This window comes from Lutra lutra, chromosome 5 (assembly GCF_902655055.1).
Source record: "Lutra lutra chromosome 5, mLutLut1.2, whole genome shotgun sequence".
NCBI classification, from domain to species: domain Eukaryota; kingdom Metazoa; phylum Chordata; class Mammalia; order Carnivora; family Mustelidae; genus Lutra; species Lutra lutra.
The window spans coordinates 80,328,367-80,398,130 of record NC_062282.1 but is presented as its reverse complement, the minus strand read 5'-3'; the positions used below and the strand labels follow the sequence as shown (position 1 = coordinate 80,398,130).

The 69,764-nt window shown below is 51.4% G+C and overlaps 2 protein-coding genes across 7 annotated transcripts in view; one reads left to right on the top strand and one right to left on the bottom strand.

The window, feature by feature from the left end:
• DELE1 (DAP3 binding cell death enhancer 1) overlaps positions 1 to 12,965 on the bottom strand; it is a 15,502-nt gene extending 2,537 nt beyond the window's left edge. For 2 of the 3 annotated variants that reach the window (XM_047730495.1, XM_047730494.1), the window contains exons 1-12: positions 12,810 to 12,965; positions 12,026 to 12,143; positions 11,808 to 11,931; positions 9,343 to 9,490; positions 8,228 to 8,389; positions 7,884 to 7,972; positions 7,688 to 7,784; positions 4,906 to 5,048; positions 3,937 to 4,095; positions 3,759 to 3,851; positions 1,373 to 1,538; positions 606 to 845 (exon numbers count right to left, since the gene is read on the bottom strand). In XM_047730495.1, coding sequence (XP_047586451.1) covers positions 607 to 845; positions 1,373 to 1,538; positions 3,759 to 3,851; positions 3,937 to 4,095; positions 4,906 to 5,048; positions 7,688 to 7,784; positions 7,884 to 7,972; positions 8,228 to 8,389; positions 9,343 to 9,490; positions 11,808 to 11,931; positions 12,026 to 12,143; positions 12,810 to 12,840 — 1,569 coding nt within the window. In that variant the 5' untranslated portion in view covers positions 12,841 to 12,965 and the 3' untranslated portion in view covers position 606. Of the gene's footprint in view, positions 846 to 1,372; positions 1,539 to 3,758; positions 3,852 to 3,936; positions 4,096 to 4,905; positions 5,049 to 7,687; positions 7,785 to 7,883; positions 7,973 to 8,227; positions 8,390 to 9,342; positions 9,491 to 11,807; positions 11,932 to 12,025; positions 12,144 to 12,809 lie in introns of all 3 variants that reach the window. The other variant, XM_047730492.1, reaches the window with a different exon arrangement.
• A 28,251-nt stretch (positions 12,966 to 41,216) lies between these two features.
• PCDH1 (protocadherin 1) lies at positions 41,217 to 67,472 on the top strand. Of its 4 annotated transcripts, XM_047730138.1 has the most exons (6): positions 41,217 to 41,437; positions 49,808 to 50,670; positions 53,753 to 55,948; positions 61,047 to 61,266; positions 62,229 to 62,267; positions 63,423 to 63,557. In XM_047730138.1, the coding sequence occupies exons 1-5, from the start codon at positions 41,398 to 41,400 to the stop codon at positions 62,252 to 62,254; spliced, it is 3,345 nt and encodes a 1,114-aa protein (XP_047586094.1). In that variant the 5' UTR covers positions 41,217 to 41,397; the 3' UTR covers positions 62,255 to 62,267; positions 63,423 to 63,557. The 4 variants fall into 4 exon arrangements, with proteins under 4 accessions (XP_047586094.1, XP_047586090.1, XP_047586093.1 ...); XM_047730134.1 differs by lacking the exon at positions 62,229 to 62,267 and having other exon boundaries at positions 63,423 to 67,472; XM_047730137.1 differs by lacking the exons at positions 41,217 to 41,437; positions 62,229 to 62,267 and adding an exon at positions 43,419 to 43,699 and having other exon boundaries at positions 63,423 to 67,472.
• The last annotated feature ends 2,292 nt before the right edge of the window (positions 67,473 to 69,764 follow it).

The following is a 69,764-nucleotide window of genomic DNA, read 5'->3' as shown; positions in this document are numbered from 1 at the left end:
TCATGGTTTTTGCCACCTCTCCGGATCTGTGTTCCCCTTTATCCAATTTCACAATGTTTTTCTTTAAATGGATTATTTTTAATATCTGTGAAACCATGATGTGCTAGTCACATTTTTACATTATTAATTATCCATTTATTAAATATCCAACTAGTAATATAGAAAATATTGAGTACCTAAAATCCTCTCATGAACCACCAGAGGCACATACATCAGATGTTGGCAAAAACTGATATAGTCGGAGCCTGAGGAAACTGAGGCACGGGAGGAAATAGGTAAGGGGTTTACTCAAGGTCATAGGCTAAGATGAGGTCCAGGGTCTCTGGACCCTTCAGGAGAGTTTTTCACAGGTCACTGAACGAATCCCTTTTGTGCACAGAACCAGAAATCACTGTGGATGTTTCCACTTCTCATCTGGGAGGCTACCAATTGGGGGAAAGGTCAAAGTCATTCATGGGCCATGCACTTGAAATTGCTTGAGACCCTCAGCTCCCACTGGCATGTCTTGGAAAAGGACACTGACACCATTTTTTTTTTACCAGCCAACCTCTCTGCCCTCCCCGCCAACACCAGTGAGAGGCACCAGTGACTAGGTCTTATCTCACCTTAGCCAAAACCCAGTCTGACGAGACTCCTTTCCAAGGGATAGCTGAACGGGGGGAGAGCAATGCTGGGGGCTCCAGGGCTGGCTCTGAGACACCCACTTCTATAGAGGAGGCCAAGGTTCCCTGTGCTCGAGGCGTGTGGGAGGTGGGAGGCCCCTGCCAGCAGAGTGTTGAAGCTGTGGAGGGAGGGACTGGAGAAGGACTTCAATCCTTTAACTGCCAGGTCGCTGGTCTCCAGGGCTGTGAGGAGAAACGAGAGCAGCTCTTACTCATACTGTGGGTTCCTACTTCAGAGCAAGGACTTCTTCAAGGACTTAATGGGCTCTAGCGTTGTTAACCCAGGCCAGCCCGAGTGACTCATGAGTGAGCAGGACTCTTAGAGGACTTGAAGGGTAATTCAGGGCAATGAGGCGGTATCTTGGGAGACTGTCTCTCCTGAAAAATTATCAGATTAGCTCCCATTTATTCAATACCTGCTCTGTGCTAGGTTGTGCTGAACCCTCTAGAGTCATCCCATTTAATCCTTACAACCCAGTGACGGAGGTACCAGTAGTACCCTCACTTTCAGAAGTGAAGAACCTAAGGCTCAAAGACACCAAGTCCAAGTTCAGTGACAGAGCAGTGGTTAAAACTCAGGCGTGTCTATCTCAAAAAGCTATAATCTTACCCGTTACTGAGGCAGGAAATGGCAAGCGGACCAAGCCACCCCCTTCTCTGTCACAGGGTAATCAGCTCATGGGAGAGAACCTGTTGGCTTCGACACGCACCTTTACCTGCTGCCTCCATGGAAAAGAGGGTCTGCAACCTCTCCTGGGCAGGTTCATTGCCCAGAGCCGCGGATTGCTGGTAACATCTCACAGCCTCTCCCAGGTTCCTCCGCACACCAAGGCCCTTCTCAAAGCAAATTCCCAAGTGGTACCTGCTCTGTGAGTCCTAAAGGGGAAGATGGACAGACACAGAGATGTGTACACCTGCAGGAGTGAAGAACTGAAATGCAAAGGCAGGAGGAAGGTGGAGCAGTCAGACAAGCCGGGGCTTCATCTGTGCATGTTCAAGGTCCAGTCTTGGCCCTCTCTGGACCAAGGGATCGCAAGTACAAAAAGCCAGAGGCCTGGAGTTTGCCCAACACAGAGGAGCTGGGAATCCTTCTGTCCAGGGAGATTCGAGCCAGAGCAGCATGGCTGCTTCTCTGGCCGAGGCTGGTGCAGAAGGCGGGCAGACATGAGGGCCACAGGGAGCAGCCAGCCTAAGTACGGGGAACCCGGGAGTCAGGTTCCTACTTCAGCTGAAAGAGCCAGGAGCAAGAGAGGAGGCTAAGTTTCCCAAAGGCCCTGCATGCCTTCTGAACCTCTACTGAGGCCCTGCAAAACATACGGTCCAGAGAATGTTCCCCGTTTGAAAGATTAAAAGGTTCTGAATCCTCTCTTCCCTGACAACTAGGAACAGGTAGGGCTGCAGAGCACAACCTATAGAGGCAGACTGCCTGGGTTCCAATCCCAGCTCCACCAATTACAGTGGAGGAACCTTAGGCAAGTACTCCACGCCTCTGTGCCTCAGTCTCCTCATCTATAAAGTGTGAAATTGTAACAGTACCTACCTTACTGCATTGTTACAAGGATAACATACATTAATACATGAATAATGCTTAGATTACTTAGATTATTATTATTTTCATACCTTTATTTGCCCCCATCATTAATCTTGCCCTCTCTGGTGGAATATTATTGTTATATTCAAGCCCCCAACTTAAAAAAAACAAAATGTGGATTCCCAACTATGGTCCCATTTCTCTTCTACCTTCTAGTGTCAAATTTTTGGACCGAGTTTCTGTAACATGCGCATCAAAGTCTACGTCATAAATATGGTGGGCTCACGGCCAGCACCGGACACTCATAAGTCCAAAACTCCTACCCTGCCACACTGCTCAGCACAAACCTACAGAGACTCAGTTCCTGCTGGAGTGGGTGAGTGTGAGGACTGTGCCCAGCACAATTTGTGCATATCTCCTAGCATGCTGGGTGACTAAATCAGGCCAAGGGGCCCCCAGGCTTGTCCAGCTCATGAGGGATGTGAGGCACCTTCAGCCTGAGAAGGTCCTGGGGCTCTATCAAGGAAGGCAGGCACAGAGGCAGTACTGGTGAGTGACATCACCCCCCTTTCGATGGCAACGACAGATAACACCAAGTAAAAATAAGAAAGTATTCTGATGCCCAAGAGTTTGATGAAGTTATCATTGTGCTGGCCCAAAAACACAGAGGAGCCCCTCTGCAGGGCAATTCTCATCCAAGGCCATGACTCACGTTAATCCAGTACTCCTGGTCCTCCAAGAGGCCACACCGAAAAAAGAAAAATCCTGGTCAAGTATACTTGCGGAGTACAGCAAACCAGAGATGCCCTTTTGGTGATCAGCACAGAGAGAAAGCTCTGAGATCTCCTGCATTGAAGACAGCTGGTTGGCTCAGTATTTCCAAACCCCTCGGACCATGTTTTCCCCGGGATTACTTACAAATACCGCCTGGAACTAATACTCCGGAGGATATACTCTGGGTCCTACAGGCTGGGCGGCAATACCCCCCTACATGTGCCACCAACCCCAAACTGCTCCGTGTCTTCTGACTTCCCTGAGCCGCACAGCTCATGAGGATGCACCTCCCTTGTGCACCACTTACCAAGTGCTTGCTCGCACACCTGTTACCTTAGGTATACTGGGCTCCTCACAACTACAACAACAACAACAACAACAACAACAACCACCTTGCGAAGCAGCAGACAGGTGAGGCAGCCTGAGACAAGGGAAACAAGAAGCCACCAGCCTAGTCGTGTGCTGATAAATGTAATCACGGGCTGTCCAGTGAAACCAGCCCTGCTTTGTAGTCCTGAGTCCCTTCTGTATGGCACACACTCCTCCCACAGCTGATTTTAAGGCCTCCCCCAGCAGCTCTTGCAGACTGGTGTAAGCCAGCTCCTGTGTGCCACTAGACCTGCCCAGGGGTCACACAGTAAGTCAGTAACAGTTAAGAGTTGAAACCAGCCCACCCTATGTGTCCCTGTCAACCGTATCCTGTGCATCCTGGAGCCTCGGTACCAGTTCCCAAATCCCCTCCTTCCTCAGACTCGATCCCCCAACATGGTGGGACGCTGGAGATGTCCTACCCCATTGTTGGCTGCAAGCCAAAAGTATTTCACAGCGTTCTGCTCATCCAGGTGTGGCTCCTTGGTGAAAAGCACCCCGAGGAAAGCTTGAGCCTGTGGCCAGGGAAGAAGGAGAAATGTTATCTTGGTTCCTTCCTGGCCCCACGTGCTCCAGGAGACACCCCGCCTGGGCACTCACCTCTCTCAAGCCCGAGTCAGCAGCCTGCTTCAGCATGGACACTGCCCTCTGCTGCTTAGGTGCCCCCTCGGAGGCCAGGCCTTGCAGCAGACACCTGGCGTAGCGGTACTGAGCCAGCCTGTGGCCCTGGCTGGCAGCCAGCTGGTAGGAAAGGACTGCCTGGGACAAAGGGAGAGACCCCCCTCCCTAAGTTAGCAGGTACCCTGCAAGCCAGCTTTCCCTTCGAATGAAATTTGTAAAAATTATTTTAATTAAATAGAACTAATCCATACAGATTAGTCAGGAAATACAGATAAACCCAAATTTCAAAATACAGATAAACTGAAAATAGAAACATGAAATCCCAAGAGATTCTGCCTTCTAAAGATCATTCTCGGCTTACCTTTTAGTTCACAGCTTTTCAAATTTCTTCCCCCACACACATGTGTTTATACCTACACACATACACATTCACACACACAGACGTATATAAATGTATGTGTGTATAACAGGGAAAAATAAACAGGAGACAGAGAACAACATTCACAATTTTGTAACCTATTTTTTCACTTAACAATACACAGAGAATGTCTTTCCCTGCCAGTAAATATAGACCTAGCCCATTATTTTTAAGACCCACATAGATATTATAAACCAATGCACTATGGAAGGAACTTCAAATTGCTTTCCTCTTCTTAAGAAATTCACTCTTGTATAGAACATCTTTGTCTACTTTCCTACTTGTTTAGAATGAATTAATCCATTCCCCAAGGTAAGGTTCTAGGTCCCGATGATACAGCTGCAAAGACCAACAAGGTCCCTGACTCCTTTTGAGTCTAAATTCCTAGAAGTTAGGAGCTTCTTCTTCTCTTGTGGCTGAAAGACAGAAGCTGAACTCTCCCCAAGCCCTGCCCACTGCTCATTTCTGGAGGTCACCTCTCGACAGTGCAACATGGTGGACAGGCCTAGGACAGAAAGAAGGTCTGATACCTTGCCCAGGTCCTTGGGGGTACCTCTGCCATGCTCGTGACACAAGCCCACGTTGTACTGTGCTTTGCTGTAGCCGTGGTCTGCTGCTTTCTGGAAGTAAGAAAAGGCTGCCACGTAGTCCCCATTCCTCATGTTCTCTGTGCCTATGAGAAAGCAAAGGGTGGAAATACAGCTTTCTCTGTGAACTTCCCCACATCCTTGGCCAACTCATAGGCTGCTTCCTTGGTTTTTGCTGCTAGACACTTTGCATGTTTCCATCCTCCAAATGTTCCACTGGTTTGCCAAAGACCTCAGTGGCTTCTGTCCTCCTATACAACATCCTCCTCTTGGTGACAGCATCCCAATCTCCCTTTGGGAGAAGACCCTCCCCCTTCCCCCACTCCCCATGCTACCAATCGAGGTACTGTGCTCTTCCCCACCAATAAGTCCCTCACTCAGGAATTGGAATCTTAACCTGGTTGAGGCATGAGAGAAACAGCTTTTGAGGGTTTATTCTGAAAGCAGCACTCTGAAGACACTGTCCCTAAGTCACTGCCCCCCTCATTCTTGTTCTTTCTGACACATGGCAAGTCAACAGATCCCAACGGATTCCCTCTGTGCTTAACCTAGCCAGAGGGGGTTCGAGCTGCTTGTAACCAACTAAATGTAACTGATAACAGCTGATACTGTTAATCCTGCTTTAGGAGGAACTCATCAGAGAGAATATAAGAACTACAAGACAGATGAACTCAGGGATGTCCGACAACCAAGCCCATGTGCTTTGTTTCATCCAAAGAAACAAAGAAACAAATGAAAAACAGAGACAGGGCTGGGTGCAGTCAAGTCCCCGAGTTCCCATTCAAACCTTTTCCTGAGCTGTCTCTCCTGCCTGGGGTATCTCTCTGCCTCCACTGTCAGGCCTTCCCATCCTGTTTCTCTGGAACCTTCAGACCACACTCAGGCTTTAAACACTTTTTTGGCATTTACTTAATATACAGGCCTTTTTCTCTGAACTAGACTGTTTCCAGAGTACAAGCCCTGTCTCCTCAATTAGACTGCAAAATCCTGGAGGCAGAAGCAGGAAAAGAATGTAGAAGAAATAGCTTTGCATTGGGTGAAAGCTCTATACAAATGCAAAATATGATTATGGCTTATGCTCCCTTTGTGTTCTGCCACACTGCTTAGCATTGCTGAATAAATGAATATATGAATGAAGGAATGGGCAAGAAAATTCTCAGAAGAGACTGTCTGCCCATCAAAATCACAAAAAGCTAATGAGGCAGAAGCCAGATTCCATTCAGCCCACAGTGAATTAAAGTCACCTCCCTGCTACCTGAAAATTCGCTGTCCAGGATTCACAGAGCCCTCTGTCCTTCAGAAGACTAAAGAGGGCGAAGGATACCACCCTGAGCCCATTCCCCGTACCCCGCTGGCTCCCTGATCCATCTCTCTTCTCTTTCTCTTCTGCCCCTAACCAAAACCAAGCCACCATGAGGCTTTGCTATGCTATGAGCAATAGCTCCAACCTAGCGTCCTGTTTCCTCTGACATCTCTGCACTCCACGACTGTCCATACAACAACAAGAGAAATCTGAAAAAGTAATTCAGATCATGTGATGGTCCCCCCTCCTGCTCCAGTGTAAAACCTCCATTGGCTTATCTTGCTTCAAAAAACCACACTCCTCTGTGGCTCGGAAGGCCTTGCCTGATCTGGCCCCTCCTTGCTTCTTGACTTCATCTTTTTCTAAACTCCTGGTGATCTCTAAGTCCCAGCCACACTCACCTTTCTTTTGTTCCTTTAACAAGCAAAACTCAATCCTGTCTCAGGACCTTTGTACTTGCTGTTCCCTCTGTTTGGATAGCTCTTTCTCTGGATGGAAACAAGACTAGCTTGTTTTGTCAGTCAGGCCTTAGCACAAAGTTCTTCCCATCAATGAGGACTTCCCCAAGTCACTGACACACTCCCCTATTTACCCTTCTGTATAACATTTACCACGACTGGAAATTCTCTTGTTTGCCAACTTATTGTTTTTCTCCCCCGCCTCCACCACCACCTTGATTCATATGTCAGATCCATCAGAGTAAGGACTCTGTCTTATGAATCACTGTATCCCTAAAACCTAAAATAGGGCCTAGCAAAAGGTGAAATTTGTACTGAATGAATCCCAGCTTCTCACCCATCTGCCAATTATCTGAGTCGCCACATTAAAAGGCCTGAAACTTAAGCCAAGTCACCATGGAGAATAGGACAGACATTGGAGGGGCACCTGGAGTCTCCAGATGTGGGTAAAGTGCTCCTGTCTGCGTACTTGAGGGCCTGCTCCAGACCTCAGGAGCTTGTTCTTGCCTAGATGTGTCAGAAAATGCAAGGTATCCTCCAAGATTTCTCTTCTCCTTCTTACATGGTAACAGAATTTTCAGGTAAGCACCTGGTCATTCAGTTACAGACTACATTTCCCAGTCTCCTCTGCAAGTAGGCATGGCCATAAGCCTATACTCTGGACAATGATTTATACAACTTGCAGATTGCAAAGGAGTGATCCTTTAGCTTTCCCACCTTTCCCCTTCCAGAAAAAAGCCAGAACAGCCAAACTGGACCTTGAGATGGAAGCCAGTTTTAAGAATGACAGAATCAAGAGGATGGGTCCCTGACTTGACTGTGCTACCATGCCAGATTTGGTCTACCTACCTGGGCGAAAATAAATTCTCGTTTGAAGCACTCCCTACCGTAACTCTGTTTGACCAGCCCCAAAGCCTTTCCATTTTCCCATCCACCCGCCTTGAAGCAAGGTCCACCCAGTTACCCAGGAAGTTGAAAGCAATGGAAACGGTGAGCTGGAAGAGCTGCTGAATGGACGTCACAGCCTCCTCGAGGGAAAGAGTTTTTGACTTCTCTCGTTCCTGGGGAAGAAATAAAGACTCACCATGGGATGGTTCGTTGGAACTGCTACCTGCCCAGGGGAATGTTACAAGGATGTGGAGGCCAAATCTGAACAATACCTGCTTTTCTCCAGTGGGCTGAAGCTGGGCTGGCTCTGCCCTGGGTCGAAAGTTACCACTGGTGGGCAGGAAGCTGAGATCACTGGGATCTGCAAGGAAAATGGGTGACACCCAGTCAGGGCAAAGCAGAAAGTGTGGTTTCTCCTTTTCTCTCCCTGTCCTAGTCTCCCCAACCTCTCCAGCCAGCGCCACTACCCGATAACAGATTCATTCCGAAGTGCCCCAGAAAGCAGGTGCCCTACACGAACGACAATCCCCTCATCCAGCATCCGCACCAACAATGGTCTATCTGCCCAACCCCCCCCACCCCCACCTTTGGCTGATTATAGGAGGTAGAAACATACCTTCCTCACAAGGGCCCTGAGGACCAGATGCCCTCAAGGAGCTGTGTGAAGAGAGGTTCTCGGGCTGAGTGGAGCATTCTTCCTGGCCCAGCCTGGGTTCCCTGGGACCAGTATGCCTGGAAGCTGGGACATCAGGGCTGGGGAGGATGTGTCTCCGAAGTGCTGGAAAGACCCAATAAGAACAGTCCCATCAGGAGGGGATCAGCTTGGTCTGCCTGAGCTGGCCTAAGGGTTCCCCAAGGTTTGGGGGAAGAACGTGGAATCTCCTGTCACCTCCTTCACACACCCCGACCTCCCTCCTCCATTTCGTTTGCTGGCTTCTATCTGTAGGGGTCCAGAGGGGCCACCATTTATGCTGATCACCTGCTCTGGGTATAAATCATTCCTCTGCCTAGATTTTTCCAGTAGCATGGAGGCATCTACCTTAGTCACTACTGTAGCCCCAGCACCTAGCACTTTGATGATAATATGGATCTTGATTGTAATCCTAAGAACAAGAACTTAAACTAATACTTTCTGGGTACTTACTATGTACAAGGCACTGTTCTAACTCTTTGATATGTATTAACTCATTTACTTCTTCCAAGAAACCTATGAGGTAGATTTTTATTATTACCCCATCTTATAGATGACAAAACTGAGGCATAAGGAAGTTAAAAGTGACTTGTTCAGGGACACAAGACTAGTACGCGACAGCTCGGGGGCTTGAACCCTGGCACTAACTCCAGGGTCTTAACCACTTGGGTTGTACTGCCTGGGTACCATACTACATGATAGCTATTCAATGAAGATTCACTTATTCATGAATGACTAACCAGAGAATGACCCAACTGGCTCAGGGGTAAGCAGGAAGCCACACCCAGGATCTGAAGTAGCCTGGATCCCTGTGGGGCTCCCTCCATGGAAGGTGAGGGGAGGACATAGGAGGACACTGAAGAGCAGGTGTGGCCCACACCCTGGGCGGATAGAACTTCCTCACATTCCCTTTCCTCTGACTTCAGATAGGAAAGGCAAGGAGCTGCTGATGGCTCTTTTCCTGAGGTGTGTCCAGAGACACTTCCTGGCCCAGAGAAACTCCCAGCCTAGCCCTGCTGTCCCTGGGACTGAGAACTCACAGGAGCACGGATGCCACAAGGGAGATGAGAGGAAACGGTCCAAGGGACTGCGCCAAGAGCAGCACCCCACTTGCCGAGGTCCTGCTGGCAGGGACGACTGGAAGTGGATCTGCCTTGCCAGCTGCAGGGCCAGCACAGCCAGAGTGCCCTGGAAAAGACAGCACATTACGGACCCGGTTCTGCACCAGTCACCTCCTTCAGTCTCACCCTTCAGCTCAAACATCATTTCCTCGAGAAGTCTTTCCAGACTCCCGGCTGAGGCCAACTAATCTCCCAGTGCCCAAACTTCCCCTATAGAGCCCTGGTCACATTGGGGCTTCAACAATCACCTCGACAATTATTTACCTAAGCTCTGTCTCTCCTGTTAGTCTCTAAGCCCCATGAGGGCAGGAATCGTGTGTGTTTTGCTCCCCAATGTATCCCCAGAGCCTAAGAGAGTACTAAGATATAGTACTAATAAATATACACATGTATTTATCAAATGCATGATAAGTTAATGAATAAATAAAGCCTAAGCAGGCAAAAGGATAATGTGGTAAGCTGGAGCTTGGCCACAATTATAGTAACAGGTCAGAGTTCCCCATCAGGTTCACTCTCCTTCTGTAGCCTGGGGCACAAGTCTTCCCCTCCCTCTGCCCAAGGCACCCCACCAGAGACGCAGTCACAGGTACAGGCCTGCTGAAAGTGTCTCGGTGTCTCTTCTCTGACAGGTCTGTGGAAGACCTAAGTTAGCTCCTAGCCCAGTGACTGCTTGGTTTTCCCCTTCCCTTCCTGTGAACACCCAAATAGTTATTTATTACAACAGGCACTGAGTACACTGGCTGATATAAGTTATAGTCTCTGTCCTCATAGAGTTTACATTTTCACTGAGGGAGAAAGATTTTGAGTACACAGAAATATAAACACAATAACTACAAGTTATGCTAAATGCCAACAAAACAAAACAAATCAGGAGTTTTCACAGAGCATAAGAGGGAGGTCTGAGAAAATAGGGCATCAAAGAAAGCGTCTCTTGGAGGGGTGATGTGTGAACTGAGACCAGAAGGAAGAGAAGGTGCCAATATGTAATAACAGGGACATGTATCCATGGCAGTGGGGACAGCTTGTACCCAGGCCCTTTCACATGGTCAACAGTGACAGAGCTGAGGGACAGCATCAGGACCCTGGAATCTAGACCCAGTTTCCAAAGGGACTCACTGTGGAATTGCTCTAGGGCTCAGGTCTTCAACAAATTGGGAAAATGCTCTGCTCTCCAGGGTATGCTATGCCCTTAGTCCACAGCTCCACAGAGAGAAGTGGCCTTGCCACAGAGACATTCCAGGCTCCATTCTGCTGATAACACCAATTTACAACGAGACAACTGAGGCTCAGGGAAGTCAAGTTACTTGCCCAAAGTATACAGCATGAAAGTGATAGGAATAAGATGTGACAGACACAAAAGTGATGTGTGCAGAACCTAGATAGCAAACATTCTGCCTTGTTGGACCTCGTGTTCGCTACTGAGCACCTGACTTTATAGGTCAGAGTCAACTGACCTATGGGAGAGTCAACAAATATTGTCTTTTTTCTTTTTTTTTTTTTTAATTTTATTTATTTATTTGGCAGAGAGAGACACAGCAAGAGAGGGAACACAAGAGGGAGAAGCACGCTCCCCCATGGAGCAGGGAGCCCAATGCAGGGCTTGACCCTGGGATCATGACCTGAGCCAAAGGCAGACGCTTAACAACTGAGCCACCCAGGCGCCCCAACAAATATTTTCTGAGCAATTATCATATACGAGGATCTGTACTAGCATTTCCCTGTCCCTTTCTGTGTACACTCAAATACTTCTTTATACAACAAGTGCTGTGTACAGTGGCAAAGACAAGTTACAGTCTCTGTTCCCATGGAGCTTACATCTTCATTAAGGGAGAAAGACAAAATTAAAGTACACAGAGAAATAAACAATAAGCTGTAGAGCCTTGTAGCTAAGATCATGAGCTCCAGAATAAATAGGGTTTCTTTATTTCATAGCTGTATGACCTTAAGCATTTACCTAAAGTTTCAGAGCCCGAGTTCCCTTATCTATAAAATGGAGATTATATTTCCTTGCAAGATTTTTGTAAGGATTAAAAATGATAACGCGTATATAATATTTCATTAATACATAAAATGTCAGCTATTTAGTATTATTCATTGTAAGCTTCATCAAGGTAAGAATCATATCTACCTTGCTCTCCATTGCATCACTAGTGCCTAACGAAAATGCTCAGAGGTGTTAAACATATTTTTACTGAATGAAAGGAGGAAGAGGGCAGGGAGAAGGGGAGCAGCAATACCTCACCAAATATGCTCCAATGCCATGGGTTACTCAAATTTTGAGTGTGGGAACACTGATGCCCTAGCTCTTGTTTCTAGGCTATATTTCCATGCAGGATCATTCTCATCCACACAGAAAGGCAAGGACAGGACTGGGGAAGCCTTACCCATGATACGGCATCCCACAAGGTGTTTGGGGAAACATGGGAAGACATCCACTGGAAGGCATCCTTCCATCCATGGGACCTTGGGCCCCTGTTTGTGCCTGGGCCTGGGCCATGGGGGCCTGACCTAAATGAGGCAAGAAAGACTATCAAGTTCTAGCCCAAGTGGGAGGAGAAGGAGCCCGGAGGAAGAGATGGGTGACAGAATGGGAGTATCTCACCTGTCAAAGCTGGGCCCAGGGACCAGCAGGTTGGAGGAGGAGGCAGCCTGTGGCCCATCTGGGTTAGTGGACTTGGGGGTCACCCCCCGGAGGCCAGGTCCCAGCAGGCGGGGAAGAGCTGTGTAGAACAACAAAAATCAGTCACCTTGACATAAACAGAACTCAGGCAGTGGAGGCCCCACCCCTCTTTCCTCTGTCCGCTTGACAGAGCCACACCCCAGGAACCCAGGAATCACTGGCAGGCTGCCTCTACTGTTCTTAGACAAGGACATAGAGGGACTCTTGCTTAGTGCAGTTTCTGAGGTGCCATCCAAAACCAATAAACCAGGATCATTCAGGGCATATTTTGAAAATGCTCCCCAGGTGACTCTGAAATCCTCCCAGGGCTGACATCACTGTCATAATAAAATTACCCGGCAGTTACACACAACCTCGCTCAGTGTTTGAAGGCTCCGTCTCTAAATCCCGCCTCTTTTCATTGGCTCGGCCTACTCCACCGGCCGTACCTGTCTTTCGGACTCCAAGCCCCGGCTATTTGACTCCTCCCCTTCCAATAGCCCCACCCATTTCCGTGGCTCTGCGCTCCACCCTCTTCCCAAGAGCCCCACCTACACCTCGAATTCCGCAGCCCTGACAAGCGGGTGTAGCCCCGCCCACTTAGACTCCGCCTTCCCTCAACTTCAACCCCGCCTGCTAAGGCTTCGGTTCAGTCTTCATGGCCGGTCTTCCTTCTCCAGTTCAGGATCTCAGCTGCCTCACGACCCGCGGCTCCGACGCCTCTTACCGCGGCCCAAGAGTCCCGGGAGGCGCCACATGCCGTCGCCAACAGCATAGAGAACTCGCAGTCCCAAGACCGAGAGCCGGCCACGGGGCAGTTGCTAGAGGGACCGCTGTGGCGCCCTCCGAATGGCCGAGTCCTGAGGAAGCACTCAGTCAGCCAATTAGAAAGGGGCACAGCCGGAAGGCCGGGCGCTGCGCGGAAGGAAGTGGGGGGGGCGTGTAGGCGTGTTCAGGACTGGCGAGGAGGTGAACTGCCACAAGGACATGGATGTGGGCCCGACCTCCCCCTGGAAGAGGCGTCGCTCGCCGCCCGCCCGAGAGCTGGGAGAGCGCGCAGCCGCGGGGCTTCGCAGGTGGCGGAGCCGAACCACGTCAGAAACGGGACTGTGGAGAGGAGGGGCTAGGGGTCTCGGTCGCGCAGGTCGGTCGCGCCTGTGCGGGACAACTTTGTAGACACCAGCCCCTCACTGGACGAGTAACCAGGGCCAGTGGCTGAAGGAGAGGAGCTCAAGGGTCCAACGAGAGAAGCTCGTAGTCCGAGCTCTCCCGTCCAAGACCCGCTACTAGAGATGCGACTCGGACCGAAGGGGTAGGCGATTGAAAAAAGGCAGCGTTCTGATTCCGGGGTTCCAGTTGTGGCTCAGGTTTGTGTCACCGTGTAGCCTCCGCACGACCCCTTTTCCTGTCTGGGGCTCAGCCTGCGCCATAATAGGATCTGGTGGAGTGATCTCGACTAGTCCTTGCAGGCTCAAGAGGAACCGCGGAAGTTGCTTTCCAAATACCTAAGAGGAGTCTCCCCCACCCCCCCACCGCACACACAAACACCTGTTAATCAAAGCCTGCCACAGACCCACCCAGTGTTATCTATGCATTATTCTGTGTGGAAGAGAATGGTTCTGCTTTCACCAGGCGAATCTATAAAGGAACTCATTCAAATGTAAGATGCTTGGACTTCCACCCTCCTTTCCCCCAGGTACAGGACTTATGGTTGGGTGAAGTCTACACCTGGGGTAACAGTTTACTGGGATCACCTACTTTTAGACCTTGGCATGACAAGACAGTTGTATTTATTCAACAATATTTAAGCCATATGGCAGCCACCATCCTAGAATCTGAGAAGACAGTTAAGTAAAGAGCATTTGTGACCTACCTGAATACACCATCCCGTGTTTTAAGAATGGCCTCTGGAATTCCACAAATGGTTTGAAGCCTAGCTTTCTTACTTCCTAGCTATGTGTTCTTGGGTAGGTTACTTAGGCACTTTAAGCCTCAGGTTCTTCATCTATAAAATAGAAAAAATACCCTCTGAAATTGAAGATTACATAATCCATTTAAAATGTTTAGCATAGGGGCGCCTGGGTGGCTCAGTGGGTTGAGCCTCTGCCTTTGGCTCAGGTCATTAACCCTGGGGTCCTGGGATAGAGCCCCGCATCGGGCTCTCTGCTCAGCGGGAAGCCTGCTTCCTCCTCTCTCTCTGCCTGCCTCTCTGCTTACTTGTGATCTCTGTCAAATAAATAAATAAAATCCTTTAAAAAAAATAATAAAATGTTTAGCATAGTCCCTAGCACATAGTAAGAGCCTAATGTAATTTGCTGTTAATTGCAATGGTGGAGGAGGTGAGTAGACAAAAACAATAGATATGTCCCAATAGAAGCATGAGCACTGGGTTATGGGATACTGAGAAAGGATTCAGGAAAGTAGTCGCATTCAAGCTGGACCTTTACATATGAGTAAAGAGCTGGTTAGGCAGAGAAAGGAGAAAGCCATTACAAGCAGAAGAAACAAAAAATAAAGGCCCAGGAGTGCAAATATTGGGAAACTATTCAGAGATACCCTTGCTTTGGGATTTGGGACAGCCACCTTTCACATTCCTTGTGTTGCTGCCTCAAAATAACCTCTGGTTTGGCTCTGTTCTTCCTCCAGGGACTTCTGCACCTTTCTTCCTGTCAGCCTGTCTGCAATCTTTTTCATGCCCCCAGGCTCGGCCACATCCAGCTCTTTAGTGAAAACTCCCCAATTGTTTGAGCCCTCACTGCTCTCTGCTTTTCCCAATTCCTGTAGCACTTAATTTCTTACCACACAATTTAGCAGTAATTATATGTTGTCCTGTTATTTAATTATCTCATTTGTGTAAGTCTACTCTCCCCAGTTCTTTCCCTCAGGGGAGGGATGGCATTTTCCCATTTTGTGTCCCACATAGAACTTGACAAGAACTGTCAAACAGTGTCTCTTGACTGGACACCTTGTGCTGAAGATAATTACAGACAAGAGCACCAGACCCCAATCAGGGATTTATTGATTTGGGTAGTAACATATTCATTCCACCTATAAATCCTGAGGGCCCTTCATGTTTGAAGCTAGCTGAAACATTGTGATGATAACGTATCTTGTTTTCATATGTAAAATGACACCACGTCTCTTATCTCTAGAAATCTAAACACTGACCACTTATGTGCCGTGGCAAGGGCAGCTGGAGTCCTCAGTGGCACACCAGATCACCTGCTCAGTGTTGCCTAGAGGAGCACCATCAGAACAACAACTTTGTTCCCTTGCCTTTACCTTTGCTAAAGCCATTGGCCATTTTCTTCTTAGCTCCCAAGGTTGCTGTCTGTTGTTGGCTTGTGGCCCAATTTGACTCAATCCTTCTACAGAGATAAGCTATCTAACTTAACATTGGGAACCTACTGCCTGGGGAGGCCTGGGTGGCTCAGTCAGTTAGGTGTCTGCCTTTAATTCAGGTCATGATCCCAAGGGTCCTGGGATTGGCATCGGGGCCCCTTGCTCAAAATAGGGAGGCTGCTTCTCCCTCTGCCTGCCGTTCCCCTTGCTTATGCTCTCTCTCTGAAAAATAAATGAATAAAATCTTTAAAAAGGAAGCTACTGGGGCACCTGGGTGGCTCAGTGGGTTAAAGCCTCTGCCTTCGCCTCAGGTCATGATCCCAGGGGCCTGGAATTGAGCCCTACATTGGGCTCTCTGCTCAGCGGGGAGTCTACTTCCTCTCCTCTCTCTCTCTGCCTGCCTCTCCGCCTACTTGTGATCTCTGTCAAATAAATAAATTAAAAATCTTAAAAAAAAAAAAAAGGAAGCTACTGCCCAGTTATATTACAACTTTTTAAAAAATGGTTGTGGTCAGGGCACCTGGATGGCTCAGTCAGGTAAGCGACTGCCTTCAGCTCAGGTCATGATCCCAGTTGTCCTGGGATCGAGCCCCCCTTGGGCTCCCTGCTCACTGGGGAGTCTGATTATCTCTCTCTCCCTCTCTTTCTTCTGCCTCTCCCCCTGTTCATGCTCTCTTTCTCTCACATAAATAAATAAAATCTTAAAAAAAAAAAATGGATGTGGTCCCTGTCCTCACAGAGAAAATAGTCTAGCAGGGCTGACACACTCAGTAGACAAGTAAAATACAGCATGGTGTTTTAGTTAGTGCAGCATAACAAATGCTCTGGAATTTAGCGGCTTAAAACAATTATTTTATTACCTCTCACAGTTCTGTGGATTGACTGGGCTCAGCTGGGTAATTCTGCTGGTCTCCCTTCAGGTCTCTCATGAGGGGGCAGTCAGCTGGCAGCTGCAGCTGGAGTCCTATGAAGGCTCAACTAGGACACTGGAATGGCTGAGCCTCTTTCCTTCTCCACCTAGCCTCAGGGTCTCTAGCTGAGTAGCTGAGCTTATATGGTGGCTCAGACCTTCTCAATGTACAAAAGTGCAAGCGCCCAGGCTTCTTAAGCCTTAGGCCTAGAACCTGCACCTATACTTTGCTGGCTAAAGCAGTTCATACAGTCAGCCCACAATCAGTGCAGAGGGGAAGACATGAGCACAAATACTAGAAAGTGTGGTTTAGTGGGGAAAGTACAGGGTGCTAGCTAGGAGAATATCTAGGTGTGGAAGTCAGGAAGACTTTCTGGAAACAGCAACATCTTAACTAATGAACCTGAATGATGAGGTTTGGGAAATAAGCAGGTGAGGAAGGGAAGGGGAAGCAGTTCAGGCAGGGAAAACATCTGATGCAAAGTCCCAGAGAGGCAAAGAGAGCACAATTTAAGATCAGTGTGGCTGTAGCTGGATGGGGAATAGGGTGGTGGGGGGGAGTAGTAGAGGGGATGGTATGGGATAGTGATAGTCCTTTAGTCTGGAGAGATAAACAGGGCCAGATCATAAAGTCTTGTAAGTCCCCCAAGAGGTCTAGACTCTGTCCTGAGGGCATGGTACACCAAGGAAAGAAGCAGGGGCATGATCAGGCCAGAGGGACCCTACACAGGCTCTTGGCTCTGTGTGGGGCACAGATTGCAGGGGGTCAAATCCTCATTTTCACCCAGACCCTTCTATCTAGTGACCAACCTCACTTTTGTCACCGAGAGGACTAAGTCATCACCTTAGCACTGATACCAGTTCTTCTCACTTTTTATTAGTGGGAATTTTTCTTTAAAAGATTTTACTTTTGGGACGCCTGGGTGGCTCAGTTGGTTAAGCAGCTGCCTTCGGCTCAGGTCATGATCCCAGCGTCCTGGGATCGAGTCCCACATCGGGCTCCTTGTTTGGTGGGGAGCCTGCTTCTCCCTCTGCCTCTGCCTGCCATTCTGTCTGCCTGTGCTCGCTTGCTCTCCTCTCTCTCTGACAAATAAAATCTTTAAAAAAAAAAAAATAAAAATAAAAGATTTTACTTTTAAGTACTCTCTACACTCAACATGAGGCTTAAACTCACGACCCTGAGATCAAGAGTGGCATTCTCAGGGGGCACCTGCGTGGCTCAGTGGGTTAAAGCCTCTGCCTTTGGCTCAGGTCATGATCCCAGGGTCCTGGGATGGAGCCCCGCATCGGGCTCTCTGCTTGGCAGGAAGCCTGCTTCCACCTTTCTATCTGCCTGCCTCTCTGCCTACTTGTAATCTCTGACTGTCAAATAAATAAATAAAATCTTAAAAATAAAAAAAAAAGAATGGCATTCTCAGGATGCCTGGGTGAATGCGTCTGCCTTCAGTTCAAGTCATGATCCCAGGGTTTTGGACTGACTCTTGTATAGGACTCCTTGCTCAGTGGGGAGCCTGCTTCTCCCTCTGCCTGCCACTCCCTTTGGTCGTTCTCAGTCTCTCCCTAATAAATTAATAAAAATCTAAAAAAAAAAAAAAAAAGGACATGCTCTACTCACTGAACCAGTCAGGCACCCCTATTAGTGGAAATGTTCATTATTGAGAAAAATGCAAGCTCCTTTGTAAAAGTTTTCTTGTTCTTGTTTTTATTTTAAAGAGAACACATCAGGAGCACCTGGATGGCTCAGGGCATGACCTCCCAGGGTTGTGGGATGGAGCCCTGACTCAGGCTCCACACTCAGCAGGGAGTCTGCTGGAGAGTCTCTCCCTCTGACTCTCCCTAAATAAATAAAAAAATAAATAAATATTTTAAAAAATATAAAAGAACAGGTCATAGGAAGCCTGCTACCTGGTAGGATTTGGACGTGACCTTGGCTAGGTGACCAAACAATTTGTAGCTAAGTGCAAGTGTAAAGTGTGTTAAAGAAGAGCCTGCCTACCAAGAATAGGGAACAGACCAGGCTCAGTGGATTTTACCCTTCAGTTAAGTAACAGTTGGTTAAAGGAGTCCCTAGTCTAGGAAAAAGTCAAACAATACTAAAAGGCTTAGAACAAATTATAAAATCTTTTCCCTCACTTTCCTCACCAGAAAGATGGGAATGACAATCATAGTCTCCTTGTGAGATATCAGTAGATACACTGCCTGACACACACATGGTCAATAAATGGTGACGATGAAGAAGGTTCTAACTTGAAAGCTGCTGTGAGTATAGCTGTGGATGTTTAGTTGCACACTATACAAATAAATGTAAGGCATGAAGAGGAGTTAGAGGAAATGACAAGAACATAAACTCATTTGGAGATGTCTGTCTCTTCCCTTTGTTCTAAGGCCAAACTCTGTGTTTGCTCTTAGTCCCATTCTCTTCCTGTCTCTTCTAGAACCTTGTCCCTATAATTATCCTGACCCTCATGCCAAAGCATGTCTCTCTACTAGTTGTTTTCTTTCTGCCTATGAAATACACAAGAACCGTTCCTATCTCAGGGAGAAAATCCTTTATTTGATCCTCCTGCCCTTTTCAGCTACCATTCTGTTTCATTCTCTCTACTGCCAGATTTCTTAATTAAGTAGCACATACTGCCTCCCTTGACTTCACAACTCCTTTGCTTTTCAGGTTTGTCTCCCAGTTTCCATCACTGTTCTTCTGACACAGCTGTCAGTGCGGTCATCAAAGACCACCTCATTAACCACCGGTGGGCCTTTGCTCAATCAATCTCCTTGGCCCAGAGCACTTGACTCAGTTGACTGTCCACTCCTTAATTCCACATACAAAACCACCTCATCATCCCACTTCCTTATTTCTGTCAAGTGTATCATTTCCCCAAGTCATTCAGGAAAGAAACCCTGAACTCAGGGTTGGCTCAACTTCCTTCTCTGCCCTCCCCAACACTGGTTTTGACTTTTAGTGTGAATATTGGAAATTCACTGAAGCTACCTTTTTGGAAAAGTTTTATCAGAATATGGAGGAGTGGAGGGAAATTGGCTGCAGGCAGAACCCAGGAAAGACCAGGACTGTGGAACTAGGACTCAATCAAGTGAGTCTCTTCTCTCTAGCTTTCTTTCTGGATTTCTCATGATCTGCACAGATACCCTGAAGGTGCTAAATACTCCCACACTTAAGACCCATAAAAAATCACCATCTTTTGCATCAGGTCCTTGAATCTGTCTCCTCTCTGCATCTCCCGTGTTTGTTTACCTCCTGATCAGTCTGTGTCTGCCGTGGCCTCTTCCTCCTCCTGATCTGGGTCCTCCTGACCCAGAGCATTGCCCATGTTTCAGTTCTCTGTCCATTGACCTCTTCTCGAACTCTCTTCTGTGTTGTTGACTCCTGAAGGAGAGCGGAGTGGTTAAGAGTTTGAATTCCAGAGTCCTAACGGCCTGGATTCTAATCTCCCACCACTTACTAGCTGTGTGAACTTGGGAAGGTGACTTGCATTTTTTGAGTCTAAATTCCTCATCTGTAAAATGGGGATAGTACCAGTACCTTCCTGACAGGGCTGATGAGAAGATTCATTGAGCAATCACATGTAAAGTGCTTAGTTAGCACAGCACCTGGCACACAGAAAGAACTCAATAAATGACAACAATTATTAGCCTTGCCCTTGTTCTTTTTCCCGAGTTCTAGCCTGACATCATCTGCTAGACTTTTCCATTAGATGTCCTGTTGTGACCTCAGATCCACCCGTCAGAATTCACCAGATACTCCTGGAAGATGCAGATTTCTGAGCCCTGGAGGGTGGAGGGGACCGGAACAAAGAAGGGTAGTCTCATTGAATCTTCAAAGGAACCCCCACATCACTTCAGCTAAGCTTCAGCAGAGAAAACTCTGAGGAACCGTTCCCATGTAAGCCTCCAAACCCTTTGCTGGCTGACTCTTGGAATCCAGGAGAGCAGGCAGGGCTGCCATTAAAGAGAGCAAATGAAGGATGTGAATCCAACCTTAAAAAAAAAAAAAAAAGGCCCCAGGGGTAGTGAGAGGAGCTGTAGCAGGATCAGTGGAGCTTTGAGGTGGGTGTGAAAGGTGAGCACAGCACCCTCAGGGCACTGAGGCTGGCTTAGGCAGGGGCTTCCCGCCAGTGAGGGGGATATGGCAGCACAGAAGCCAGAGGCACTCCTGTTTTTAGCTGAGCCATTGCAGGTCTCCTTTGCCACCCTCGTGAACATCCCTCATTAAGCTCAATGTGTGCAGCAGAGTGTACAGCTTTCACCTGGCCCTCAGCCCCTTGTTCCCACCTGCCTCTCTGCTTCTGGGTGGCCGGATTCCTACTGGCAGCAACGTGCTGAGGGTACCTTCAGAGCTGTTTGCTCTGAGCCAGAGTGGCCAAAGACACAGGAGTCTGACTTTAAAGCAGAAGGTGCCCCTGTTTGAACGTCAGAAGGAACATCGGAAGGAACTGGTGAAACAGTATAGAAGACTCCAGATTCCCTCTGGCCTCAGGGTCTCACCACCAACTGTGGGTCATTTACAACAGAGAGAGGACCCAGGCCAGGCACTGTTCGGGGGTTGGGGATGCCAGATGATTGCAATAGGATGGACTTCTGGCCTCATGGAACAAACTCTTCTGGAGGTGGTGGACATTAAACATGACAAAACTGATGATACATTTCAAGTAGGAGCAGTGCTAGCAAGAAGCCCAGGCTGCTATAAGAACATAGAGAAGAGGCTACATCAGGGGGAGGGGAAAATCAGGGAGAGTTTCCTGGATAATGTGACAAGTAAATTCAGGCTCAAAGGAAGGTCAGACTGGTTTGAAGCAGAGGGTGGAAAAGAGCCTTCCAAGCAGCTGAAACAGTACATGCAAAGGTCCTGAGGCAGAAGGGAACTAGGCTGTCGGGTGATTAAATGCAGCCAGAGAAAGTGAATGCAGTCAAAGCTCAGGGATGAAGGCAAGCAGTAGCCTCTGGAACGCCACAGAGCTAGCAGCATGGATTATGCAAAGTCTTGAAGGTTATGAGATTTTGAGCCTTTATCCTAATGATAATAGTGAACATTCAATGTTATGTATATGAGGGCTGTACTAAGTACTTTACATAAGTTTTCTTATTTAATTTTCATTAAGTTCCTAGTCCCCTAGTACACTGGTGCTATTATTAGTACACTGTACAAGTTCCCTAGTACACTGGTGCTATTATTCCCATTTTACAGATAATGAAACCCTGGCCCAGTAAAAGTTAAGTTGCACAAGGTTACACAATTGGGGTGGCAGAGCTGGAATTTGAACCCAAACGTCAGGACCCAGGGCCTGCCCTCACAACGCCTGCCAGGTGCCATCCAAGAGTGGCGTGCGGCCTTTCATCCGAGCCGCATGTTCCTCAGGCCTGGGTTCCTCTTTCACCAGATGCGTGCGCGATTCTCCTCCGCGGAAACCCACGCAGAGGTGGCTCTGGCCACAGGAGCAGCGAGGGCAGGGGGGTGGCCGGCTCTGCTTCACCCCGGCCAAGCCCCGACCTACGCGGCGAGCGCCAAGAAGCTGAGCGCGGTCGCAGTGCGGAGGGCCGCAGCGGGTGTCGGTTCGCGCAGCCTGGCAGCTGTGACATCTGGAGGTAACGAACTCGGGAGAGGAGCGGGGGCCAGGGAGCGAGGGGCGCCCCTCGGCGTCCGGCAGGGGGCTCTGTCTGCTGCCATCCTGCGGCCGAGCGCCGCATCCCCGCTGCCTGGATCACGTTCCCTCCAGCCTTGGCAGGGCGGCCGGGGGGGGGGGGGGGGGGGGGGGGGGGCAGCGTTCACTCCTGATTAAAAAATGACTATTTTTTAAATGGGCTCCATTCTTTAGTTCTTTCTGTCCTTTCCCAGGGCCAGAAAGAGGCGGAAAGCGACACTGAGAATCCATTCTGAGAGAGCAGCCAAGAGGAGACTCGGCATCTCCCAGATGTTGATGTTTTGTTTTTTGACATAAATCTTCGCACTCATATGGGAGTTTTCATTGATTCATGTTCCCATCTGCTGAAGTTCCTTTTATTTATTTAATATGGCTTTTTGGGGAAATCTTGCTCTGAAGCTCTAGAGGAGCATAAACTGTGGCCTGCACAGCAACCTCCCTCCTCTAACCCTTGGCTCGCGGGGAGGGGGGTCGGGGGGTCGGGGGGGTGTGAGCGGCACCCTGCAGAAAAGGCCTGCTCCACGTTCTCATCCTGGGGGACAGGCGTCCTAGGCACGTGCTAACGTGACTCTTCCCCTGCTTGGGGCCTGCCTGAGGCTGTAAACCCAAGAAAGAAACAGCATGAGACAGTCAAATCACATCGGGTCTCCATTCCTTCTCCTTCCTGCCCACCCACAATACCGCGTTCCCTTCAAGCTAAAACACTTAATCTCGGTTTAACAATTTGGAAACCAGGAAACATTTAACAGTGGAGGTCTGCATGAAATAGTTACAGTATTTCCTCCTCCTCCACACTCACCCTGCACAGCCCCTAACCCAGTGGTAAGTCTTAGTAAGGAAGAGCTTCAACTTTAGAGTCAGACTACCTGAGTGCCAATCCTGAGTCTATGAATTCTTGAGCAATTTAGCATCTCTGAGCCTCTGATCCGTCATCTATAAAATGGGGATGACTTCTTTTTCAGATACATTTTACAAATGAGGAAGCTGAGGCCGAGAGTAGTGAAGAGGTTTGCTGAAGTAGAACAGAACCAGAACACACTTCTAGGCCTTTCTCATCCTCATCCCATCTCACCCCCACCCCTTGTCCAGCTGCTCCTTCAAGCTTCCCAGGATCAGCCATCTGCCTGGCAGAAAGAGCGTACCCTCTTTTCCATGAGGCAGAAGAAAATACTAGAAATTAGTGGTTCAGAAGGTCTGACACCTTGGAACAGTATCCATTTAAACTTAGAACATAGGCCCAGATATGGAAAGGATCCTAAAGTTATCGCATCCTGTCTCCTACCTACCTGCAGACTCCCTGACAGTTGCAGAAAATTCACCCACTTACAGAGCTACCTGTTCTATTTGAGGATGTCTCTAGGTATTAGGAGACCCACAGACCCCTGAATGGGATCATCTGAATGTAAGAAACCAAGCCCCATAAGACCTACTGTTGCGAAGGCCCAAGGCTGTATCTCCAATCCAGAGTAGAATGGAGGGATTACTCCAAGTGTGAGATTTATTGCACAGCACCATCCTTTGTGAAGCACATACTGAACACAGATTCCTTCCTGATGTCTATCCCACCCAGTCCAAGCTTCTCTGCACATGTGACGTGGGATTCTCCTTGCGGGGTGGGGTAGAGCTGCATATCTTGGGCTCTATGATTTGGTTCTAAACTTGCCCTAGAAATGTACATGCCCTTCACCCTTCATCCATACATGCTGTTTTCTGGAACTCCCATGTGTGCTAAGAAGATGTGATGATATGATTCACAGTCATAAACTTAGTACAGAGTCAGAAAACTTGACTTCTGCTCAGGGAAGACACAGAGGGGAGGAGGACACTGGGGACACGGATGAGAGGGCTAAGAGCAGTGAGGAGACGATTGCATCTGTGCAGGCCTGACGTGGGAGGCCTAGGCATCAGGCTCCAGCCAGTCCCTGAGACGTCTCACCTACATCCTCGTGGCTACGTCACGCTTCCTGCAGTGTGGATGTGGCCTCAGAAGTCAGCACAGGACACAGTAGGGTGGCCCAGGCCCAGCTTAGTGACTGAGAGGATCCATTCTGCTGACTGTGGGCTCTAAGACACCGTGGAAACGGCCAAGCATAAGAATTATCACCCAGCCAAAAGGCACTGGGATTAGCCAGGAAGCCAAGAAAACCTGGCCGGGGTCTTCCAGTCAAACTCCAGCACTCGGAACAGAGACTGGTGCCCAAGCTTGTACAGACACTCCCTAGAGGTACCTCCCATGAAGAGCCCAGCATGCGGTGCTGGGGAAGGCCTTTCCAGACCAGAGTGTGCTGATTTCCACACCAAGGCCTGATAGGTTTTGTCATGCAGTAGATATCCCAGAGAGAAAGGAGTTCAAAGATTGGACTCACCACAGACTCTGGGTTCCTGGGCTAGAGACACCTCAGGATTTTCCCCTTTTACCTTCATCCCTTCTAGCTAATTCAGTTTAGTAATTCAATTCACCCTCTATTGGCTGAGAACATTCAATGTCCAGGTGCTTTTCAAATGCTGGGGATCTTGTGGTGAATGAGGGAGACATGGGCCCTGTCTCAAGGAGTTTACAATCTAGGGGAAAAGAACCGCAAGATAATTGCAATTATGAGGTGTGTTACAAAAGGAGAGGCTCGGGGATCTACGTAAGAGGCTCAAATAAGGTTTAACGTAATTTAGTAAAATTTCTCAAAATATGGTAGGTGGGCCCACCTGCATCAAAGGCACCCAAGGTACTTGTACAAAATTCAGATTCCTAGGCCTCGCGCCAAATGCAATGAGTCAAAAGTTCTGAAGCTGGGGCCAGGAATATGCTTTTTTAAAAACTGAAGCAAAATTAGCTGACATGCAATTAGACATCTAAAAGTATATGCTTCACTGGCATTTAGTACATTCCCAACGTTGTGCTGTCATTACCTCTGTCTAGTTCCAAAACATTGCCATAATCCCCAAAAGAAACCCCATACCCATCAAGCAGTCACACCCCATTCCTCTCCCTGACATCTCTTCGTAACCCTAATTTGTTTTCTGTCCCTATGGATTTACCTATCCTGCACATTTCATAAGAATGAAATCACACGGGAGCCTGGGTGGCTCAGCTGGTTAAGCAACTGCCTTTGACTCAGATCATGATCCTGGAGTCCTGGGATTGAGTCCCTCATCGGGCTCCCTGCTTGGTGGGGAGTCTGCTTCTCCCTCTGATCCTCTTCTCTCTCAAATAAATAAATTAAATCTTAAAAAAAAAATAAAGGAAAGAATGAAGTCATACTACCTGACCTTTTCGTGTCTTCCTTTTTTCAGTAAGCATATGTTTTTGAGGCTCATTCATGTTGTAGCCTGTGTCAGTACTTCATTTCTTCTTATTGATGAATAATATTCCATTATATGGATATACCACATTTTGTTTATCCATTTATCCATCAGTAGAGATTTGTGTTGTTTCTACCTTTTGGCTATTGTGAGTATTGTTACTGTGAATATTCTTGTGTGAGCATTTGTTTGAGTACCTGTTCTAAATTCTCTTGGATATATACCTGGGAGTCAAACTGCTGGGTCATATGGTAATTCCATGTTTAACTTTTTAAGAAACCATAAAACTGTATTTGGCAGCAGCTACACAATTTTACAAGCTGACTAAAATTGTATGAGGACTCCAATGCCCTTAAGTTTTCTTCTAAGAGTTTTATAGTTTTAACTCTGTTCAAATGGAATTAATTTTTGTATATAATGTGAGGTAGGGATCCAGCTTCTTTTTTTGCTTTTTGTTTTTCCATTTTGTTTTGTTTGTTCATTTTGTTATGTGGCTATCCAGTCGTTCTAGTGCTATTTGTTGAAGAAACTTCTTTTCCCATTGGGTGGTCTTGTCAGTCTTTTTTTTTTTTTTTAAGATTTTATTTATTTATTTGACAGACAGAGATCACAAGTAGGCAGAGAGGCAGGCAGAGAGAGAGAGAGGGAAGCAGGCTCCTTGCTGAGCAGAGAGCCTGATGTGGGGCTCGATCCCAGGACCCTGGGATCATGACCTGAGACGAAGGCAGAGGCTTTAACCCACTGAGCCACCCAGCCGCCCCCGGTCTTATCAGTCTTGTTGAAACCAGTTGGCCATAGATATATGAGTTTATTTCTGGATTCCTAATTCTATTTAATTGATCTATATGTCTGTCTTTATGCCAGTGTCACACTATTTTGATTACTGTAGCTTTGTAGTAAGTTTTGAAATCAAGAAATGTGAGTGGTCCAACTCTGTTCTTTTTTTCAAGATTGTTTTGGCTATTTAGGGTCCCTTACAGTTCCATATGAATTTTAGGATCAGCTTTTCCATTTCTTCACTGAGTCAAAAGCTCTGAAGTTGAAGTCCAGAAATCTGTTGTTTAAATTTTTTTAAGATTTCATTTTTAAAATATTTTTTAAAATTTATTTGACAGAGATCACAAGTAGGCAGAGAGGCAGGTGGCGGGGGAACAGGCTACCTGCTGAGCAGAGAGCCCAATGCGGGGCTCGATCCCAGGACCCTGGATCATGACCCAAGCCAAAGGCAGAGGCTTAACCCACTGAGCCACCCAGGTGCCCCTAAGATTTCATTTTTTTTTAAGTAATCTCTATATCCCATGTGGGGCTTGAACTCACAACTGTGAGATCAATAGCCAGATGCTCCACTGACTGAGCCAGCCAGGCAACCCTTTAATTTTTTTTTATTATGGTAAACACATATAAAATTTATCATCTTAATCATTTTTAAGTTTACAGTTCAATAGTGTAAGTAAATTTTTTGTCTTGCAAAACAGAAACTCTATACCCACTAAGCAAAAACTCCCTATTTTTCCCTCCCCACAACCCCTGGCATCTACCCTTCTATTTTCAGTCTATATAAATTTGTCTATTCTAGGTCCCTTATATAGATAATTTCGTACAGTATTCTTCATTCTGTGACTGGCTTATTTCACTTAGGTTCATCCATGTTGTAGCAAATGTCAGAACTTCCTTTTTAAGGTTGAGTAATATTCCATCAGATGTATAGACCAAGTTTTGTTTGGTTATTCATCCATCAATAAACATTTGTGTCTACTTTTTTGGCTCTTGTGAATAGTGCTGCTATGAACATGGGTGTACAATGATCTCTGAGATCCTGTTTTCAATTCTTCTAGGTATATAACCAGAAGTGAAATTGCTGGATCATATGGTAATTCCATTTTTAATTTTGGGGGAAACCACCATACTATTTACCAAAGTGGTCATTTTACATTCCCACCAATAGTACACCAGGGTTTCAATTTCACCACATCCTTGTCAACACTTGTTACTTTCTGTTTGTTGGTTGGTTTTATAGTGTGAAGTGGTATCTCATTGTTATTTTGATTGGATAGGAATCTGCTTTTTTAAAATACACTTTTTACTTTGGAATAATCTTAGATTGGCAGAAAAGTTGCAAAGATGGTAGAGAGAGTTCCTATAAATCTTTCATTCAGTTTTGGTTTCCCCTGATGTTATCATCTTATATTACTATGGTAGTTTGTCAAAACTGGGAATCAGGGGCACCTGAGTGGCTCAGTCATTAAACGGATGCCTTCGGCTCGGGTCATGATCCCAGGATCTTGGGGTCGAGCCCCACATCAGGCTCCCTGCTCCACTGGGAAGGCTGCTTCTCCCTCTCCCCCTTCCCCTGTTTGTATTCCCTCTCTCGATGTCTCTCTATCAAATAAATAAATAAAATCTTTAAAAAAACAACAACCCTGGGAATCTGCTTTGTAATAAGCGTGCATGTGCACGCCTGCACACACACACACACACACACACACACACACACACACACACACACACACACAGTGACTCTTATATGCCCTGAAGTTTGAGAGCTAGTGATACAGGGGTCAAGAAAGTCCTTCCAGGGAATGCATTTCAGCTGTTATTTGAAAGATGCATATAAGTGAGAAAAGGGAATGGGGTGTGATCCAGGCAGAGGGAACAAACTGTGCCAAAGCCTGGGGGTAATAATGAACTTGGAGCATCTGAGGCTAATCAAAATAGCAATAATGGTAATTTATTGACACCATATGCCAAGCACTGGTAAGCACTTTAGAACATTATTTAACTTAATTTTTCATAATAGTTCCATAAAGTGGGGGACGTTATCATCTCCATTTTATAGATGAGATAACTGAGACTTGAAGGAGAGCATTAACTCACCCAAGGCAATCCAACTATAAAGTGGCAAAGGCAAAATTTGAACTCAGATCTTTCTTTTCCAATTTCTTTTTTCCCACCAACCCCAGTAAGGTTTAATCATGTACTTACGGCAAGAAGCAAAACATTAAACCTGTGCCTTTTCCTCCCCCGATCTATTCTTTCCACATTCTTCTCCAGGCTATTCATTCTTTAGGGCCCAGAGAAGTCATCCCATTCCAAAGCTGTTCTCTTTACTTTACTTTTCTTTTCTTTTTTTTTTTTTAAGATTCTTTATTTATTTGACACAGAGAGAAAGAGAGAGTGAGATCACAAGTAGGCAGAAAGGCAGGCAGAGAGAGAGAGGGAAGCAGGCTCCTCACTGAGCAGAGAGCCCGATGAGGGCTCAATCCTAGGACTCTGAGACCATGACCTGAGCTCAAGGCAGAGGCTTAACCCACTAAGCTACCCAGGCGCCCCTCCAAAGCTGTTCCTTACGGTTATTCTCCCTCATCGAATTGACGGTTGAATTAATGCATTAATAAAAATAAGTAGCAACAAGAACAATTTGGAATATTTATTTGTGTGTTTAATGCCTCTCTTTGCCATTAGACTGTCAACCCATGAAGGCAAGATTCCAGACTGTTTGGTTCACCTAGGGCCAATAGGTGCTTACTAAGCATTTATTGAATAAAGGAAGAAAGATAGGAACTCAAACGTTTTGGGGACATTAAATGAGTGAGTTTCATTTTTGAGAAAGAAAGCCAAGTGGGTTGTGAGCTATCATTTAAGATTGTAACTATACTTGCTCTCAGAGTAGCGAGTTGAAGCCCCGTGTTGGGCTCCAGACTGGGCATGGAGCCTACTAAAAATAAAAAATTTAAAAAAATAATAACCACAGATTCCCTCTCTCTCTGGCAAACCTCAATCTCACTTTCCTAACTGTTATACCCCATTGGAAGTGCCAGTGGTTTTGATTCCTTGGAAGGAGATATAGAAGAAACATTGGTCTGATCTAAGAAACATCTCCTTCCCTGTTGGCAGGTTTGAATCCTGAGATGGGGATGAGAAAGTCTCTATTCAAGAATATCAGGGGGGGCGCCTGGTTGGCTCAGTGGGTTAAAGCCTCTGCCTTAGGCTCAGGTCATGATCTCAGGGTTCTGGGATCGAGCCCCACATCGGGCTCTCTGCTCAGCGGGGAGCCTGCTTCCTCTCTCTCTGCCTGCCTCTCTGCCTGCTTGTGATGTCTGTCTGTCAAATGGATAAATAAAGTCTTAAAAAACAAAAGAGAAAAGAATATCAGGGGCAGGGGCACCTGGGTGGCTCAGTCGGTTAAGCATCTTCCTTTGGCTCAGGTCATGATCCCAGGGTCCTGGGATCGAGCTCCCCACCCTGCTTGTGCGCTCTCTCTCTGACAAATAAACCTTGAAAAAAAATAATAAAGAAGACAATAGAACGCCATTCTAACAGTTTCAGAAAGTCAACTGTCTGTAAAGAGAAAAGGGGGTAAGTGACCTCTCGACCCTTTTCCCACTCTGGGGTTCTTCTTTCCATCGTGGCACCCGAGAGCCAGCAGACTGTGCTGCAGGTGAAAGCATAATTGCTCCTCACCTCCTCGGCTATCACATTGGCAGCTGGGATGAATTATTGAAGCTCATTCACTGCAATGGGCCCAGGTTCCACTTACTTTATGGAATGGAGGTGAATGTGAGCGTATTATTTCTGTTTGCCTTGTTGTGGTCAGTACATTTGCAGACTGTTGTTAATATGAAGGTACTCAGCTCTGACCAGCAGATAATCCCTGCCTCTCTTCCTCATGAGCTCAGTGGAGACAGGCATAGTGGGATAGAAGGAGGGCAGGAACATGTCTGCTGGCCCCAAGCACATAGGGGCTCTTCATTATTAGAATTTACATTGTAGTCCCCAAACACCTATTCAGAAACACACATCTAGGGGCGCCTGGGTGGCTCAGTTGGTTGGGCGTCTGCCTTCAGGTTGGATCATGATCCTGGGGTCCTGGGATCAAGCCCCGCTGCACTGGGCTCTTTGCTCAGTTGGGAGTCTGCTTCTCCCTCTCCCTCTTCTTGCTGCTCCCCCTGCTTGTGCTTTCTCTCTCTCTGTCAAATAAATAAGTCTTTTTTTAAAAAAATAAACACACACCTAATATACATACACACACAGAAGCACATACAACTAAGGTTCACACACATATATATGCATATGTACGTTCAAAGTCTCAATAAAGGTATGCTTACCAGGAGCCCAAGAATAAAAATATAAAGGGTGCCAACATTCTAAATACTGACTTTCTAACAGCCTGTGGAAATGTAAAATCTCTCCTCCTCCCCGACCTTTAGCACCAATGTTTTCCTAGCTGGGGTGGCTACTTTGTCCCTGACACTTGGCAGAGATGGATGATCTGAGATGTCCAAAGTCATGGGCAGGAAACCCAACTGTTGGGGCTCCTGTGTGCACATAGAGAAACGGTCTTCCTTCTCTGCTCTCCCTCAATTCCACTATGAGCTGGAACACCCCTGGATTTAAAGATATGTTTCTCCTGCTTGGCCCAGATCTCAAAATTATTAGTTACAGCTCTACATTTATCCACAGACACCTGCACTGACATTTATAATCACAAATATGCATTTACACTCCTACACACACACACACACACACACACACACTCACACTCACTCACACAAATTACCCAGAGATAGGACTCCTGGCCATAATGGTTTGGTGTGAATGCTATTGAGAAGGCCTTCTGACCTTATCAGCTGGACACATGCTTCTCAAAAATCCCACCATTAATTATTTATCCGTTTGGGAGTCCCCAGTTAAGAATCAAATACCTCTGGTCAAGACAACACACCATAAAGTTATCATCTAACATTTTGGCAGGAAGTCACTCTTCCCAGGGCACTTCCTCTTGCTTGGCTGGCGGACTCTTAATCCTCAGGTCTGATCTGGCCTTCTTTTCCTGCACCCTCTTCCCCCAGATTAACAAGGGAGGTTAATTTCCCCCATTATCCACTCTCATTACTCTCTGACATTTTCCTTGGATGCACCTATTATAACTATAATTAAGTGATTATTTGTGTGATTACATTTGTATTGTTTGTGACCCTATTCAACTGAGAGTTCCAGTTGGTTAGGGATTGCCTTTCTCTCTATTCTTTACTGTACCAGCAGTGCCTAGCACAGTGCCTGGTGCATAGTAGAGGCTCAATAAAACTGAAATGAAGCTGGAGGGTTTGGAGAAAGGAGAGCAGAGTGGGGAAAGGGGCACACAAGTTCAGAGCAGATGTTCCAAACTACTTTGATCTTGGACCTCTGAATATCACCAGTCTCTCACGTCCTCACCTGTCCAAGTGACAGCATGCTTCTCTCCTCTTGGGCTGTGTTAAGATGCCCAATGGAAGCACACAGGAACAGCACTAGGATCGAAGGGGACAGACTCCTCAGCTGGAGGCAACAGGCTTGAGGGGGCATCCTGACCTGTCTGATTCACCACTTTTCCAGAATGTGACTAAGAGCTCATATTTCTGGAGCAAGCTTTGTATAAGGAACCTCTTCTTCTTCTCCTCTTCCCCCTCTCCCCTCCTCCTATCCCCACCCCCTCTGCCTCCCTCTCTCCCTCCTCCTCCTCCTTCAAGATTTTACTTATTTAAGTAATCTCTACACCAAGCATGGGGCTCAAATTCAAGACCCTGAGACCAAGAGTGACATCCTCCTCTGATTAGCCAGCCAGGCATGCCAAGAACCCCCTTTTCTATATGTTTCCTGGTAATTAAGAGGGAAGATGTTTGTTGCTGAGAACATATCATATTGACAGTAATAACAAAAATACTACCAGTTACCATTTATTTGAAGTTTACTATATGCCAGGCACTGGACTAAGCACTTCATGCATATTTATGTAGTATTATTTCAGTTAATGATCCAACCATCTTCTGAGATAAGCACATATTATTCTTATTTTACAGAAGGAGAACAAGCTCAGAGAGATTAGATCATTGGCCCAAGGTCATACAACTAGGAAGCAACTAATCCAGGACAGGACTCCTGAGGCCACACTTTTATCCACCAGCATGTGCTACCTTCCACTTTAAGCCCATAAGAAGATGCCAGTCTAGTCCTTATCCTTAGACCTTCATACCTACTCAGTAGATATAAAGTCATTTATGGACTTGAGATTGATTGGGGATCTTGGAAGCTGTCATTATTGTACCAGAAACTAGACCTGATTCCTGATTCCTGGAGTCATAGAAGAGGAGAGATGCCAAAACATCTGGAATTATAGGAGGAAGCAAATATAGACAGCTGGAAGGTGCCAGTTCCTCAGAGTTGCCCAGCAAAAACACTCCTAGGTGCAGGCACACCTGCTCAAGAAATAGGCCCCCTTTAGTCTTTTTTCCTCCATGCTTTTCTTCTTCCAGTGGTGATCCTGGGGCTCAATTTAGAATGATGGTCTTGAAGCAGGTGATGGGTGAGCCTCATAAGGCCACATAAACCAAAACCAGCCAGGGTGTGGGAGGAGCTGCCACTGAATATACGCTCTCCTTTCTTGGGACTGTACTCAGGGTCCCCCTAGATTACCACATATAGCCCCTTGCTGGAAGTGAGAACTGTCTTGGACAATGGGTCATGGTCTCCTCTTTTCCCCTTTCCTTACTACACTGTCTTCAGCTTTGTTCCGCCAGCGATTAGCAGATCTTGAGCTCCACAGTCCAAATGAGATCTGGAATCAGTTTAAGACTACTAAGGTCCCATACCTCATGTGGCTGAAGTTTGGTCTGTCACAGACACTTTCTGGCTCATCCTTTCCATCTACATTGATCCAGGTGTTACCTCCTCCAGTTTGTGAACACCTAAAGACCAGAGTCCAATTTAGCTTGAATATGGTCAGCTGGCATGCATCCTGCATTCCTACTTTCTTCTGCTGTGTTACAAAGACTAGAAAGCTGGTATACATTTCCCTCACTCTCTTACAGTCACTTGTGTGACTGGAAGACAAAAAGAAGGAAGAGGCCCTCTTTCTGCTATTTTGGGCTTCCTGCTGGCAAGCAGAATCCTGTAGACATGGGGTTCTCCTGCAACAGCCATTCCAACTTCCTGTCTCTTCTAATTCCTAGATGGCAAATCTCTGGCAATGTGTTCTTTAGTTCTGTTGTTTCAGTGGTGGCATTCTAAGCTCTATCTTCCTGATCATGGCACATACATAGTTCTCCTGGTATTAGCCTTATTGGTACAGTTAGCAGGAGTCTATTCCACAAGTGTTTACATTGTTTTTGTAAGCACTGAATTCCCTATGTTAATTTCCTTTCAGTTTAAAATACATAGAGTAGGGACACCTTAGTGGTTCAGTCAGTTAAGCCACCTTTGCTCAGGTCATGATCTCAGGGTCCTGGGGTTGAGTCCCATGTCAGGCTCTCTGTTCAGCTGGGACTTTGGTTCTTCCTCTTCCTCTCCCTCTGTGCTTTCTATCTATCTCTCTCTCTCTCTCTCAAATAAATAGATTAAAAAATTTTTAAAAATACATAGAGTAGTTACTGTTTTTGCACTGAACCAAGCCCTCAAAGAGTTGTGAAATGACATCTTGGAAACATTGGGCAAAAAAAGCCAGTATGGTGGGGCGCCTGGGTGGCTCAGTGGGTTAAGCCTCTGCCTTCGGCTCAGGTCGTGATCCCAGGGTCCTGGGATTGAGCCCCGCATCAGGCTCTCTGTTCATCAGGGAGCCTGCTTCCCCCTCTCTCTCTGCCTGCCTCTCTGCCTACTTGTGATCTCTCTCTCTGTCAAATAAATAAATAAAATCTTAAAAAAAAAACCAGTATGGTGAAGGGTAGGAAGCCAGTTGAGCAGAGGCACAAATACATTATCATAAATCAGCTTCTCTTACTGACTAACAGCAGGGTTTCCCATTCAGAGAAAAAGAAGATAGAGGCAGGGGCAGAGAAGGAAGATAGGTAGGCAAAGAAACAGACTTCTATTTTAAGTGTAGTAAGGCTTACACATAGGGGAAAAACAAGCAAATAAGCACACAGTTCAAATATGACAGTTCAGGGATGCCTGGGTGGCTCAGTCAGTTAAGCGTCTGCCTTTGGATCAGGTCATGATCCTGGGGTCCTCGGATCGAGTCCCACATTAGGCTTCTTACTCAGTGAGAAACCTGCTTCTCCCTCTGCCTGCTGCTCCCCCTTTTTGTGCCCCCCACCTCTGACAAATAAATATATAAAATCTTCAAATACAAGTGTTCATATAGACCGACTGCTGAATGTGAACCCTTAGACACACACACAGAGTACAACTCAGGATCCTCTCTCCTCGTTTAAAAATTCAACCCCTTTATTCCCTTTGATGGCCCCAAATGGGATTAAGAATGATGTAGAAGGTGAAAGATGCTTGTGAGTTAGGAGGATAAGAATCAAAGTGAGGTGATTAGACTGCAGTGAACGAAGGAAGAATGGAGTGGGAATAATGAAGGAAGAGCTAGAAGTAGGTGGGAGGGTATAATGAGAGTGAACTTAAATTGAAAGGAGGGATGGAGGTGAATGAAAGAGTGTTTTAAGGAAGATAAGCAAGCAAACCAACCTCCTCATTCCTGGATAACTTCATCTCGATTGCACAGTATTGGAAAATACTAGGCATTATATATACATTTACTGAACTGGAGAACAAAATTAGGGAGGATGGGGGAGGCAGGATCACACAGGATTGTTTTGTGTTGGGTTGTTGTGCGTTGGGTTATGCATATATTAATAACCACTAACATTTACTAAGTTTTACTACGAGCTAGGCACTCTGGTAAGCACTTACATGCATCATCTTAAATCCACAGAAACGCTGAATGAGTCAATTATGAAATTATCCCCGATTAGTAGATGAAGAAACTGAGGCTCAGATCATTTAAGTAACTCATCCAAGGTCACACAGATGGTAAGTGGCAGAGTTAGGATTTGAATTCTAACTTGTTTAACTTCAAAACCAATGTTCCTCACCACTATATCATATGTATTCCCTTTGAGTCAGGGGTAGGTCCATACACCCCAACCCCATCTCCTAGCCACAAGTTCAGTGGGGACCCCAAAGGACATGGTCCCAGACCCCCAAGCAATAAGAGAGGAGAGGGCTAGCAAAGGAGGGATGGGGGCAGGCAGTTGGGACCAGGCCAGGCCCCCTGTCTGGGGAGGGACCACATTAAAGCCTCATCTACACAACACAAAGAAAAACAATTTGAAACTTAATCATCTCTCAGAATTATGATCCCTCCCCGCAGCAGGAAGCACATTAGCAGAGCGGAGAAATGATAATTCAGCAGCCCCCAACCCAGCAGGGAGGGAAAGAGAGGAGGAGGGAGAGAAGGGGAGGAAAACTGAAACAGAGGCATGAGGGAGAGACTGGGGGCAGGGAGAGGCAGGGCCTGACACCTCATGGTTATTTCTTCTGCCCCTACTGGAGACAAAATTCCAGAGGTAGTGGCCGGATGGATCTTAACCCTTCAATTCTGGTAAGATAGGGGGTCAAATTGCTCCTCAGGTCAGTTCTCATCACTGATGAATCCCCATGTTCAGAGCTGTGCCCAAGCCCACCCAGTCCAGGTGTGGTTTGTGGTCTTGGCCTTGGTGGAGGAGAGCCCTCAAGCCCCGAAAGTCCTGAGCACCTTCCTGTTCGATCAAGGCGAGGCTGAAGTCTGTCAGGACCCGAGGTGCTGGACAGCTCCCAGCCCCAGAAAAGGTTTGCTGGAAGAGAACGGGAGGGGTGGGGCAGTTCCTCTCTGAGGAAAGCGTGAAGGCTGCTGGGAGCTAATGGGGGAAAGGGCTGGGGTCGTGAAGGGGTCCTGATGGAGATCTGGTGGCAATCTGGAGACTGGAGCCCTGGGGGCAACTTCTCCAGACACATTCTTTCCTTCTGAGTCGAGACCCCCCACTGCCCCCACCACCCCCCAGCCCCAGACAATGGCGCCTTCAGCCCCCAGAGATGAATGGGGCCTTTGAGAGCTGCACGCCATGGGGTCAGCAGCGGCCACTGGTCCCAGGGCCGCCCAGCCTCCAGAGATTGGAGCCACTAAGCTTGAGCTAGTGTGGAGCTCTTAGAGGAGGGAAGGTATCCTATGGTCCCTGTCTTAGAGAATGGTGGCTCTAGGAAAGAGTTTCTCCTGGATCAGGCAGTTCCCATTAAAGAAGGATTTTAGGGGCGCCTGGGTGGCTCAGTGGGTTAAAGCCTCTGCCTTGGGCTCAGGTCATGATCCCGGGGTCCTGGGATCGAGCCCCACATCTGACTCTCTGCTCTGTGGGGAGCCTGCTTCCTCCTCTCTCTCTGCCTGCCTCTCTGCCTACTCGTGATCTCTGTCTGTCCAATAAATAAATAAAATCTTTTTAAAAAAAATAAAGAAAGAAGGATTTTAGGGGGCTGGGGAGAGAGGAATCTCCCTCCCCTTGCCAGGGAGAACACAGTTGGGTGTCCCCTCCTCAGGAGGCAGCAGAGCAAGCTGCGTGGGTACAGAACCTACCAAGCTTTTGCTACCTCCTTTCTCTTTTTCCCAAATCAGGATCCCATCCTCCCTTCGGACAGGGCTGGCCCTGGGGTCTGGTCCCTCCTCCCTGCTCCTGTCTCCCCTCCCCTTCCCACACTCCAGAGACTACCCAGTTTCTATGGAAACAAGCCCAGGATGGCTCTGCTGGGAGGGCAAGACCAGTACTGCTGGGAGTGAAGGAGGAGGGGGTGGCAGGGGACAGGAATTGAAAGTAAAGAGCAGGAGGTGAGTTCCAGCCATTCCCAGGTAGGGACAGAGACCTGTTGAAAACCAAACTCACTGTTGGGGGAGAGAACATCAAGAAGAGCAGCCAGAGATATAACTGCATGGTGTGATTGAGGGAGAGTCAGGGAGCTCCTTGTTCCTCCAGTTCTCAGTGCTGCAGACATCTAGAAGGACCCCTCAGAAGGAAAATGAGTGGGTGAAAAAGGAAAGGAGATGGGTAATACCAAGATCTCTGCCCCTTCCTATTTCACACGAGGCCCTATCATTTCACCTCTTCTGTGGACATGTTCACTTGAGAGAATGTGGCCCCCAGGAAACCAGAGACTCACAAGAAAGAGGAGTGGAAATTGGAGCAGTGTGGGTGTTCAGGGCTGTTCAGGAATCAATCACCCACAGGCAGCTAGACTTAGAGGTAGCCAGAGTCCTAGGAGTGTTGGATACTTACATAGCATCCCTCCCTAGCACCTCTACTGAGTTGTGGGGCAGCAGGCCTGAAGGCTGAAGCTCCCTGCCCCCCATCCATCCAGTCAGGATGCTGGGGTATGAGAAGAAAGTAGAGGTGGCCAAGTAGGGGTTGGGAGCAGAGAAAGTGAAAGAAGCCTGAGGAAGGAGGGGTGAGGAGAAGGGTGAGTCAGTGGGTGTAGATGTGTATGCCTAGGGCAAGTAGGGAACTTCTTAGGGGCTTGACTGTCAGGTCCTGGGAAGAGAGCACTAGCCCTCACACCCTCCCCATGCTTCCACCTCAGGCAAAGCTGCCTAGTGGGGAGTGACCACCGGAAGTCTCAGAGTCCTGGGAGAATGTGGCCGGGGTGGGGTGATGTCTTTTGGAAAGGAGCTTCCCAGGTTATCAGGAGTTTCAGCAAAGCTTCCCTGGGGAAGTGGGGGGAGTGAAAGGGGTCCCTTAGGAGCCCTGGCTTTCCTGGACTCAAGCCATGGGCTCTCTCTTGGCCATAGCCCCTAGCGCAGCCAGTTTGGTGTTTGCTTATTTTGGTTATTTTTTGATCAGATATTTTGGCGCTGTGCACACTGCCTCCTGTTGCCATGGCAGCCGTGACAGGGGGCTGAGGCACCGTGAGAAAAATACCAAAATTAATGAGTGAACGAAAGTGCAGCCGAGAGAAAAACAAGGTTAAAAAAAGAGTTAAAACAGTAATGAAAACAGGCTTCCCAGCTCCACGGCAGAGCAGCTGCTGAAGCCTCCCCAGAGCAGCAGCCCCCACCCGGCCTCCGGCTCCTGGCATCTCCCATACCTCGAGGCAGAACTTGCTTGCCTTCCCCCACCCAGCCAGCCCCAAGTGCAGCAACAGACACTCAGAACCATCCCAAGCACAACAGTTGATCAGCTCCGACAGATCAGTCCCATCTCAGGTTGCATGCTGCCTCCCAGAACAGCATCCCGGGGAACAGCTTCTCGTCTCCTAGGCAACAGAGTCTGGGCTATGGCCCCCACACAACAGTGGTCCAGCCATATTACTAGGAAATGGCCTCCCCGCTACACTTGAGCTTCAGAGGTATGGCTGCGGGCATAACAGCATTCCAGCTAGAATCCTGCACACAGTAATAGCACAGCTACCAGCCTGGGCAACAGCATCTTAGCTATAGCCAATCCCTGGTACGCTGTCATCACAGCTGTTGCTTCGGGACCAATAGCATCCCAGCTACAGTCGTATACACAACAGTAGCTTTGCTCTTATCCCAGGTAACAGACTTCCTCCCAGGTATAGGCTCCTAGCAACAGCCTCTCATCTCCTAGGACCTAGGCAATGGCTCCAGCTACAGCTCACCTACGTCATATTATTGGAGAACTGCTTTTTTGCTGTAGCCATTCTCAGGGATGCAAAGCTTACACTTATAGCTCCAGGCCCAATGGCATTTCAATTTCAGCCCTCCCCTCAAAATGCACACATGAACACACACACGTGCGCACATGGCTTGCAACAGACTCTTTGGTAATCTGGTTGTTGTTCAGACTACAGCCCATGCACACCAGCATTGTAGCATTGCAACAGTATTTGAGCCGCCATCAGAAACAACATCCTTACTGTTACAGTGCCAGGCCCTCCAAGACCCTATTCCTCTTAGCCAGAGCCCATCCCAGGTACACATGTATCACAGCAAGAGCCTACAGGCATGAGAATACCAACCGCTTCCACACGTAGCATCCCCCAGGCTCCAATCCCTGGCAACAGTCTCAGCTGAAATCTCAGGCAGCATCACTTCCAGGAGCCCCCAGTGCACAGTGTTCTACTTGCCAACCAGGTCCCAGTTTGGTATGAGGCCAGGAGCCTGGCTTCTTTCCTCTTCAGATGCCTTCTCCTAGTCTCTGCCCTTTGCCTGCCCTTCTTTCTGGGGAACACAGTACCATTCCTATATCTACATTGCCCCAGGCTTAGGTCCATCCCCCACCCAGAGCCTGCCTGGCAGCAGGGGTAAGAGGAGATGGGGAGCAGGGAGAAGAGTAGACACACCCTGTGTTGCTCTGGCCCAGTTCTGCTCCTACCACTTGGTGCAGGATTTGGGTTTGATGGTGGTGGAGCAGGGAGGACTGAGGAGAACATCTGGGAAATTAGCATTTCCTGCCCAGCTCTGCGGCTGCCTATCTTGTTCAGTCCTGAGCAAGGAATGAGAACAGAGGAGCCTTTGAATGGCTCCAAGCAAGCCAACTGGGGAGGGTTTGCTGCAGTGGGCAGTGGGCACATGCTGGGGGCAGGGAGGATGGGGCAGTTACTCTGTGGAAGATTTCTTCTCTCTGGGCCACTGATTTCTTCCCTGGAGCTGTGCTCAATGATGAGCAGAGTGTGAGTTTTGCAGGGGACAGTGATAGAGAAGCCACTTACAAGACAGATCCTCCTTTTACTAATTCACCCCATCTCCCACCCAGAACCTCACACATGGGCTTCTAGGGTTGAGGGCTGGGAGTAGGGACTAGAACAGGGCCCAGGCCAGAAAGGGAGGCTGGTTGAGGGGAGCTGCTCTGTAAGAGATCTTGGGCAGTTCTTGCTTACCCCTTTAACTGGCCAGAGATCCCACCTTACTCTGAAGAGTGTTCCACAGAGAGGTGGGGAGGAGGAGAGAAAAAGGAAAGAGGGAATAAAAGAGCAATAGGGATGGGAAAATGGGGGAGGTCAGGAAAGAGACAGAGGCTATGACAAATACAGGCCCAGCAACCAGTCATCCCGCAATAGGGCTTTCCAGACCCAGGGCCAGGCCTTGCTAGGGATAGCCTTCCTCATTCTTACGACCGAGAACACCCTGGCTAGGCCTATATGTGGCAAAAGGCAGGAGGTCATATTGAAGTGGAGCGTTTTGTAGCCTGGGTTACCACAAACCCTGAGCGCCGGAAAGGGAGTTCCCAAGCTGCTCAGAGGCCTCTAGATGGCACCAGAGAGCCAGAGCTGAGCTGGAGAAACCGAGAATCGAGTGTGAGACACGGCGTGTGACACCGTGTGTGACTCGGTGAGTGTGAGTGTGACAGGGAGCGTGTGGCACTGTGAGGGCGTGTGGCACAGGCCGTGACACTGCGCGGCCTCGCGGGGCAGGGGCCCGTGTGAGTCTGTGAATGTGCGTATGTCACCGGTAAATACGTGGGGCCACAGCTCCGTCCCGCCCTGAGGGCAGGTGACAGGGAGACCCTCGAAAAGCCCGAGCTCTGGCGTGTCACCTCATTCTCACTCTTGTATATTCCCCCCATCCTCATTCTAGGGGAGCCCCCGCGTCCCATTACCCTCCTCCTCCCAAGGCCCCCTCCATAGCCCCACCCCCACGGCTTGCTGCGGCCACCGAGGCTGACCGCTCTGCGGCTTCGGCCAGAGGGGGAGGGGTGGACTTCCCTGGAGCGCAGTGGGAAGGGAGGGCCACACGGGGTGATCTGGGGGTCTGCGCGGGAAGAAGGTGGATGTGGAGAAGCAGATGCCCTTCAGGGAAGAAGGCACTGGGGAAGACGTTTCCCCCGCCCGACTTCCAAAGAGGCAGGGTAGGGGACAGGTGTTTGAGTGAGGTTAGGAACGGAATTCAGGAGGGGTCCCAGATGGGGCTCGCGTGCCATAAGTGCAAGGTGAAGAGCCAGGGAGGGGGACAGCCTGTGTATCCGGGTCCCGGGTAGTGAGGAGAAAGCGAAAGGGGTCGTGGCTTTGGGGAGCGGTGCGTGGGGTCCCCTCCCAGAGGGACCAGAGCGGTCCCGAGCTCCACCTCCCGGCCGGGGCGGGGGGGGGGTAGGGAGGGCGGGGAGGCGGGAGGGAGGCGGGCAGGCGGGCCAGGAGGGAGGGGGGAGGGAGGGGGCGGGCCGGGCTGTGCGCTCTGCTCACTGCTGGCTCCGCCGCCACCGCCGCCGCCGCCGCCGCCGCCGCCGCCGCCTCACACACTCGGGGAGCGGGAGCGCGGCGCGGACGCGAAGCCGCCGGGGCTGCTGTGCCCAGAGCCAGCCGGAGCCGGAGCCTGAACCGCAGCGCCAGCCCGAGCCGTGCCGAGCCGCAGCCCGGGCCGGGGCCGGGGCAGGTGGCGGCTCATGGTCAGCAGGGCCGGCGGCCGGCGCTGCCCGGAGGCGGGTAAGGATCCGGTGGCGGTGGAGGCAGCGGCGGCGGCTCCCGCTCGGGAGCGGCCATAGCCGGCGGGAGCTGAGGGAGGGGCGCTCAGCGGAGCGAGGCCACGAGGGCCCGGGAGGTGCTCAGCGCGCTGGGCTGAGGTGGGGGCGGCTGGGAGCTCGGACCGGGCGTGGAGGTCGGGGCACCCTGGCCTCCAAAGTCCGTGGCGAGAAACCGAGAGAGGAGAGGGGGTGCTGAACCGGACCTCTGCCGTGGCGTCCCGCACCCCTGCGCGTTTGAAGCCACGGGGAATAAGGAGACTCTAGGAGCGCGCGGAATGGAGGTGGTTGGGCGAAGCGCGCAACCCCCAGTTTGAGGGGGGGACGAAGCCGGCAAGGACCCTCGTACACAACGCACACACACACTTGTTGGGCGACCAGATCGGATCACTCAGGCGCTTCCAGCTCCCCGCGGGCACCCAGAGGGCCAGACCACGGACATACGTACACGCATACATACATCCGTACATATGTGCACACAGACATACCTCCCGCACACCAGCGCCCACTGGGGCACCGTCACTAGCTCAGAATCCGCTTCAGCGTCTGCACACTCAGCAGCACGGACACACAACCCGTGGCCCTAACAGAGCAACAGAACACAACCGAGTGTGACATTTGGCGACACAGACACACAAACACAATCCCATGCCCTCATGTATGAGAGTCGCGGCCACAGTTCGCAAATGAACACTCAAAACCTAACCTCGCACGTACATATTCCTTTAAGGAACACACCCTAACATGAATTATGTTACCCACTCCTTGGCCAGAACACAGATGCACAACACAGGTCTCCCTTGCTCCCCCCCACCCTGCACCCACATAAACACCACCCCAGTGTCTCAGCACACGCCTTGACAGCACACACCCTAACACAGAAAGTAGAACCTACAGCGGCGCCTCACGGGCGAGAACACAGAATCCACTGCTTCACACATCTTAACACTGGGTGTCACACACCTTACACCAACAGTGTCACATTACACCTTGCAGCCTATACACACAAACACACACGCTCGCTCTCTCTCCCTCGGAGGCCAGATTGCGTTCTGGGAAGATGAGGGGCGGTCGGGCGAGCCCCTAGCGTCCCTTCATCTTAATCAAGACACTGTTATTGTGACTATCAGCGCCGCGGGAACCCTGGGGGCTGGCCGGACCGGCTTCCCCGCCTGCGTCTCCCCCACCCCCACTCCGGGGCCGGGCCGGCCGGGTATTCCCGGAACTGGCTGGACTGGCAGGCCGCGCCATCCCCGCTCCCTTGGGCTTCAAGGCCGTGGGTCCCTTTGCAGGGAGTGGAGCCTGAGGAGGTGTTTGCGACCTTCTTCGGGCCATTTAGCTGCGTTCTGAGAGCCACCTGGGGCCCCAGCACACCTGGGTCCCGCACACCTGTATCCCTCACACACCTGGACGCCCCTTCCGCCAGGTGCCCGCTGTAGGCCAGAGTCGCGTGCACCCGCAAAGCCCTGGGGCCCGAAGGGAGATCTCGGCTCGCGCTGGAGCAGAATTGGTAGGCTAGGTGGACTCAGCTACCCTCGGGAGCCCAGACTTCTGGCCTCAGTTTCCCCAGCAGTGATTGGCCACTGTTTCTTCTAGCTGGAAATATTCGGTGTAGCGTTGAGGTCTTTGAGGATTGAGTGCGGGGCAAAGACCCCTTTCCGCTAGCCGTGAGAGGGTCCGTTTCTTGAGAATGTCCCCACCCGGCCTGGCTCGCCACGCTTTGTGATTCCGGCGCCGGCTCCCTCCCCGCCCCCTCCCGGCGCCCGCCGCTTGACTCCCGCCGACGCTCGCTTGCTGGGGACCCTAGGCAGTGGGCCGAGATGCGGTGGAGGAGGGATTCCCCGTGGCGGCCGTTGGGGGCAGGAGGCTCAGGGGGCCTACTGGCCAAGGTTCTCACCACACCCCCACCTCGCCTTGAGCTCTGGGAGGCCTGTGTCGCTGGGGTGGGGGTGGGGCCGCCCGAGTCCGAGTCCGAGGTTGGTGGAGGAACAGTGCCCCCCCCCACACACACTACTGCATCCTCTGGGAGGAGACGCCCATGCTCTGGGCGTGTGCGGGGAGCACCCGCTGACCACAGCGGTGTAGACAGGGGGCTGCCCCAGCGGCCACGGAGTCCAGGCCACCGTGCTGAAACACAGAGGGAGCCTACCATTACCTGCTCTGAGCCAACCTTCCGTAGCTGCCAGAAAAGAGGGTGCCCTTAGAAGGTGCTTGTGACAGCCTAGAGGTAGGGGTTATTTTCTTGATGTGGAGGTCTAGGAGGATTGAAATCTGTAATTACAACTAGACCAGGGCATGGAATGGAATCAGCGAAGAGGGGTGAGAAGGGCCTCTGAAGACAGGCAGCGGTAGTGTAGTAGGGGAGCAGATCTGGTTTCAGTTCTGGCAGCCTTTAGTTTCCCCTCTCCCCCAAGCCAATTCCCAGAGGGACTTCAGCTGGAAGAGGGTGTCTTGCTGGTCTGGCCTCTTCCTGGCAGAGGGGCTGCTAGTGTGGCTACTTGGTCAGGGGATCTGGGCTAGAGAGAGACGGTGAGCTAACTGCTGGGAGGAGTGGGCTGGAAGCACCAGGAGAAGGCCTGGTGGTGGGGGTAGGACATGGGGGAGGCCCTTGTGAGATGGTACGGCTGCCCCTACCCTGAACAAGGATGGCTGGTGCTGCAGGGTGAGATTCTTTCAACAATGTCTTGAGCACCTGCTGGCTCTATCTGCCCCGGCCCATAGTGGGGGGTGAGGATGCCGCACAGTGGTAAGACACACACCACCCTTGTCTTCCAAGGTCTTCCCAACTAGCAGGGGATGGGTTCATTTACTTACTGAACCAGCGAGCACCTACTGTGTGCCTGGTGCTGGGAATAAAATGCCCTGTTCATGGGGCGCCTGGATGGCTCAGTGGGTTAAAGCCTCTGCCTTCGGCTTGGGTCATGATCCCAGGGTCCTGGGATCGAGCCACGTATCAGGCTCTCTGCTTGGCAGGGAGTCTGCTTCCCACTCTCTCTCTGCCTGCCTCTCTGCCTACTTGTGATCTCTGTCTGTCAAATAAATAAATCTTTTTAAAAATTTAAAAAAAATAATTTATAAAGAAAAAAGCCCTGTTCAGTTATTTTATATATGTACTGGTCCTTTACAATATAATAGATCTGAATGCCATGGATCTCATCTCCCAAATAACTAACAAGAGGCAGAACTGATTATTTCCATTTCATGATCTGGAAGCAGATTCAGAAAGGTGAAGCCACCTGGCCAAGGTCACATGGCTAGGAAGTGGTGGAGCAAGGGTTTGATCCCCAACATTCTGACTCGAGCATGCAGGTGCCTAGAAGCCCTGCAGGTGCTAATAGAGGGTTGTGCAAGAGCAGGGAGAGGAGCTGAGGGCCATGCACATGTTCACTGTGGGAAGCCTCTGAACAGCTCCACTCCGCACAGCCCCACTCTGCACAGCTCCACTAAGGCTTACCCTACTCTCCCAGAGGTTGGCTTTGTCCTTTGGTTTTTGTAGCCACGGTGGCAGTGGCTGTTGTGCAACAGTGCGGGGGTGGGGGCGGGGGTAAGGGGGGGGTCACAGCTGACTTGGTCACTGGGATGTGGATGGCTGCCTCTGGGTATTTTAGCATTCAGCAGAAAGTGGACCCTGGTCCCTGAGGTGGGCTGGTAAAGAAGGTTCCGGGTGAACCCTCACTGCTATCCTCTCCCCCTCTCTAACATGTTGACACAGATGGCGGTTTCCTTGGCCCTCCCTGAACTCTGTCCCCTCACACCTCACTGCTCTCCTCAGGCCTGAGAAGAATGAGTCACTGTGCAAGCTGCAGCTCTGCTTCTCAGGGCCCTGGGTGCCTATGTCACTGGGCAGAGGTGGGGACACCCTTGTTAGGAAGGCAGCCAGGGCCTGGGCAAGGGCAGATAAAGCTAATGGCTTCAGAAGGTGCCTGAAGACTAATGACTCTCCATAAGCAACCATACCTGGGCAAAGTTCAGGGATGGTGGGGGCAGGGGTAAGGGAGGGCTACCTCACTGCTGCTCCTGGCTCCTCTGACTGTGTCCCTGCATCCCCGGGGCCTCTGGGTGGGGGAGGGGACAGCTTCAGACTGGGGTTGTACATCCCTTGAACCCTAAGCCCTCTCTTTCCTTGCCAGGCAAGTTTGGCAGCGCAGGGATGGGGTGGTGGGGGTGGGGGGCTACTCAGCCAACATATTCTAGCCTCTGAGAATTCTCTGGATTTTCTTCCCCCCCCCCATCCAGACTTTTCCCCAGATTCTGGATGAGAAGAGGCATTCTTATTTCTCAAATCTTGACTCTGCTTACTCCTTCTGTGACCTGAGACAGTTCGTGTTTCTTTCTGAGCCTCAATTTTATCATCTGCACAATGGGGAGCAGTGTAATAATAATAAAGTACCCACTTTGGAGGGTGGGGAGGATTAGAATGGATAGTGTATGTAAATGGAGTAAAATCTCAGGGAGTGTTAGCTGGGATGATGGTGACAATGATGACGGTGATGATGATGGCAAAGGTGACAGTAGAATTTGCACTTCTTTCTCAACTCCAGGGACCTAGCACATCTCAGAGTTAGTCTTTTCCTGATAGTGCGTCCAGTTGCCTCCACCCTACTGCCTGGGGGTTTCTCCAGGTCCCTCCCCCAGAATCAGAATTGGTGGGGGCAGATAATACTCATTTTAAAGGAATGTTCTAGGTGCTTCATGGGCCCTAAACCTTCTTCAACTCTTGCCTGCACTCTGGGTAGCCACCCCTCCAAACCCAGGTTCCCCCAAATTCCTACCTCCTGGAAACACCCTCTTCCCCCATACATTCCTGGCCTTGGATATTTCTCTGTGGTCCTCTTTCTGACTCCAAGTTGTACACCATAATCCTTTCCTGATTCCTCTGCTGGCTGGAGGTAAGGGATGTCCTGAGGGTGACAGGGTGAATGAGTGAGACAGAAAAAGAGTGTGTATGGGGTGGGGGGGCTTCTAGTGTGTGTGCTGCCTGGGAGGCCTGAGGGGTTAGAGCCCTGGGTTGTGACCCTGAGAGGTGGAAGAATGGGCTTAATCTGTAGCTCTTGGAGCTGCTACAAATCAGTCACCCTGACTCTGTCAGACCAAGACCTCTGAATTTACAGCCAAAATTTGTGAGCATTCATTTTTCTTGGAAAAATCTGTCCCATTGTTTCATAAAATTCATAAAGGGGACTTGATCTAAAAGGGTTAAGAATCTGTGTTCTGGAGAGAGTGAGGGAAGCAAGCAGTCACTGCCTTATTTCTCCTCTGTGTCAGGTTTAGGGTAATTCCCATAGAGCCCCCACCCTGCCAAGACTTAGGCGTGGAACTGGTGTGTGGAGTGACCCACTCAGTGTTTGCCATGGAGGGAAGGCAGGCTAAGGTGCCCAGAAGGGAATGAGGTTCCCTGGAGACCGTCCTCCCGGGGGTGTGTTTAGGCTGGAGTTTAGAAGTAAGAGGAGCCTTGTGCCAGATCTGTGCAGGTAGATGGATAGTGGCTGGAGGGTGGATCCACTTGGATCATTCGATAAATTTTTCCTTCCTTTAAAGAGATTAAGATTGCAACGAGGAACAAGCACAACACTAATCTGATAACAGCCTCTGACACGTAGGGCACTTTACTGGCAGGGAGAGACCGGGGAGGAGGTGTGGTTTGGGAGTGCTATGTGAAGAAGTGAAGGGGGCGCCTGGGTGGCTCAGTGGGTTAAGCCGCTGCCTTCGGCTCAGGTCATGATCCCAAGTCCTGGGTTCAAGCCCCTCATCGGGCTTTCTGCTCAGCAGGGAGCCTGCTTCCTCCTCTCTCTCTGCCTGCCTCTCTGCCTGCTTGTGATTTCTCTCTGTCAAATAAATAAATAAAATCTTAAAAAAAAAAATTTAAAAAAATTTTAAAAAAAGAAGTGAAGTGTTTGACTTTGTAAGGAATCTGTGTTCACTGAGCATTTGCTGAGAGTCAGCTATGGTCCTAAAGAGAGAAGGATTAAATTTGACGCCCGTAGGTTCTTGATGGAATAAGGGAATTGGGCAAGGAAATAGGCAGTGACCACCCAGAAAGTGCCAGGATAGGCTAAACCTGAGAGCTACAGTGGTCTTTCAGGAACTCTTACTGAGTGCTTACTGTAGGCCAGGTCCAGAGCAGGGTCCTGAGGCTGTAGGAACAAAGCAGAGGCTCTCATCTCTGCTCAATCTTGTAGGAAAGACAACTGACAAATTATTTCCCATCTAACAGCTACATAACTTCAATTATAAGTGCTGTGAGGGAGCATTTGTTGAGTACTTAGAGTATGCGCTAGGCGTTTAGCCCATGTGATCTCAAACTCCCTAGGAAATAGGTGGCGTTGTTCCCATTTTACAGATAAGGAAACTGAGGCCCTAAATCATTGTTCTCTTGTTCAGCATCCAGGAAATGGATAGTCTGATGTCTTCTCCACCCTGATTCCTTCCATGTGCCAAATGATTACAACCAAACAAAAATGACAAATAGTCATTGAGTTAGAATGGTTGTGAGGTCCATGATAGCAGATTTTGAGTCTATCTTGTATGCTGCTGTGTCCCAGTGCCCAGGAGATTGCCTCACACATTGTAAGTGCACAGTAAACATTTGTTGAATGCATGGTGCCCAGCTCTGTGAACATGCGTCTGTTGGGGCAGGGGAATGAGTAGAGAGTCTGGCCCTACCTTCAGGAAGTCTGGCATTTGTCTGGAGAGCCAGAGAACACAGGAATAGGTGCACAGTACTGGGGTTGAACAACACTGGCAGGTGGGCGGGGTCCAGGCAGCTCAGTGATTCATTGCCTTGGGACTAGGGCAGACAATAGTGGCTCTGAGTAGGAGAAAGGAGAGGTCACAGCAGGCTGGAGAGGCCTGGGAAGGCTTCCTGGGGGATTAGGGGCTGCCTTCAGTGGGGTAGGTGTGGTCTCTGACAAGGATGGGTAGGATTTGGGGGGGGGGGTCAGGTATTTCAGGTGCAAGTGGGGAGGTGGGGGACGGAGAATGAGCCTGAGCCCTCTGCTGAAAATGCAGGGCCTGACTTTGGATTTAAATAGAGGGGCTGGCCATGGTTTTGTTGGAGAGAAGGAAGGGATCCAGACTGGGACAGCAGCAGGGCTGGCTGGGGTCTGCAGGTGCATTGCCTCAAAGCTGGGGGGTGGGAGAGATGAGGGAGAAGTGGGTTATTGGGGTGGTCAGGGCGCAGCTTGTGGCTGGCTATGGCATAGAGGGCTCCAGTTGGAAGGATGTGGGGGTGGGCACAGAGAAACCCGTCAGAGATGGGACTGGACACGTCAAAGGGGGAGGGGCAAGGTATGAGACAGGGGCCAGATGTTTACTGAGAGCCTGGGAGCCTACTTGGAGGGGAGTGGTCAGGAACAGGCTGGTGGTGGCATTGGCAGCACCATCCCAGTTAGACCTGCTGGGCTCACAGTTGCTAAGGACAGGCTAGGGCAGCTCCTAATGCCAATTCCAGGGCGAGTCAGCCCTGACCACAGTCCTAACCCCAATCTTGAACTCTGCACTCTTCTTCCACACACCCGTCAGTGTCTCCCTCCCCCTACCTCCCCACCCCTGGTGGAAACAGGGCAGGAAGGGAGGAGGAGGAGTCCTGGGAACCCAGCTGGGGGCAGAGCTGGGGGCAGTGTGCTTCGGGGGAGGTGGGTGGCTGACTCCTACACTTCAGCTCTGTTTCCAAGCCTTGATGGGTGCCTAGTTTAAGCTGACCCTTCATGGGGGTGGGGGCATTGGGCAATCTGGGTGATTACTGTCAGAAAAGAGGGATTTGACATGTCATATCTCATACGCATATACTGACCAGCATCTCCGAAGGAAAAGAAACGAGACGCCTTCCCACTCCCTCCAACCATCCTGAGTGGCCCTCAGCATGGGGTCCAGGGAACATAAAGAGTGCCTGTATCTCTTTCCTATCATGTATGTGGGGGGTGCTTAAGGGCTTACCCTTCCACTTGCTGTCTCTCCGTATCTCGGTATCAGGGTAATTACCATGGGTGACTAAGGCAAGATGCTGGTGAGAAGGAGGTGTTGGGCAAAGCACAGGAGAGAGAGCAGGGAGGAGGGAATGTCAGCAGGGTCAGGGCGTTCCATGGGCGGGAGCTACTCTATACCTGTTCTGGGCCCTTACCGGCTCCTCCAGCTGGGGCAGACATTGCTGCTACACCCAGCTGTGAGTAAAACTCAGGGTTCTGGGTTCTGGAATCGGGGTTCTGGGCTGGGGCTGAGCTCTCTTTGTGGGATAGTGTATAGATGGCAGAAGGGGAGTCAGGGCCTGGCTTGGGCAACCCTCAGGGCCAGCTTCCTCTTCCCAGCTGACCTCCTATTTTGCCTCTTCTCCTTGCAGCCCTCCTGATTCTAGATCCTGCCAGGATGGGGCCCCCGAGGCCCAGCCCAGGCCCCGGGGGGCAACGGTTGCTGCTGTCCCCCTTGCCGCTGGCACTGCTGCTTCTGCTGGCGGCATCCCCAGGCCATGCCACTCGGGTGGTGTACAAGGTGCAGGAGGAGCAGCCACCCAACACCCTCATTGGGAGCCTTGCTGCAGACTATGGTTTTCCAGACGTGGGCCACCTGTACAAACTAGAGGTAGGCGCCCCATACCTGCGGGTGGATGGCAAGACGGGAGACATCTTCACCACCGAGACGTCTATTGACCGCGAGGGGCTCCGTGAATGCCAGAACCAGCTCCCTGGTGAGCCTTGCATCCTGGAGTTTGAGGTGTCTATTACGGACCTCGTGCAGAACGGCAGTCCTCGGCTGTTAGAGGGCCAGATAGAGGTACAGGACATCAATGACAACACGCCCAACTTCGCCTCGCCAGTCATCACGCTACCCATCCCTGAGAACACCAACATTGGCTCACTCTTCCCCATCCCGGTGGCTTCTGACCGCGACACCGGCCCCAACGGTGTGGCATCCTATGAGCTGCAGGCCGGGCCTGAGGCCCAGGAGCTGTTTGGGCTTCAGGTGGCAGAGGACCAGGAGGGGAAGCAGCCACAGCTCATCGTGATGGGCAACCTAGACCGGGAGCGCTGGGATTCCTATGACCTCACCATCAAGGTGCAGGATGGCGGCAGCCCCCCACGTGCCAGCAGTGCCCTGCTTCGCGTCACTGTGCTTGACACCAACGACAACGCCCCCAAGTTCGAGCGGCCCTCCTACGAGGCTGAACTGTCTGAGAATAGCCCCATAGGCCACTCGGTCATCCAGGTGAGAGGTCCCTCCATCTAACTGTCAGGATTCCCACCTCAGGAAATGGGAGCCTGGCCAGGGCTGGTGATAGTTCCCTTCACTCAGGGGTAAACTTCGAGGGTACTGTGATCTGGTGAGACCTTCCTATCCCAGCAGGTGATATTATTTCCCTCTATCAAGCTACTTAGTGAGGGATGCCTGGGTGGCTCAGTTGGTTAAACAGCTGCTTTTGGCTCAAGTCATGATCCCAGGGTCCTGGGATCGAGCCCCCTGTTGGGCTCCCTGCTCAGTGTGGAATCTGCTTCTCCCTCTCCCTCTGCCCACTCTCCCCACTCATGTTCATGCTCTCTTGCTTTCTCTCCAATAAATAAATAAAATCTAAAAAAAAAAAAAAAAGCTACTTAGTGAGAGTGACAGCGTAGGAATAGTAGTCCCCTCATCCTCAAATCAGACTCAAACTGGAGAAACTTCGGAGAAGTGAAACCCCCTCCCAAGTCAAATGATATCCTCCTCTCCAGCGAGGCCAGCCAAGTTAGAATAAGAACACTCTCTCCAGAGATGAGAATATCTTCTCCACCAGCAGCCCCTTAGCCAGACCAGACTTTTCCTGAAGCTAGAGGACAGAGCCTTTCTTTGCTTCTCCCTGACAGTCAGATGAGATTATTTGAGCCAAGTGAGTCCTCAGAGTTCTAGAAAACTGCATTCAGATGCCTTTCTGTACACCAGCTTCCTTCCCTAGGCAAGGGTGCTCGTGAGTATGGGGTGCTTGGCACAGTGGGGGGTCAGTTGCCTCTGCTGAAGTTCTCAGCACCCCTCTCCATGGGAACTGCCCCAGGGGCTGGACAGCTTGGTGGGGCCAGGGCCTGGGAGGGAGCAAAGAAAGCGTCCCTGCAGACAGGTGGGCGTATCTCCCGCTGTCATCTCAGCCCTGGCCTCCTGCCAGCCCCAGCTCCTTTCTCCTTCCCCCTGGGCTGAAGCTGTCTGTCTTTGAAGTGAGGGAGCTGAGGAGGGCTCAGCCTGCCCTGTACACCGTTATGGTCCTGGGAAACCCTTCATTCTATGTCCTCAAACTGAAGTGGGGCGTGGGGAGGAGTTTTAGGCTTTTTTTTAGAGGCTGGTGGACTTGAACATGTAGAAGGGAGTCTGTGGAAGAAAAGGGAGACAGACAGTCGGAGATGGTGAATAATAACAGCCTGGGTGCCAGGCACTGTTCAGAACACATTATGTGTATTATGTCATGGAATCCTCACAGTTCAAGGTAAGCATTATCCCCATTTCACCGATGGGAAACTGAGCCCACAGAGATTTGGAAACTTGATGCCTGGTCTCCCCAGCTGTTGTGTTCACATCCCACTCTGGCTATGTCCAACAGCCCGGCTGCAAACTCTGAATCCTGTGTGTGTAACAGCTACACCCCCTTCCAGGGGGCCAAAGCAGAAGAGTAGGCAGAGATGGGGTTTGAGAAGGAGCAGAAAAGAGAGGATGGGAGAGACGCAGAAAGAGCTGAGCAAGGCGGGGAGGGAAACAGGGACAGAAGTGAAGAGTCACAGAGACAAAGGGAGGTAAGATGGTAAGAGAGGTGGGTAAGAAGCCAGGTGAGCAGTCTAGAGACAGGGAGAAGTGGGAATCCCAAGGGAAAGGTAGGTGACAGAGAGATGGACTGGGGACAGCGGGGTGAGGAGAAGAAACAGTTTGGCACTCACAGAGGTGAAAAAGGCCCAGAATAACTAGGATGCCCTGCCCAGATGTCTCCGCTGTTGAACAAGTTCTGGTTCCCAACAGGAAGGAGAGGAGACTAGCAGTGGTATGAGGCCCCACTAGACACGGTGCCTAGCACTGTGTTAGCACTGATTTTCAGAGATGGACAGGTGGATGGGTGGATGAAAGGAGGGATAAATGCTATTTAGGGAGCACTTGCCACATACCAGGCAGTGTTAGGCATTTTTACAAGTATTATTTAATTCTCACCACAGCCCTATGAAATAGGTTCTATTATTAACCCATTTTATACATTTGTAGACTGAGGCTTGGGGTGATGGAGTAATTGGCCCAAGGTTACGTAGTTAGGAAGTGGTAGAGCTGGGATTTGAACCCAGAACTCTTCTGCTGTGTCTCTGAGAGATTCTGCCAGGTTATACCTGTCCTGTCCTCCCCATTTCCCCCACACACACCCACTTCTCCCTTACCAGTGGTACCTCATGGCCATTCCCACCAGGTTCCCGCTGCCCCATCACCACCCGTGTTTGTATAGACTTGGGCCGAGTGTGCGTCGGCGTTGGCGTGGGAGGGCGTGCCCACTGCAAAGGGACAGACAGTTCATTGTTTGATGCTGGGAGCCCAGCCCGCTGCCAGCAGGCTCTGTGGCCCGCACCAGCCCCTCCCTCCCGACGGCAGACTCAGCTGCCCAGATTCCTCAAGTTGGTGCCTAGCCAGCACCAGCCAGAGGAGAAGATGCTGAAACCGGTTTCCCCGGTTTGAGGGAGCCATGGCCTTGCCAGCTCCTTCTGACCCATATCCCTACGTGACTGCTTTCGAACGAAGCTCCCTCCCCTAGGGCCTCCAGGTGGGCATGTGGGTCTCCACTCGTGCGCAAACACATACCTGCACAAACACATACCTTCTCACACATTCACATATACCCCCCGTCTCAGAATACATGTACGCGCACACATGGGTATTGTGCTCACGTCAGGCAGACATGCCACACCTTTCCAGCTCTTTGGAAAGGTTGAAGGCCCGTTTAATTGGGTGGAAGGGCTACCCCAGTTGCTAGCTGGCTTCGCATCCCCAGATTGGGGCACACCAGTACAGGAACGGTAAGCAGAGCTGTCCCATCTCTGCTAGTTTCTTGTAACACAGCAGAAGATTTGCAGGCTGCATCTGTGCTCCTCAGGGAACGAGATCAGTACTGTCTGCCCTGTGTCGGGGTTGGGAAAAGGGCAGTTGGTCTATGTGTTGCTTTTGGAAAGGGTACCACATTAGACGAATTGTATCTGCCATGCTCATTGCAAAGGCAGCACACATGTTCCTTAATGTGCTATCCCATTATCCCAAGACTAACCCATCCCGGCTTCCCTTGTTTTCCTCCGCTGCCCTGTAGGTGAAGGCCAATGACTCGGACCAAGGTGCCAACGCAGAAATCGACTACACATTCCACCAGGCGCCTGAGGTGGTGAGGCGTCTTCTGCGACTGGACAGGAACACTGGACTTATCACTGTGCAGGGCCCTGTGGATCGCGAGGACCTGAGTACCCTGCGCTTCTCCGTGCTCGCCAAGGACCGAGGCACCAACCCCAAGAGTGCCCGTGCCCAAGTGGTGGTGACTGTGAAGGACATGAACGACAACGCCCCCACCATTGAGATCCGGGGCATAGGGTTGGTGACCCATCAAGATGGGATGGCTAATATCTCGGAGGATGTGGCAGAGGAGACAGCCGTGGCCCTGGTGCAGGTCTCTGACCGAGATGAGGGAGAGAACGCAGCTGTCACCTGTGTGGTGGCAAATGACGTGCCCTTCCAGCTGCGCCAGGCCAGTGAGACAGGAAGTGACAGCAAAAAGAAGTACTTCTTACAGACCACCACTCCACTCGATTATGAGAAGGTCAAAGACTACACCATAGAGATTGTGGCTGTGGACTCTGGCAACCCCCCGCTCTCTAGCACCAACTCCCTCAAGGTGCAGGTGGTAGACGTCAATGACAATGCCCCTGTGTTCACCCAGAGTGTCACTGAGGTTGCCTTCCCAGAAAACAACAAGCCGGGTGAAGTGGTCGCCGAAGTCACTGCCAGCGATGCCGACTCAGGCTCTAACGCGGAGCTGGTTTACTCTCTGGAGCCAGAGCCAGCTGCCAAGGGCCTCTTCACCATCTCTCCTGACACTGGAGAGATCCGGGTAAAGACATCCCTTGATCGGGAACAGCGGGATAGTTACGAGTTAAAGGTGGTGGCAGCTGACCGGGGCAGTCCCAGCCTGCAGGGCACAGCCACCGTCCTTGTCAATGTGCTGGACTGCAACGACAATGACCCCAAGTTTATGCTGAGTGGCTACAACTTCTCAGTGATGGAGAACATGCCGGCACTGAGTCCAGTGGGCATGGTAACCGTCATTGATGGGGACAAAGGGGAGAACGCCCGGGTACAGCTCACGGTGGAGCAGGACAATGGTGATTTTGTTATCCAAAATGGCACAGGCACCATCCTCTCTAGCCTGAGCTTTGATCGGGAGCATCAGAGCACCTACACCTTCCAGCTGAAGGCAGTGGACGGGGGTGTCCCACCTCGCTCAGCATATGTGGGTGTCACTATCAACGTGCTGGATGAGAATGACAATGCACCCTTCATCACCGCCCCTTCCAACACCTCCCACCAGCTGTTGACCCCACAGACACGTCTTGGTGAGACGGTCAGCCAGGTGACAGCCGAGGACATTGACTCCGGGGTCAATGCGGAGTTGACCTACAGCATCGCTGGTGGCAACCCTTACGGACTCTTCCAGATTGGATCCCATTCAGGGGCCATCACCCTTGAGAAGGAGATTGAGCGGCGCCATCACGGGCTGCACCGCCTGGTGGTGAAAGTCAGTGACCGTGGCAAGCCCCCGCGCTATGGCACGGCCTTGGTCCACCTTTACGTCAATGAGACCCTGGCCAACCGCACCCTTCTGGAGACCCTGCTGGGCCACAGCCTGGACACGCCACTGGACATTGATATCGCTGGGGATCCAGAATATGAGCGCTCCAAACAACGTGGCAACATCCTCTTTGGAGTGGTGGCCGGTGTGGTGGCCGTGGCCTTGCTCATTGCCCTGGCAGTGCTTGTGCGCTACTGCCGGCAGCGGGAGGCCAAGAGTGGCTACCAGGCTGGCAAGAAGGAAACCAAGGACCTATATGCCCCCAAGCCCAGCAGCAAAGCCTCCAAGGGAAACAAAGGCAAGGGCAAGAAGAGCAAGTCCCCGAAGCCTGTGAAGCCAGTGGAGGATGAGGATGAGGCTGGACTGCAGAAATCCCTCAAGTTCAACCTGATGAGCGATGCCCCTGGAGACAGCCCCCGCATCCACCTGCCCCTCAACTACCCGCCGGGCAGCCCTGACCTGGGCCGCCACTACCGCTCGAACTCCCCACTGCCTTCTATCCAGCTGCAGCCCCAGTCACCCTCTGCCTCCAAGAAGCACCAAGTGGTGCAGGACCTGCCACCCGCAAACACATTTGTGGGCACTGGTGACACCACATCCACGGGCTCTGAGCAGTACTCCGACTACAGCTACCGCACCAACCCCCCCAAATACCCCAGCAAGCAGGTAGGCCAGCCCTTGCGGCTCAGCACACCCCGGCCTCTACCCCACCCCTACCATGGGGCCATCTGGACCGAGGTATGGGAGTGACGGGGCAGGTGGATCAGACCTGTGCGCTCCTCAGCCCACAGGGGCCAACGCAAGCCAGTGGTGGGAGGTGGGACCAAAGATCTGGGGATGCCGGGGCCTTGGTGATGACCCTGCTGCCTTGCCTAGGCACAGAGAGTTAGACTGAGTGAAAATTGAGGGAGGGTGTGTGCTCTGTGGCATTCTCCTTGCCCCCTCCCAATTGGGAGAGGCCTGTGACTGTCAATTCCCAAGACACTAGACCCAGCTGCTGGGTCTTGCCAGTGGGGGCTGATGGGCAGATGAGCAGAAGGGGTGGAGGCAGAAGGGGGGAAGGGAAGGGAAAATGAAGTCTACTCCAAAGCTGGGTCTCTAGCTGAGACCACCTATTGGTGCTTCTCTAGAAGGGAAACAGGGAGACCTGGGGTCCTATTGGGTAACTGGGTAGGGCTCTGTCAGGGAGGGGGGCCTCCCTATTTGTGCCTTCTGTGTGTGCTGTGTTAGCCTCTTCCCCACCCCAGGCTCCTGGGGCTGGGTCCTGGCTCCCCTTCCCCAGTCCCAAACACTTATCCCTGACAATAAAGTTCTCTATTTTTGGAGTTTTGGTTTCTTATTTTCCTGGAACTGAGAGAAGGAGTGAGAGAGACTGGAAACGGCCCTTTGTCCTTAGGTCCCTACCCAATTTCCCTATCCCTTCTCTTTGCCCCTTCCTACTTCCCAGACCTGCCCTCTACCCCAGTCCTATCTTCATTTACCATCATCCCATCTGACAACGTGTCCTCTCACTCTGTGTTTGGGAGGCCATCTCCCTAGGAACAACATCCTTCCCCAAGAAAGGGCAGGTGCATTCAAGTGAGAGGCACCCAGGTCCTGCCCTTTGTCCACTGGCTGGGGCTTTACCCTTCCAATATGTTCACATTGAGGAGCCCCTGACCGAGCTTGGGCCAGAACACCTGGTAAGGGTGAATTGCAGCCCGCCCACCTCAGGTGAAGACAGAGAAACCCTTGATTACACCAGCCACCTTCCCTTGGGGCAAGATCTTTCCAAGTCCCTTTCCCAGCTTTTTCATCCCAGCATCGCTCAATGCCCAGCAATTACTGGGTCTGCCCTGCGTGTCCCCGCCATGATCACCAGCCTGGATTACTGGGAGGGAGGACCCAAGGAGAGGGAGGGAATCCTCAAGTTCTTTGGATTGGCCTGCTCTGGATCCCTACTCTTAGGGTGCTCCCTTCTGACTTTAAGCTGAGGGACCCTAGTCCTGCCCATCCTCCCTTCCCTTTAGCTCCTTGTTCTCGCTACCCTGGGCTGCTGGCTCTCACTCACTCTCTCTCTCTCCGTCTCTCACTTCTTGCTGTCCTAGGTCTGCCCTGTCTCTGGCTGTGCCTGCAGGGCACTGGGGCTAAAGCCTGGGTGAGAGGCCTCAGGTCCTGGGGGAGTCTCTGAGGCCAGAGGCAACATGTCTCCATGGCGACTGAAGAGGCTTGAGACACTCCCAGGAGGTCCAAGGCACCAGCTCTTTACTCTGATTCCATCCACAAACTCCCCAATGCCCTGGGGGTACCCCCAAAGTAAACAGTCCTGGGGGCTTTAGAGGAGTGGGGCAGGGGCAAGTGAAATCTAGTTGCATCCCATTTCTTCTGGACAAATAAGCATCTCTAGGGGGACCGCCAGCAGCTCCTGACCAACGATTTTTTTCTCTTCTGTTCCCATCCTTGCTGCCACTGGGTCGCTCTTTCTTCTATTCCTTTAGCCTCTTCATCGCTTTGTCTTTCCCAGGGATTATTCCTTACTCAGCTGCAACCCAACACATCCACGGAGCCACAGTGAACACCTCCCTTCCACATTAAGACACAACCAAACCACAACACCATTGTCATCATCAGAACACATAGGCCAAGTTCCCACTGTGTGATCAGCATGGTACTAGACCCTGAGGGGACATGGTCATATTCGTAAGAGATAACACACGTGAAAAGATGAGGCAATTGAGCCTCTTAAATGTGGAGTGGGAAATGCCTTAGTGAAGTTTCCCAGCTTGTTCCACTGTTCCTTCTGCTACTAGCTGCTACTATTTTTTCGTCCTTACACAAGGTGCAGTGTACCATACTCAGCACTTTTTGTGAATTAGCTCATTCAAAGCTCATAACTCTTGGTGACATAAGTCATTACAATGCTCATTTTCCAGGAGGGAAAACTGGTTAGTGCTGGACTCAGAATTCAAACACAAAGCATCAGGAAATCTGATTTCCAGAGTCTGCTGTTACCCATAATGCTTTACCAGAGGAGTCCCCTAATTAAGTCCGTTTGGGGAGTAAGAGATGCGCTATCACATTAGCCTATTAAAGGCTCTGCAACACCTGCAACAAAGGTGGGGGACCCATTAAACTTTGTGTAACTCGGGGTTTTCCAAATTTATTTGACGGTGGTGCCCCTCCCTTTGAGGAACACAGTGTGGGAAAACCCACACAGGACATGGGAGTGGGTTCCTGGAAGGAAAATGTCAGACGTGAGCCAGCTCTTCAGTGGCGAGCAGGAGTTGGGCAGGAGGTTCAGCCGAGTGAGCCGGCTCCTGAGGCAGGAGTGAGCATGGCCAAGTTGGGGACAGGGAGAGGCAGAAAGGGTAGCATCAGGGCTGGAGTGGAGGGTGTAGGAGAGAGCTGAGAGATGAGATGGGAAGAACTGGAGGTTGTAGAGTGCACAGATGCCTGGCCAAAAGTTCCTTAATGGGAAACGGGAGCCCCTGAAAGCTCATGAGTTTTGGGTGAACTGAGTTTTAGAAAGTTCACCAGAGCATGTAGTGGCTATAAATGGGGTAGAGGTGAATGTATAGGATTGAAACTCCAAGGTCCGGAAAGGACGGTGGCCGTGGGGACAATGGATGATGGGTGGATTTGGCTAAACTTGGGGAGAAACGACCTCTAGGACTCAAAGGATGATTGGATATAGGGTAGGGATTTGGGGGAATGGGTATGACAGCTCCCAGGATTCCCAGGTGTACATCATTCTTCTGTGTCTGGGTGATGGCATAGTGACGAAATTGTTGCCCATGCACAAGGTGAAATGAAATTGAGTTTCAGACTTGTTGAATCTGAAGGGTCAGTAGAGACAGCCAATAGGAAATACACCCAGCAAATGTCTAGAACTTCAGGACCAGAGTCAGAGAGATTTTGGATCTAGGCTTTTTAAGATATGATAGTGATAGAATTATAGGGAATGTTTAGAGTTGAGGATGCCCAACCTTCCATTTTACAGGAAAAAAAAAAATCATAGGAAAAAAGGCCCAAGTGACAAGTTTTGGATGACCAGGTGTAAGTTTTTGGGGGACGGAAGGCCGCTAGCTACCATCTTGGGGAAAACTGGGAAGAGAAGCACTGGACGACCAGTCTGCCCGCAGACCCCTCCTGGAGACTCCTTTACCACATCCCAGCCCCAGGTCAATTGTGGGGACCTCATCTGTCATCACCTTGACTCTTTGGTGTTTTGGATCACAACATGGATCCCGAGAAGGGTTGTCTATTCCTGAAGATAAGGTGGGAGCCAAGTTGGGAAGGCAGTTCTGAGCCGCCTTCCCAACAGCTTACCTCAGCTGCCTTGAATGGAATGAAGATTGTGATGGATCAGGAGGTATCCGGAGGATGGGTCTGCAAACCCGGGGTCCCCTTTTCCAGCCTTCTTGATAAGCTCCTACTGAGGGTTTTAGAGTAAAGACAAAGCACCAGTGAAGTCCTAGAGGATTAGAGGGAGCCTGGAGACTCAGCAGCAGCAGGGCCTGGGCCTGAGCTGCTCCCATCCCCCGGCTTCTGGGGGCCCTGGGTTTCTGCCCTCCACAACTCCTCATGTCTGGATGGCAGCAAAATCAGTGGCAGTCCCAGGTGGGTGTTTCAGTGGCTGGTTGGTTGTACCAAGTGCCAAGTTGAGGCTGCCAGGTTCTTGGGAGGATCCTTAACCTGAGGCAGGCACCCAGGGCTGCTGGCTGGGAGCAGCCTGTCCCAGTTCCACTACCCCCACCCCAACCCCCCATACAGGCTTCTAAGTCCTGGTTCCACTGAGCCACGGCCCCTCCCAGAAGCTCCTTCCAATTTCCTAGAAGGAGTCTCTCTTTGAGGCCAGCCTTCCTAATTGCTGATGGATGCCAGGCCCCTCCCCCTATGCCCAGGTCCTCCTGGGCCCTGTACCCTACAGTTAATACTCTGTTTCCTGATCTGGAGGATGGGGGAGTTTCCATTGTTCTGCTTCCCCACCCCCGAGGGGCCCCGGTTTGTTACCAGGCTCCCTTTCCTTCTTCCCCTCCCACCTTTTCTACTCCCAGGCCTCTCTAGAGGGGAATGAAGTTGGGGACAAAGGGACTCAAGTGGGAGGGGACGCAGCAGGGAGTCCTGAGGCTGCTTGCAGCAACTCGAAGCAGGGCTGGGAACCAAGAATCAGAAAGACACTGGGATCTCTTTTGGATGGAGGCAATGGAAAGTTAAAGAGCAATGAGACAGGTGAGAAGCTGAAGTTCAGGGGTGCTGTTTGGATATTAGGGAACTGCACTGGTATTGGTGAGCTCTTTCGGAATGAGGAGTCCATACTGCTTTAAGGAAGCTGTTCTGGAAATCCGGAAGCTTGCTCCTGACTGAGGCTATGCTGGAATTAGGGGAGTTGGCTGGTATTGTGCTCTTCTGGAGTGGGCTGTTCTGGAATTAAAGGCTGTGCCGATACTGGGAAGCTGTGCTGTGACAAGTGGTTGTACTGGATTAGGCTTATTGTGGTGGCCTGGGGGCTACAATAACACTGGGGCCTGTGCTGTGGTGGGACCTGCAGTGTGTGGACTTGGCTCTCCTGGGAGCTGTCCCAGAATTAAGGGACTCTTCCATCGCGGTCTGCGCTTTCTTGGGGGCGCTGCTGTGCTAGGGGGCTGGGCCTCTTCTCTATTGCTGCTGAGGCCTGGGGGGCCGGGAGCTCTGGGGCGGGCCTGGCTGGGGCTGGGGGTCACTCTGGTGGTGGGCCCCCCAGGGCGAGCTGGCCTGCCAGCAGTGACCCTCCTTCTCCCCGCAGTTACCTCACCGACGCGTCACCTTCTCCGCCACCAGTCAGGCCCAAGAGCTGCAGGACCCGTCCCAGCACAGTTACTATGACAGTGGCCTGGAGGAATCTGAGACGCCATCCAGCAAGTCATCCTCGGGACCCCGACTCGGTCCCCTGGCTCTGCCCGAGGACCACTATGAGCGCACCACCCCCGATGGCAGCATAGGAGAGATGGAGCACCCCGAGAACGGTGAGGAGCTTCAGCATGAACAGGGCACCCCGGGAATGGGTAGGAGTAGAGAACAGGGATGAGACTTGGACAATAGCCTCCATTTATTGAGCTCTTGTATGTTCAGCGGCGCTCACTGAGCCGAGTGCTTTCAGCTATATGTTCATTTAATCTTCACAACTGCTCTCTGATCTGAGAACTTTACTGTTCTCTTCACAAGTGCAGGGAACGTGAGGCTCGGAGAGGTTGAGTCACTTACCCAAAGTAAGACAGAGGAAGTAACAGAGCTGGCAGGGATGCAAAGGCTACTCTGACTCCGAAGATCTTGCCCTGGGCACCACAGTGTGCGGCCTTCCTGGGAACAGGGACTCAGGCAGCACTGAGGGAAACTGGAGGGAACCTTGAAGTCATGACAGTCCCTTAATGGGGTCAGAGGGCCTTGAGAAAAGGAAGGGGCCCTTGGATGCTCAGAGGAGCTCAGAAGAGGGTATGATGATCCCCTGAGGGGAGGAACCAGACAGGATCTGGCTGAGGGAAGGGAGTGGGGAGGTCTGGGGAGGGGAGAGGCCTGCCTGGGAGGGGTTTGAAGGGTGATGGCAGAAGGAAGGTCTGGGCCAGAGCAGAAGTCAGTGTGGGAATGGATAGTGGGTGCACTTTCAAAATGTGTGTGTGTGATGAATATGCGTGTGTGTGTGTGTGTGTGTGTGTGTGTGTGAAGGGATCCATGGTAGCCTCTGGAGGGGGAGAACAAAGAAGCTTCCCCCTGGGACTGAAAGACTCCCCAGCTTGGAGCTGTCATTCGGTCTTGCCCTCTCCCTCAGTCCAAACTGCCCCCCCAAAAGATGAAAAGTTCTACTCCCCACCCCTCAGGCACAGGGCCCTTGTCTAACATTCCAGGCCCTAGGTCTCAGAGTGCCCTCCACCCCACCCTGCCCCTCCGTGCTCTATCTCATGCCCGTCTCGTCCTTTTTGTGCCCGCGCAGAGCCGGCTGGCCGGAGCAGGCCCTGAGGCAGAGTGCCAGGTATGTGGGAGCTGCTCTGGGGTCTGGGGTCTGTGGGACTTGGCCCAGCACCCAGCCCCGCCCGACCAGTGACCTTGTTCTGCTCTATGCCATGTTGGGTCCCCCAACCATGAGCTGAAGAGCCTTGGTGCTTTGAGGGTTAATGACAGAGCTGTCCCCTCCTCACCTTGCACTGGCAGGAGGCCAAGCCAGGGTGGGTGATACCAGGGGAGCCCCGGCCCCAGGCAGTTCTGCTCAGTCATGTCCCTGAGGGAGGGTCACCGCCTGGTACTGTCCCTGAGCAAGGGCGGGACAGGGACAACTATGACAGGAAGTGCTCCTGGCCCAGCCGTTCCCATGGAGACCCCTGCTGCCCAGCAACCACACTGGCTACTGATGTCAGGCGGCCAACTCCTGTTCCCGTGGGTGTTCTGGGCAGGGAGCCGGGGCTAGGCCAGGGGCGGTGGTTGGCATAGGGGGCTGGAGTGCGGTGGGGAGGGGTTGCATGAGTGTGCTTGTGAGAATGCGAGTGTGTGCTTCTATGTGAACTCCCCACTACCTTCTCCCTTTAAAGGAGGGCCTCGCTGTGTTGGGGTAAGGTGGGGTTCTAGGATAGCTGGGAGCACAGTGAGGTTTGGGAGGGATTCAGAAGGAAGGTATTTGCCCACCTTCATCTGAGGCGGGAGAAGCCCAGTATAGATTTGTGTGTCGTGTCTATTGAGGGTAGGTGTGTGTGTGTGTGAGAGAGAGAGACAGACAGACAGACAGACAGAGATATTGGACCCTTAAATGAGGATGGGGGTTTCCTCACCCCTAAAGATAGATTTGCTTCTTTAAGTCTGTCTGGAGATAGATGAGGGAGGGTGTAGATGGCTTCTGTGTTTGTGCACCTGTCGGAGGGCAGATTTGGTGGGTGTGTTGATAGGAGAGCTGGAGGGTGGCTGAGGATGGAAGTACGCATCTATTTCAGGGTAGACTGTATGAGAGAGAAGAGCCTGCGGTGGGCGGCAGGAGGCTGTGTGTCTATTTGCGGGTGTGTACGCCTGCCAACTCAGTGGGCAAAAGGGGCATGCACCCCTGTCCCGAGGCAGGGCGGAGGTGCCCATGGGAAGCCCTGGAAGGGAGCTTTGCAATGTTACTGTGCCTGAAGACTCTCCTCCCCGTTCTCTTTTACAGACCTGCGCCCTTTGCCTGATGTTGCCATGACGGGCACATGTACCCAGGAGTGCAGCGAGTTTGGCCACTCTGACACATGCTGGATGCCGGGCCAGTCATCTCCCAGCCGCCGGACCAAGAGCAGCGCCCTCAAACTCTCCACCTTCGTGCCTTACCAGGACCGAGGAGGGCAGGAGCCTGTGGGTGCCGGCAGCCCCAGCCCCCCGGAAGACCGGAACACCAAAACGGCCCCCGTGCGCCTCCTGCCCTCCTACAGTGCCTTCTCCCACAGTAGCCATGATTCCTGCAAGGACTCGGCCACCTTGGAGGAAATTCCCCTGACCCAGACCTCGGACTTCCCACCTGCAGCCACACCGGCATCTGCCCAGACAGCTAAGCGTGAGATCTACCTGTGAGCCCCCTTCTGGCCGGTGGCCATACCCCACCCCAGCCACCGGCCAGGCCCCAGTTGGGCCCATTCCAGGGTCCTGCTCCTGACCCCCTTCAGCGTGGACTTCCCAGCCAGGACCCCAAGTGGGGTGAGTACTGGCCTCATGACCACGCAGGCCCTTCCCCCAAGCAGGGTCCAGATCCTCTCTCCTCACTTCATCCCCCAGCACCTGGGAGCCCTTCTTCCCCTTTATGGGGCTCCCCCCAGCTGGTGCCCAAGAGGGCTCCTCTATAATGACTAGGCTCCCTTCCCTCGATTTCCAGGGAGCACCCCCTTACTTTGGGCAGATGGTGGAGTCAAGGGTGGGCAACACACTTTTAACTCATTGTTTCCCACATGGCCGACCAGGGTGGAGACAGGATGTCCCCATTCCAGTCCTGCTGCAGGGCTGAATTGGGGAGCCCCTCTCCTTGGGAACTCCCAGAGGAAACTCAACCACCAGGGGCTCCCTGAAGGGCTTTTGTTACCAAAGGTGGGGTGGGGATGGGGTGGGAGTGGGCCGGAGGCCTTGTCTTCCTATACTGCTCCTGGGCTCGCCCACCTGCCTGCCACGTGCCCCTGCCTGATCCCATCTGGGCACCCCCCTTCCCTGCTGGTCATGCAGTGTCTGTATATAAGGACCTTGGAATGATGTCCCCATTTCTGCCTGATTTGCAACTTTTCTTGTTGATGTTGTGTTGTCTTGGGGGACCCCTCTGGGTGGGGGGAGGCTGCTCTGTGCCCCCTCCTCCCTGCCGCAGTGCCCCCCACCCCAGGCCTCTACTGTTCCATGTTGTAAATACCCCTGGGGCCGTAGTGGGATGGGGGTGCAGGCCAGGGAAACAGTGAGTGGGTGGGGGTGGGGATGGGGGTAACATTCGCCTATCAGCAGAGCTGGGCTTTTATTTAATTTTTTTTAAAATACAAATCTCTATTTTTTTGGAACTGTTGCGCTGTGCCCTGGGGGGGGGGGAATCCCCGCTCAGGCTGGCCCCCCCACATCCAGATGAGCATCACAGAGGGGCCCTGAGGCTGTGGGGGGCAGCTGGACAGGGGTGGGATGACTGTGCCTCTGGCCTGGTTGGGTGAGTTGGGAGCAGGAAGGTTTGCTCAAGGGGTGGCTGGTTGCTGCCTCTAATAGGGGGAACCTGCACCCTGCCCCCTCCCTGCCCCCCAACCCCCAGCCCCTGCCATGACTGACCCGTCAGCCTGTAAAACCACCATTGCCTTGATCTCAGGGGGTGGGAAGGGCTGCCTCAGGGCACCCTGGGCTCCAGGCCCCCTTCTTCCAGTTGGGCTTCCCTTTGCCAGGGTCAGGGGTCCCCTGGGGGAGGGGGTGGGGAGATTGGGGGGCAGAGAAGCCCAGTCAGCCATGATGAGGTGGGATTCCTTCCTGCACCTCAGGGGGCCAGGGTGTGAAGGGCATCCTACAGAGCCCTCATCTCCCACTGTGGCCATCTCAGGGCCTCAGTCCCTCTTCCTTCCAGAAATCCCCCCACTGCCTTGGCCCATACCTCTCCAGCTCCCCAGGGGCCCAGGCTGGGAGGCTGGAGACTCAGGGTATGGCCCTTGCTTGACTTAGTCTAAGCTTGGGGGGTGGCCCAAGGGTGGGAGGGGTGGGTACAGGCTGCTGGGTTGTCTGGTGCCTTTGGGAGCTGTGCTGCTGGGGTCTTGACTCCTGTAACCCCAGACACCCCACTCCACCTCGGGAAAGCCAGGGGCCTGAAGAATCACCCTATTCTCTGCTCCTTGCCCCTAACTTGGCTTGGGGTAACAGTGCTGGGAAGGAGAGCATTGTTAGGCTGGTAGCCTCAGCATACACAGCCCTTCTATTGAGGGCAGAGGGTAGAGTGGGCTGGGGTGGCAGCAACCAGGTCTGGGGGTTGGCCAAAGGCTCCTTTCCCTGGGGGAAGCCCAGAAGTGGGCTGTGGGCTTGATAAAGAGCCTCCTTCCCCCTGCACAAACAGGGCAGGTGCAATAGCGGTAGAGTTGGTAACATGGTGTGCCCAGATGGTGGGGCAGTGGCCTCAAGGGCTGTCCTGTGTCCTGGAGGTCAGGGTTCTGGCAAGAAGATTGTATGAGGCCCATTTGCTTGGTGGAGTGGGCAGTCCAGGAAGCATTCCTGGAATCAGTGGACTCCCCTGGAAGCCCCTGGTGGCCTGGGCACCCTGCCCTGGTCTTGGGGGCCCCTGAGCACCAAGTGGAAGGACGGAGGAGCATTTTGCACAATGGAGAAGCCAGAAGGAAGGGGGTAGCCCAGGTGGCTGGGAGGGCTGAGAAGCACAGAGGAGGAGCCCTTCCTACAGGCAAAGGCAGAGTTCCAGCCCCCTGGTTGGGGTCAGGGCGCTGAGTCTGTCACCCCCTGGGTACTCGAGAGGTGAAACCAAAGGTGGGCAGGGGATGGGTGAAAGCACCAGGGACCACCCCTATTGGTCCTAGGTCTATGAAGCCCTTCCCCAATGCCTTGTGTCGCGTACAGTTTTATGTACAAACAGGCGACATTTGGCCAGAGGAGACCCCCCTCAAACCCAGCCTGACCCAGTCAGTGTCTTCCTAGAGGGGACCTAATTGGTCCCCAACCCCCTACTTCAGAGCATGTCTCTTGGTAGGGGGAGGGTATATGGGGACGTATTTCTCTCCTGGGGTCCCTGAAGCCTGTCTCACATCCCTGGGGGAGGGTCTCTGGGGCATCTCTCACCTCCGGGGGCTCCCTCAGCCCTATCTCTCCCTTTGGGAGTCTCTGGAGGGACATGTATTCCCTCTGGGGACCATGGGAGCATGTCTCCCCCCTACCCAGGCTCTCTGGGGAGCCTGTTTTCCTCCCAGGGTTCCTGGGAGTACTTAAGGCATGTCAGTCTTGGGCCATCTCTCTTCCCAGGGAAGGGGGCTATCTCTGAAGCATGTCTGGGAAGGGATGTTTCTGGCCCTCCCTGCATCTCTCCTCTAGGGACGTCTCTGACCTGCAGCACTTTTGGGATGAGACGGACAGCTCTGAGTTGTCTTTTCTCCTGGAGGCTGGGGATACTTCTCTCCTGAGGATCCGGCCGCTGGAGCCATTTCCTCCCTGGATGTGGGCTATCTCCTGGTGTTGGGAAGGCTTATGTTGGCCAAGAGAAAGTCTCTTAGGGGGCGTCTCCACGCGGGACTTCTCTGGGAGGGGGGGACTGTGTCTCGCCCATGGGGTTCCCGGGTGGGGGTGTCTGCCCGTGGGGAGAGGGAGACTGTGTCTCCTCGGGTTACCTGAGTGGGGAGGGGGGCCGTGTCTCTCTCGTGTGTTGGGGGGTGGGGTTCGGGGAGGGGGGTTTTGGGCTGTCGGATGCCCACACTGGGGTCGTGTTTCTCTTGGTTCGTGCCACTTCCCACCGCCTCGCTCCTCCCGGGAAGGGCCCCCGCCCCGCCCCCCACTCCCCCCCGCACCCCATCCCTGGCGCTGCGAGCACAATCCCGTTGATTTGTAATGATTTCTGTCTCTTTCCGTCTTTCTCTTTCTCTGACCTCCCCCCCCCTCCCCCGCCGCGAGCATGCGCAGGCACCGCCCCTACCCTCTCCGGTTCGGTTCGTTTCCGGTTTGTTTGCTGAGCTGTCAATGGAAGACCCGTGTAATTATTCCCGAGCTTTACAATAAAAGTGTGAAAACCGGACCCCACCTCACTTCTTCCGGGCCCTCAGGCCTGCGACCCGGGGAGACTGGGGACTCATTCTGGGATAGAGGCCTTGGAGGGAGCCAGGGGACGCGGCCGAGAGAAGAGGGAAGAGAGACCCATTGGGATTAATCGGTGCCACTCTGGAATGGGAAGCAAAAGGAAGCTGACGGAGGACAGACATCTACAACATGCATGTCAAAGTGCCTCCCTCCCCCAACCTATGCAATGTGCGGGACCGGCAGGGCCCCACCCTGAGCTGAGGTGCGGACTAGGGATGGGTGGGGTAGGGGCGCGATGAGGAGCGCTGGGGAAGGGTACGCTGTGCTGCTTCCTTTTTCCAAGGGGCTGGTATCCTTTCCTGTTCCCCCTTCATTTGGCAACAAGTATGAACTGCGGAATTGAAGGGAGAAGGGCGGGAGACAGCTATTGGTCGCTATCTCCCACGGTCAGGAACCAGGATTGGAGGTCGATTCAGGGGACCTGGAAAGGTCTCATCTCGTCTCCGAGTGCTTTCCCCTCCCCCTGCTTCCGGGCCCGAGCGGCCTGGGTCTCCTTCGTCCGGCTCCCGGGTAAACACCCGCTCCAGAGAGGTCGAAGAACAGAGACCGGATCAGCGGGTTTCCCGGCCCCACCTCCCGGGGTGCCCCTCCCCGCTTCGCGTGCTTCCGCTCAGCCCGCCTTCCTCCTCCCCCACCAGCCTGGCTCCTCGACCCTAGGGTCGGTTCAGCGGCTGGGATTAGTCGAGCGCAGGGACTAATCCTGGATGAGCCTCCGTGTAAACCCGGATCGACCGTGGGTATAGGGGAGGTCGCAGGCGCCCCTTCATCCATTCCTATACGCGCGGCTTCGCAGGGCCTGAAGCCTCTCCCACCCCGACCCCAGATCCCTTTAATACATTCAGAGACTAGTGGTTGGGTCTGCCCTGAGGGATGGGCTGGTGGGGGGGGAGCGGGGGCGGCGGGCGGGGTGGGGGGGCTGTTGTAAGAAGGAAGAAGCCACCAAGACCAGTCTCGAATATGATGCTCCAGAGCCTGGGGGCTCTGGGAGGCCAAGGAAGGGCTGAGGCCTCTTTGGCAGCCTCTGAATCAGGTCAGCCCTCCAGTTAGTGAGCAACCCAAGGGCCCCCCACCAGTCCTCCAGTTACAGAATCACAAACCCTCCTACCTGACCAGGGTGACCAGTCCCTAACCTTGAGGCCTCACTTGATCAGAGGAGGCAGGCAATCAAGAGGACCTCACATCAGTCCCACTCCAGACTGGGCCAGATAGCTGGGGATAAGGGGCTCCTGTTAAGGCCTAGCCCTGAAAAAGATGTCAGGGGTCAAGAGACGTGGGTTATCCTGCGCCTGGCTGGTTCATTTGTTCTTTAAACATTTCCTGAGCCTCTCCCTTGTGCCTGCCCAGCAGAGTGTACTGGGACACCCCAAGAATGACACACAGTCTCTCTGGGAAAGGCAGACAGGTAAATAATAACTGTATCAGGTGTTCAGCCCTGCCCTGAGCTGTAAATTTGGGCTGGAGAGCTAAAGGAGGTGCCTCCTCCAGTAGAGGCGGGAAGGCTTCCTGGAAGGGGTGGTACCAGAACTGACTTGCCAAGGACAGATCTGGCCTGAGGCAGTTGTATGTGCAAGGGACTGAGGTAGGAGAAGAAAATGCTGTCCCTCAGGGCGGGCAGGTAAAATTGTAGAGCTTGAAGGCAGGGGGGCAGAAGCAGAACTAGAAGGGCTTGCTAGGCAACCTAAGGAGGGAAAGCTAAGCCACTGAAGAGATGTAAGCCTCTGAAAGAAAAGGTCACATTCACATTCTTCAATCACAGGTTTTAACTGTCCTCCCTGCTTCTGTGCACAGGTTTCTCTGGGGATGCCTAGGTTGGGAGTGGAGACACACCCACAAACAGGAAGGTGAACCAGGTGCACTGTAGGTTAGGAAAGATGGTCCCCACCTCATTCCCTCCTGCCTGGCATCTGAGACCTACATTAGAAATCTGGCTGGACTGCTTCATAGTGGCAGTACCTTGGGCAGGTGACTGCACCTTTGTTTCTTCATCTGTAAAATGGGGATAATAATGCTCGCCATCACAGAAGATTCTTGTGGGGCCTCAGTGAAACACCGTGTCCTTTCTTTGACTGAACCCACGTTTCACACCTACTATGTGGTAGGCGCTGTGCCAGGTGCTGGCCTTGCAGCCCCGAATTAGACAGGCATGATCCCTACTGTCTCTTGGAACTTCCATTCCAGTAGAGAAGACAGACAATAAACAAACAAATGAGATAATTACAGATTGTGTTAA

Coding starts and splice junctions, on each gene's coding strand:
- PCDH1 (XM_047730134.1), top strand. CDS start 41,398: ATGGTCAGCAGGGCCGGCGGCCGGCGCTGCCCGGAGGCGG. Junction 50,671..53,752: donor TAGGCCACTCGGTCATCCAG/GTGAGAGGTCCC, acceptor GCTGCCCTGTAG/GTGAAGGCCAATGACTCGGA. Junction 55,949..61,046: donor CCAAATACCCCAGCAAGCAG/GTAGGCCAGCCC, acceptor TTCTCCCCGCAG/TTACCTCACCGACGCGTCAC.